Source organism: Stegodyphus dumicola, chromosome X1, assembly GCF_044657685.1.
Source record: "Stegodyphus dumicola isolate Sdum_Otavi_A_Nest chromosome X1, ASM4465768v1".
Lineage (NCBI taxonomy): Eukaryota > Metazoa > Arthropoda > Arachnida > Araneae > Eresidae > Stegodyphus > Stegodyphus dumicola.
The window spans coordinates 258262712-258334800 of record NC_140780.1 but is presented as its reverse complement, the minus strand read 5'-3'; the positions used below and the strand labels follow the sequence as shown (position 1 = coordinate 258334800).

The following is a 72089-nucleotide window of genomic DNA, read 5'->3' as shown; positions in this document are numbered from 1 at the left end:
TTGTCGCATAGACGTCGTTATTGCGTCTTTTGCAGGTGATATTTTGGTTGTGAAAGCATCGTATCATAACGTCTTAAAAACGCCTAAATGTTTGCCAAATTCCACCTCTTGGTAACAGTTGTGAAAATGTCGTTATTATGTCCTTGTGTTACATATTGATTTATGAAGAAATTTACGCTTAATAATTAATATATTTTTCTTCTATTTTAAAATTTTGTATTACTTATATTTATCTAAATTTTAAATAGTTTATCATTTCCTGAAAACCAGAAGATAATATATTTTTTCTCTTTAGAATAAATATGCATAATTAATAATAGCATTAATTATTTTCAGTACTTTAAACTATATTTTTTAAATAACTTAAATGCCAAGTCACGATTATTTAAAATTTCATCATTTTTTTCCCTCAATCCTTTAGTATGTAAGTGAGAATAATTATGAAAGTGGTTATTTTAATATATAACATTATTGGAGGTTTTAAGGAAACAAAACTCAATCAGACGTAAATAATTGGTGTGTGTGTATTTAATTATGGCAAAGCACATTAGGGCTATCTGCCTAAGAGGAGGGAGCCCTTCGTGGAGGACTTTCTAAGGGAAACTGGCTCGTATACACGTTACACATGGGTAAAAAAAGAGCGTTTGTGATTATAACAGCATTATCACATTTATTTCTGATAAATCTCAGAGACAATGAAAATTGATCCCGTCATGATAAATTAGGAAATGGTTTTTAAGGTAGCATAATCAGTATTTTACCTGAATTCCAGTATAAATTTATTCGCTTTTTATAGTAAAAGATATAATCATTAACTTCTGTATCTCCAAGATATCCAAATGAAACACTGTATAAAGTAGTTAATAAATGTGATCAAAAGTATTTCATACAAAAATATATGTAAATCTAAATAACCAAACAAAAAACTTCCCATATTCATATCTAAAATAAAATAATAATCTAATAGACAACATACATGACAGCACTATTTAAGAAAAAACATGAACGATCAGTGTTTGAAAGTATAAATAAGCAGAAGGAAGGTAACAGAACTAAAATTTCCAATTAATAAAAAATTATACATCTTTTATAAATAGTACGCAATTAAAAGTGCAATAATTATGGATTGCAGTATTTACTAATAATGCTGATGTCTTTAACACCATTTCTTTCGATCATATGTTAATGTATTTACTTACTTTTAGTTTCTACATTTTAGAATAGTTGTAGATTACAATGTTTATTTCATGCACTTTATATAATTAATATCATTTCGATTTGTTACTGTACAGAAATAATTTAAATAATATAGTATACGATAGTAATCTAAATACGTTAAATAGCACACGATGAAACTTTTTGTTTCTATTTATTATGAATTTCTTTGTTATCACAAGCACATAAAAAGTAAGCGAAGAAAATAGAATATACTTAAATTTAATAAAAAATAAAACCCAATTTTCAACATTCATTTATTGAGATAATCTAATAAACATACATTACGGCAATATTTAAAAACACGCGAATTACACAGTGTTTGGAAGACTAGATACCAAACGAAAAGTAATAAAACTGCAATTTGCAATAAATAAAAAATATTTAGTGTTTTTTAATATTACACAATTAAATTTCACATAATTATAAATTACAATATTTCATAGTAATGCTAATCTTTCCTTAACACTATTTTTTAAATCATACATTTCATACACTTTAAAATCATTAAACATTTCTGCATATTGTACAAAAGACAACATAATATACAATGCCCATTGTTATTAATTTTAATGTATTCCTTGTATTTTTCTAATATGCACTGTTTATCATAAATTGAGGAAAAATCGCAAAATCACGATTACTGAAAAAGTTACATGTAGAATTTTATGAAACTTACCCACAATATACAACACATAGTAAGGTATCAAATAACATAAAAAGAAATTACCAGACAATTATGGTAGTATAGAAATTAGCACAAGTATAAAATGAACAAATCAAAGATGCCAGTTTGCTATAGTAAACGTACCTTCAATATGGAATATAATCGCCTCTAGAAGAAATACAGCACATTCAGCGATGTGTGAAACTTTCAATTATGCGGTCTATCAGTTCTATAGCAAGCGAGAGCCATTGCTCTTGCGTGTGTGTGTGATTATGGCAAAGCCTCGAGGGCTATCTGTCTAAGGGGAGGGATGCCTTCGTGGAGGACTTTCTAAGGGAAACTGGCTCGTATACACGTTACACATGGGGAAAACCACGAAAACGCCCATGCAGCCAGCCCGTTCGCGGGACTCGAACCTCGGACCGAACTACCAGTGTTCAGCGACTTTACCGCTCGGCCGCTGGTGGGCCTTCATTGCTCTTGCAAAGCAGTTGCAAGCGCGGCAAGGGTCTAAGGGGGGCGGATTAAGAGCAGCTAGACGTATCCCTAAAACATCCCAAACGTGCTCGATGGGATTGAAGTCCGGGGATCGAGCTGGCCACTCCATGCGCATAATTGTTTCCTGTTGAAGATAAGCATATACGATGCGAGCCCTGTGTGGTCTTGCATTCTTGTCCTGCAACAGGAAAGCATCACCTATTGCCCCGGCATATGGGCGCACATAAGCATCAAAGATGTCAACTCTATAAACATGAGCATTCACGGTTCTCTTTGGAAAAGAATGGAGGTCTGTGCGTCCACCCAAAGAGATGCCACCCCCAAACACAGGCGTTCTAGACTAAACCTGGACTCATCCGTAAAGAGAACATCCCTCCATTGCTCAGGCGTCCAGTGGACATGTTGTCGTGCCCACTGCAAACGGTCCCTCCTATGGCGTGACGTGAGCGGCAAGCAAATGGTTGTTCGCTTCGCATACAGACCACCTTCGTGAAGCCTTCTATGCACAGTTGACTTTGACACCAACCTTCCGGTGGCTGCAGCAAGGGAGGATCTAAGAAGAGTCGGAGTAGCAGTTCTATTCCTGAGTGCATATAATGTCAAATATCGGTCATCGGCGTTCGTCGTAGCAGTTGGCCCTCCTTGGCTGAACCTCCTAGGTGCCAAATCTGTGATTTTAAATTGCCTCCAAAGTCCACAGAAGGGCTCACATTTAGTCATCTGGCCACTTTTGTTTGACTTTGTCTGCCTTTAGTCCCCCAATGCCTTTCTATTGTAGTTCTGCAGGCAAATGATGCAGGAGATCGTTGTTACGAATTGGCTATCTCAGATTTCTGATGTTACTATCACAGTGAAATATGTGGGCTTGCTCTCAAACATGGACTTTTATGCTCCTCGCAGATGACGTATTCCGAGTGCAGCGCCACTAATTTGCATATTGGAGTTTTACTCAGCTACTCTTACTTGGCAACATATTCAAATTTTACACGGTTTGGCTTATTTTTGAGTTATCGCTATTTTTGTGATTTTGCCTTAATTTATGATAACCAGTGTATTATTACGTATGTCTAATTCATCTTCAGCAGTTATATTAAGTACCAGTCCAATAATTTCTTTCTATTTTGAAACTCATGAACATACCATAACAGCTTGAATTATTGTTGCTTCTGCATGCATTGCATTTTCAGAAAAATCAGAAAATGCCTTAACGTTGTATGTTGTTTTTGGTTTTATATGATATAATTCTGAGCACGAACACAATAATTGATTAATATGAATGATATACGATATAGCACTTACGACGTTACAACCGAATCGCTAATCCGTGTATCCAAATATTGCACCGTTGGGGGCCACTGAAGATTGAAAAAAAAACACCATGTAATTTTAATCACTTTTAAAACATAAAACACCAAAAGAGGACACTATTTCACCGTATATGGACGATTTTAGCAAGCTGCATCCGATATTTTCTTTAACCGATGCATCCAAAATTCAAAATTTTGGTGTGGCCTTGTAGAGCAGATATTCACAAACAAAAGAAGCACAAATTCGGCATTACCGCGAAAATTTCTCCTCAATTCAAAATAAACTGCCATCCCTATATTGTGCATCGTTCTCTTTCTGTATTGAAACTTTCCAGTACTTAATTCCGACGGTGAATTGCAAAACCGTGAAGAAAACATTCCTGAAAATAAGATGGAGTCTGAAATTATTGCGCCGTTAACTGACCTTTCGAATTTGGCAACTATACAAAGCGCGCAAGCCTCGACCTCAGATGTTCATATAATCATCTAGTAAATTATATGCATGGAATGTCAATCGGTCGAACAGCGTTTCAGTGCAACTTTTCAGCGAGTTATACGTTTGCATCAAACCTTTCGACGGTTCTTCTGATAATTTAATAGAATCTTTTTTAAATGTCTAAGAAGAATTATTTCAACTGAATAGAATTACGAACAATATTCACAATTTTATATTTACAAAAAATATTTATCGGGCTCGCTAAAACATTTGTAATGCCAATATCGCCAAATCCCGAGTGTACCGTATACTAGGATTAAACCAAGCGTTTTTAAATGCATGGAGATGGACAAAAACGTAACAAACAGTTCATCAGAACTTTTATAGGTAATGAATTTCCTATTTTTGTTCACAGTTTCTCTAATTTTGATGTCAACATTTATTAGTAAACTACTAATAAATATCAAAGCCATTAATGTTTTCGTTTTCCATTAAAAGTGTTGATATTTCTTTCTCTTTTTCCATTAATTTTCCGTCAGATATTTTAGACAGCCGTTAAATATGGATGGAAATGCAACGTCTTTTAACATTGGACGTTTTCTCGGAATTCTTAAATTCGCCCCATTTATAATCGTGAATATATCTTCACGCACATTCATATCTTCGCGAAAATTGTACTTTTCTCTGTATGCGGTAAAAATGTTTCATATTATGTCAGCATATTAATTCAAATAAATTCGTCCTTACTTCAAAAATAATAAATAAAGTCATATTTCAGCAGTAAAATAATTGCTAACATGTGATTTGCATTGATTTCGAAAATACGATTTTTTTTAAATATATAAAATGCATAACTTAATAACTTACTATATATATTTGTTCCATTTTTAAATATTTTGCTATTAATATTTATAAAAAATTATATTTCATTAAATTTATATTTCATTAGATGAATCTACCTTAGATTACTATATTTAGATGAAATATAGTAATGAAACATTACAAAATAAATCTTATGCGGACTTAAGATTCTTGAAAGGGCAGATGTAGTCTCTTTTTCATTCTAAAAGTAACTCTGATGAACTATGAAAAAGATGCTAAAGCGACTACGTCTAAAAGCAGTCATATCATGACGTTTCAGGGACGTCGGCAAATTGCCAAGATGCAACGGCAAATATTTGGCGTCTTTGCAACGTTGTAAAGACGTCGTAAAAGTTACCACGACCACTTTGCAACCTCTCGGACCAGTTAGCAACGTCGTTACGACGTTGCCGTGCTACTTGGGGAACGATTTTTGACATAGTTGCCAATATCCATTTCACCTAAGTCATATTTTCAAACCAGTTTGTCTTAAAAGGATAAATTTAGGAACCTTTCTTTGTATACAAAGGCAAAGTCATAAAATTACAATGCTTCTTAGATGACGCATTTAATAAAATTTTGTTATTATGTCAGAAAATAAAATGGATCAACGAATTATTTTAGAAAGCTAAATAGCTCAATAAACGCATTCACGGTTAGTTTCGCTTTTAAATTCGCAAAGAATGTTTAAATGCAACATTAAAGCGTAGCACAGATTAAGCAAAATGAATAACAGTTGCTTAATAATTGTTAATGATTTAAAGGTAATTTCAATTTCATTTTTATGCCGGAAAAATTTGAAAATTACCTGGTACTCCACATGTCTTTTGTTAACTTAGAATTTTTCTTCTTACGTGTGTGCGAAATTGGCTGAGGAAATTATCCTTGTAAACTGTTACGAAATAATATAATATAAAATGTAATTAAACATATTTTCCTGAATATATAATTATATCTAGAATACTCTCATTAGAGGAGAAGATCTTATATGTTTGCAGTTTGGTCTATTATGAGAAATTATAACTGAAGCATTACCTGTTTGGTATAACAGGAAAATGCATTAATATTACAACTGCATAGCGAAGTTCTAATGAATAATGTTTTGCAAGCAGGTGTGAGTATCACTAAAGCTGCAGTCTTTAACTCTGCATTATTTTATCTTCTAAACCCCTATATTTTTAGCAGGAGATAAAGTGCATGTGTGTCACATATCAAAACGCACTATTTAAACACGACTATCCTCGATTCAGATGATGGAATTCTTATTTTGTGTCTGCCTGAAACTCTGAAACTTTTTTAACTTTAAATGGATTTAAGTAAAATAATATATAACCTGAATAATTTTCGCATCGTAATTTATTACGCTGCCCTACTGTGGTGTCTTATCACTTATTTTATGCTAACGTTATGCGTGCTTAACTGCGATTTTATGCAAATGAAGGCACTCATATTTCTCTTTCTTCAAATATTGCGCTTGACGGCATTCGGAGTCTTTTGTTTTATTTTTGTTATTCCGCTATTTATACCATATTTTAGAATTCGTCTCTCTTCGTCCACGTTCATAATTCAGTTTTTATGGTAATATAGAACTCAAAATAAGACACTCATTGTGGAAAGTGAGAAGAACAAGGAGATTATAAAGCATTACGCGAGGCAATTAAACTCAATTGGGCGTCGTAAGGTTGGGAATTTAAATATTCCTATGCTTATAAAACATTAATTTATATATTTGATTTCAAAAGTAGCGCTTGTAAATAATTCATTTGCTAATTTTTAAGTAGTATTTTAATAAGAATTTAACCTATTATTATTTGAATACTGCAAATGTTCATTTCCTTAACCTAAAATTAAGCTGTAAATGCTAGAGTAAAATAGTTTAGTTAACGGACAAAATTAAAATTTACATAATAAGTTTTTTAATCCTGCAAGAGAAACAAAGTATCTTTAAATTGGCAGACCTCAGGGTCCATAAGCAATTTAAACAAACAAATAAATCAATACTTATCATTAAAATCTTACTGAAATGAAACTGTCTGACCTGACAAAAAAATGCAATGAAGTTAAAGGAACCGCAGTACCCAAGTGGCTAAATTTAATATATACTGATGGCGTTCTTCAGTTCAATTTCTCTACAGTTCAGCTAGGTTGGTTGCTTGGAGTTACCTGGTTTTTCTCAACGTGTAACGTTTTAGTTTATTTAGTTATGGCAAAGTACTCCAGAACTATCTGCTCAAGGAGAGGGATGCCTTCGTGGAGGACTTCTTAAAGAAAACTGGCTGTTATACACGTTTCATATGAGGAAAACCACGACAACTCGCATGCGGCCATCTCGTTCGCCGGGATTTGAACCCAGGGCCGAACTACCAATGTTTAGCGACTTTACCGCTCGGCCTTTGCGTAACGCAAATAGATAAAACCTTCCGTTAGACAGGCTTCTGTAAAAACATTCCTCATCTAACATTGATTGTTTTCAGGTATTTTGCCATGATTGACTAGATCAATTCTATATGTAATTTTAGGAACACATCGTAAAATAAGTAAATTTTGGAACTACATTCTACTAATAAAACAACTGACTGAATCATTTGAACTGTTTATGTTGGGAGATAATGCTACGTTTTTGATTCAGAATACGTATGTATCAAACAATTCAAAAATCATAATCGATATTATTATTCATTGAGATGTGTACTTTGCTATGAACTTGCTTCAGTACACTTCTATGAACTTCCTTTAGTACACTGCTATGAACGTTAAAAATGCAGCATGCCTTAAACAAACTATCCCCAAAAATAGGTCGATAGCACCTCAATTTATTGCGAACAATTGTTGAACTTTCTTTGATGGCATTGGTGATCCAATTTATGAAGGTGAACAAAACTATTAGTTATCGTAGATCATTCATAAATTATTAAAGGAATTTTATAAGACACATAAAATGTAAATTAATTTTTGATAACATTCTTATTCACATAACCAGTTTGTTTTCAATATTTCCAAAAGCACGAGTCGTATATTGATACTGCTGAAAATTATTTGCCAGTGCTTTAGAGCAATTCGTTGGAATCTCAGAAAGTATTTCAGTACTGAATTCTAGCAAAATAAATATGCATATTAGTAATCTTATGTTATATAAATTTATCCCCAAAGAAGCATAAATATAAGCCTCCTTATAATTCACTGTAAAATAAATAAACATCCAACTGTTTTAATTTACAACCTGCTGCTGCAATCGACTCAGTTAATTTTAGCACCAATGGTACCCAGGTAATATTTAGCTTTCAAACGCAAAATGTCTATCCTACGTTTCGCTTTTTTACGAGTGAGTTAACGTCCTAAAAATTCTTTCTATACGGGATTTGCCCCATTAGAGAATGTTTGGTCTACGAGGACTTAAAATGTAATTCTAATTAATGAGATAACACATCCATATTGTTCTCCCTCCTTCTACTTAGTTTCATACTACAACATTAATCTTCGATTAAGCGTCTTCTCTCTTGAAGGCTTTTTATTCTCAAATTAATCGCCCATGAATTCTGGGAACTATAGGAACAACTTTATATATATATAAAAAAAAATAAATTCTAAGAAGAATGGGACATAAATTTCTGTTCTTAAGTACCCTTCTGGAGCTCTGTCATACACTGCGTGATAAGAGAATTTTTAACGCATTCTGCAAAACGAAATGACTCCTTTTAATGACCACGGAATGTCGTCATTTTAATGGCAATAGAACTTCCAACATAAGTTATCACACGATATCAGAAGCCGTAAAAGCGCGTAAGGAATTAATTTAAATTGCTGTACTCTAAGATGCATGAGTTAAATTTGTGAGGTTTTGCATAAATATATCCTCAAGCTTCTTAATAGGCTGCAATAATTTCGAAAGAACTTAAAAATTTATCAGTAAAAAATTAAAGTTCAACATATTTATCTTTTGGTTTATTAAACTTTTAGAGTTACGTAATTTGGAAGCAGGAAAGATGAAAAATTAGCAAAGTCTTCGTCGGGAATCTGGACCTCTGGAATACGAGCCCAGCGTGCAGACCACCACACTACGAAGGCATGCCAAGAAGGTGGAAAAAATACCTTATATGCTCCCCCTTTTAGAGGGCGACAGGGTTTTTTTTAGGGGACCCAATCGTCAAATATTGGGTAAAGAGAATCATCATCCATAACCCTTTTAGTTCGGGTTCCACTGTAGAGACATAAGGTAATTTGGAAGCAGGAAAGATGAAAAATTAGCAATGCCTTCGCCGAGAATCGAAATACGGACCTCTGGAACTCTTTTCCTCTTTTCTGCGGGCGGGGCGCGCAGAAAACCGCACCACGAAGGCATGCCAAGAAGGGAGAAATACCTTACATGCTCTACTATTACGTTTTTTGAATCTCAAAACGTTCTACAAAAATTTATGAAACCATGTAGAAGCATTTAATATGAAAGTTTTAAATCATACGTTTTATACATGTTATAAATGCATAAAATACATGATTTTTGTGGTTATTTTTATGATTCATGGGTTGTAAAGAGGATAATTAATTATTAATGTTTTTTAGATTCTTTTGAGGGGATTTACTTAATTTACTTAACAGTTGCATTTTGTTTAAGCGATTTTTCTATCGCTATTCTATTGAACCCACACTTTCTTACCAGAATTAAAATTGCATAGCACACGCGGATTCAAATGAGGTAGAAAGGAGGCAGTATTTTAGGAAAGGTTTTGGAAGGTGAAATCACAGCCTGTTCTGCCTGACTGAAGGCCACTTTGATATCATATAATTTCTAGCTATTAGATTTCTGTAGCTTTGAGGTTTGTTTACTCCGATTTTTCGAGTCAGAGTCAGCTTGGACGATTTATTCTGGGAAACTGTTAGCAATATCATATCTTCATTTAATTTTAAGTTATTCATTACCTTTTGAGTTAAGGCAGAAGTGTTGGTTTCTGTAAGCACGAGTTGCTGTTGTCCTGTGATACTCATTTGACTGAATAAAGGGTTGTATACACCCTTTGCCGTACATTAAGACTTATTGATTATTCTCTAAACAGTCTTCTAACATCAAGCTTAGTTTATGATAGCAACGCTTATGAGACGTTATAACTTAATGTCCTCTGCTTTATAGGTAAGTTAAAGTTTATTCAAGTTATTACAAGAAAAGCTAATTCCAAGATCGAGGAAGTTCGACTAACATGCTTCACCAAGATAAATATTTCAGGTAAACCTGACAATTGGAAATAAGACTAGACAATTGGAAATAAGATTTCAGGGCACCTGGTACTTTTTGAATGGCCATGGTATTAAATATATAGTTAGTATATAACTGCTCATGGAGCTCAGTGTGACTGGACATGTTTCAAAATACTTGGATACATGACTATAAGACAACTCATAATGATAACTCTTACGTGGTATTTTGAAGGGGCACATGACATTTGATCTGACAAATATGAGGATATTACACTTATGTAGTCTTTCTCAGCTACTTGAAGGAAACATATTTTACAATGAGTTGAGATCCTTCTCATTTTGTCACGAATGATCGGACTGCGTTATTTATTAAGATATGGTCAAAGTTCAACAACTAATGTTAATTTTTTGAAAACCATCGTGTGCACTACGGAGCAACGTTAAATCTCTAATGAACCACAGAGTGTGTTCTGCTGTTTGAAGGCCAGGTTGCTACTTTCGCTATTCTAGATAAGAGTTCCTGCCTTCAGCGTTGCTACTTGACTATAGTTAAAATCACGGCCGTGAATTCCGAGCCAACTTCGAGATTAAATTGCTCTTCATAGCCTTTGACTATTGGCTATTGGCTTTGACTGTTGGCCTTTGACTATTGGCTCTACCTTTGAATTTCTATTTTGAGTTTCTTCCCATAAGTGCTCACGCAATTTGTAAGCGTCAGGAATGCTTCTTGTTCATCTCACTGAATTTAAAACAAAACATATTTTTACAAGCTTCTCAAGTTTCTGTATTGTTACGTATTTTGTACATTAAGCAGATAATTTTACTGCAATTGTATGAGAAATTGTTGTATTTTTCTGCGTAATGTAGCACAAGAAAAATCTGAAAAAGACAAACTATGACGGAAATGTAAGAACACATAGGAAAGTCCGTTCAATATTGAGTAAATGGGTATCTCGGTAATTTGGCGAGATATCGCCAAGATGGCAAAGGTATTCGTGACTTATTTTGTTACGAAATTCGGCTTGAAACTGCCAAAATTTGCCAAACTTGGCAACCATTTGGCGCCATTTTGGTCCGGTTCCTGTATCACCGTTATAGGAACTGTAAGTGAGTAAATGTAATTGGCCACTATGTTAGATGTAACCGTAATTCGACCTTCGTATTTCCTTCCGGTAATTTCGAGAAGCAGAAAGTACTAGAAAATTATCGGCGACGGGTTGAAAACTACATAAAACTTGAGGAAGAGCAACTGCGCACAGTTGTTTAGTTAATTTTGTTGCAAGCGGTCAGTTCAGAGTGAAACTGAGATATCTCACGGTTAGCTTTCTCTTTAGGTGCACTTTACGTTGCGTTGGGTCGAACGTTTTTAGTAGTATGAAGTGCAACTACTGATTGTACTCTGTAGTACTGTTAATAGCTGTACGCGTATTTCTGAAGGAAATTCCAGAACTTTGAAGCGTTTCATTTGATAGAAAACAAATTTTACTAACCTATCATCGGACCTGTGGGCATTCAATCCATTACGAACCCGTAAGCACGCAACACTTTTTGATGTCGGGAGCGGGGTTAGACGCTGGTGACCAGAGCGATGGAAGTGCAACTAAGACAGATCGTGACTGCGTTTCCTGTATTCCGAGAAAAGATGGAAGCTGGTCAAGAATCCATTAAAAAAACCGATGAAAGCTGTTAAAGCACGATGCATGTGGGCCAAGAAGAGATAAAAGCTGGCCAAAAAGATATAAATGCGGGTCAAGAAAAGATGGAAGAGGGGGTCAAATAAGTTCAAAAAAATCAAGCAAATCAAGAGGAAATAAAAAGAGAAATTACTGCTATAATAGAAAGCAAATGTGAATCTTTGGAAGACAAAACTGACAGGGTTGAGTTGAAAATTGAGTTAGAAACTGAAGAAAGAGTTTCTGCCGTCCAAAACAAATCGAACAACAAACTGTATACAGGGTTTCAGCTGCTTTTGCCAAAGAAGTTAAAGTCCTAAAAAATGCATAGCGACAGCAAGAAGCAATTTTGATGGATTTAAACCTTTTTAATCATGCATTCTCGTCCCTCTCTCAATCTACGCACATGATAGGAAGACTTTCTGGTAAGTGCACAAGACACAATTTTCTGAATATAGAGTGAAATATAATATTAGCCGCCATCATTAGCGTCCGGACCTTCCAAGGTAAGGTCTGTTATATCGCCTCATCTCTGTGAGAAGACGCGGAGGATAACCTCAAAATATTCCCGAAAACCAAAGACTAGACTTCGAAGCTTTATGCTGGGCTTTGGAACTCCGCTTTGGGGCAAATGTTTAAAAGACTACAACAGGCTTATTAAAATCCGTCAACAGAAGCCCACGAAAACACTCCAAAACCTCGTTACGGATGTTGAAAGGCTGTCCCATCTCACCTTTTCGATGGAATAGGGATGAAATAAGAATAACAAATAAACAACCCTTAGGGTTCCGAAACTGTGGTGTTGAACGCCACTTACGGAGGAATTTCAGAAAACCACAGAGCACAGAAAATAAGACTATTCCCCAGAAACGACGCAGGAAACAAATTAGTGACCATCTCGAGGAGCAGACTTTGTCCGATAAGGATAAGCCTCATTTTAAAGCGCTTTTTATTTCTGCAGTGACTGGCAGAAGTTATGGGATATTCATCAATGGGCATATCAGTGACGTTCCTTGAATTATAACCATCGATACAGGAGCGAATATTACCCTAATTCGGAAAGATTTAGCTCAACAATTTAAAGATAAACTCATTTGGGCACCATCCTCCGTTGCCCTTCAGACAGCATTTGGTAATAAATTCGAAACTGAGGAGACGTTAAGCGTAAACATCACGTTTAGGAGTGCCGCCTACCATCACGGCATATGTGGCAGATATTACTGACATTTGCATGCTCAGATTGGACTTTCTAAGGAAATACAATTTTTCCTCACATTTTAAAAACAATAAAGTGCATTCAGCCTCTGAGGATATAACTATCCGTCATCGAAAGGGATTACTGCATGGAAATGCCGATGCCCTGTCTAGAAGAACCTGTCCAAAAAGCTGCCGATATTGTTCTAGTATCGAAGCGAAATACGAGCTGCTTAATCCGGTTTTACGTCAAGTTACGAATTGAACATCCTCTGATTGAGATCCATGGAGTGACAAAGTCAGGATGAACCAGTTGGCAGACGGCGACATTATACTCATAATTGATTTAATGGCATCTTCAAACAGAAAACTTACCTGCCAGGACATTTTGATTAGTAGTCCTATAGAAACATAACATTGGGCTCTCTGGGACTCGCTCTATATTCGAATCGGTGTCTTATACCAAAAGTTCGATGCTAGCTGTTACTTCCAAGAACACGGATCCCGAACATCCTTAAAGAGTTACATAGCAGTCCAACAGGACGCTACTTTGGAATAAAGAAGACTTTGCATAAAATTCAAGAGTGCTTCTAGTGAAGTATAGCAAGGGCTGACGTGTAAAACTGGTGCCAATCTTCCAATGCCTGTGCGTGTCCGAAAGTTCCGAAAAACGTACCTGAAAGAATCTGCAAAGTTAAAATGTCGAAGCCTCTTTTGAACGCATCGCCTCTGGCATGCCGCGAACTTTGCCATGAACTGCTGATGGTATCAAAGAGATCCTGCTTGTCTTTGATTATTCACCAAGTGGCCTATACTATTCTGATCACAAGACTGTCACTGTAGCAGAGGTAATGATATAGCATTTGATTTCCAGATTCGGAGTGCCTCTTCAGTTACATTCTGATCGAGGAAGAAATTTTACCTATCCTGTAATTAAAGAACTCTGCAAGTTACTCGACATCGACAAAACCCAAATGACAACTTATATCCCCAGTTAGAAAACATGGCAGGGAGGTTTAATCGAACCATCCTTAATAACCTCTTGCTGGTGGTTTCCGGAAACTAAAAGGACTGCGACAAGATGTTACATTTGTTTTTACTGGCCTATCGCAGTGTTGTCCTACCGGCTATTCTCCATCCCAGATGATCTTCGGTTGAGGTCTTCGCCTGCCTTATATTCTTTTGTTTGGTCACCCTGCAGATGCGCCTTCATCGTCTGATGTGTATACCCAAGATCTTCAGGCCCGGTTGGAAGTGATGTACAGTTTCGCATGCGAGCGAGTCAACTTGGCGGTGGAGAAGATGAAAACCCAATGCGACACAAAGCTACGGGACATTGATTCAACAAAGTTGACAAGGTGTGGTTGTGGAATCCGATTCAACGGTAGGACTCTCTTCTAAACTACAGTCACCTTGGGATGGTCCTTACACAGTCCTAAAGAGGCTAAACGACGTCCTTTGTTCGGATAGCATAAGTTATCGAATTCGAAGGCTAAAGCCGTTCATTATGACAGGCTAGCTCCTAATATGGCCATAGTACATAATCACCATATTGTGTGTAATGTAAGTAGTAAGAAAACATGGTGCTATTTGTTTCTAAACTTGAAAGCACTCAGTTTCTGATTTAGTATTTGAATTTTTATTTATTGAAATTATTGACTTAGTGTTACACTTATATGGCGTAGTTGTAAGTATGGATTCCTCTCCAGCGATTGTATTGTCCAGGATGTGTAATCCTTGAGAAAGGGGCAATGTTACGAAATTTGTACATCGATAAATGATTTAAGGGCAATTATATGTGAAATTGCTGTATTTTGTGTAATGCAACATAAGAAACATCTAATAGACAATCTATGCCGAGAAGTAAGAATATAGGGGCAAGTCCCTTTAGCATTGTGTATATGGGTATCTCAGTAATTCGGCGAGATATTCGGCTGGTAACTCATTCGCGGCTTATTTTGTCGTCAAATTTGACGAGAAATCCCAAAATTTGCCAAATTGGCGAAATTTTGATCCGGTCCTTGTATCACTGTAATTGATATCGTAATTGAAAAAATGTAAAAAATCACCACTATGTTAGCTTTAATCGTAATTCGACCTTCATATTACCTTCCGGTTATTTTGAGAAGCCGACAGTACTAGAAATATCTCGGGGGCCGAATAAAAACTATATAAGGCTCGAGAGCATCTGTTCTTAGTAGTTATTGTTGTTGCGAGTTGTTACTTCAGCGTTGTGACGTCGTGGATGCTTCAGTGGGAATGGAATCAACACTGATAGTGGTGATGCATCACTTTTTAATAACACAACATATCACAGATACAACATTAATACATTTAGAAAACTTTAGTAGATATCCGAGCTGGTGACACGATCGGAGACGTTAACGAAGATGGTACTCGTCATCACTCGACAAACAAAGTCTCCACACCTCAGCTCGCTGGCGGAGCTTCCCAACACTTCTCTCACTGACAGGCGTCTCACAGAAATCTCATCTCTTTACGCATGCGTAATCCTCAGTTAAGTCGTTGCCATTCACAGTTTTTTAAAATAAGGTGTTAAAATGAATTATAGTACTCGTAGTGTGAGGAGTTTGCTAACGACGTTCTCTCTAGTCAAGAGCATCATAGGTCTTTCTAGTAGAGTTCAGGAGCGTTCTTTACAGACTAACTCCTTCCGCCTCCAGATTTTGTTTTCCTCGGACACAGAGGAAACAAAACTTTTTTTTTTTTAGTTCCCACGTGATAAAATACAAGTTCAGGCAGGCATTCGCTACAAACAAACATCTTCCGCCTCCAGTTTTTGTTTCTCCGGACACAGGAGAAGTAAACGTTCACAGTTTATGGTTTCAATAGATTGTTCAACATTTTACCAGTTAATTTTAAACCACACTGTTACAAAGGCTCTCCACTCTCATAACCAGGCCATCATAAAAAATACATATAACAATACATATACAATATATGAAAAACCAACACAGAAATTTTGTCTTTATGAATCAAGTTAACAATTTACTATATAGTATGAATTTAAAAAAAATACAATATACATAATCAAATAACAAAACAATTTAAAAGAAATGATAACTAGTCTATTTAACTGGCATGTACAGAGTTTCTACTTAAGCAGTCTACATTTAAGTTGTTACTTCCCTTTTTATGATGTATCGTAAAATTATAAGATTGCAAGGCTAAGGCCCAGCGTAATAATCGACCATTTCTACCTGAATTATTTTTTAGCCATACTAGGGGATTATGGTCCGTTTGAATTGAAAATTTAGTCTGCTCATCTATATACCCTTTCAATTTTTTTATTCCATACAGAATTGCGGCACACTCTTTTTCAGTGGTGGAATACTTCCGCTCACTATCAGTAAATTTTTTACTGAGATACAATATGGGATGTTCTTTTCCTTTATCATCCTTTTGGGCTAAAACAACACCATATCCTTGATCTGATGCGTCTGTCTGTAGTATAAATGGTTTAGAAAAATCGGGTGCATGTAGCACAGGCCTACTAGATAGCTTTTCTTTTAACGATTTGAATGATTCATTACATTTATCATTCCAAACAATTTTACCCTTTTTGTTATTCCCTTTTAACAAATCTGTCAAAGGTGCGGCTATAGCAGAAAACATGGGTATATATTGTCTGTAGTATCCAGCTAACCCTAAAAAAGCTCTAATCTCAGTTTTAGTTGTGGGAACAGGAAAATTTTGAACCGCCTCGATTTTTAGTTCAGCTGGAGAACGTTTTCCTCGACCTACTATGTGACCGAGATATTGCACTTCTTCTTGTGCAAACTTGCACTTAGAGGGTTTAATAGTTAAATTGGCTTTTCTTATTCTTTCTAAAATTTCATGTAAATGTTGTAAATGTTCCTTCCACGTTTCAGAAAAAATAGCAATATCATCTAAATAAGGGGTAGCATATTTCTCACATCCGCACAATATTTCGCTCATCATTTTACTGAAATAATAAGGAGCATTTTTAAGCCCAAATGGCATGCGCAAAGGCCTATATACACCAAAGTTTGTAGCAAATGCAGCAATTTTCTGCGCTCTAGGGGTCAGCGGAATTTGCCAATAACCTTTAGTTAAATCTATCAAGGTGATAAATTTGGCTGCTGCAACAGTTTCAACACGTTGCTCTATATTGGGGATCGGATAGAACTCAGTACGCGTTATTTCGTTTAACTTTCTGTAATCAATACACGGCCTAGGATCCCTACCTGGTGCTTCAACAAGGATCATGGGTGAAGTATACTCAGAGGGTCCTGGTTCAATAATCTTGTATTTTAACATTTTCTCAATCTCGACTTTAAGAATTTCGTTCTGTCGATTTGTCATTCTATAAGGCTTATGCTGTACGCGTTTGTCACTGATTAGTTCGATATCATGTTCGACTAAATTTGTTTTCCCTGGAATATTCGAAAATATAGCAGAAAACTTTACCAACAACTTTCCCAACTGCAGGATTTGTTTATCACTAAGTCTTTCTTTAAGATTATCTTTTGCTATTATTTCATTAAAATCAAACACATTGGGGTCGGTTAACATATAAGGAAAATCCTCCTCTAATTCCGAGGGTTCAACTATCTCCTCGTTGTCAAGGAGCACCATATTCAAAAATTCAGGTCTCTTATGATAAGGTTTTAACATATTGATGTGATACACTTTATTCCCTTCCTGATTCCCTTCAAAACTAACCACATAGTTTGTTTCTGATAATCTTTTCTCTATTTTTCCCGGCCCTTTCCATTGAGGAGCGAGTTTATGGGGTTGGTTCACTGCTAATACTAATACAGAATCTCCTTGCTGGAATTCCCTTTTCACGGCATTTTTGTCATACCATTTCTTCCTTTTATCTCTCACCTCTTCCATTTTCTCTTTAGCTAATTCTCTACTTTTCTTTAACCTATTGATTAATTCGAAAACATATTCTATTACGGTATCTTCTTTTTCCTGAGGATATAACCATTTCTCATACAATAATGCGACAGGTGTTCTGAGGTTGGTCCCGTACACTAACTCAGCTGGACTAAATCCTGTACTATCATGCGTTACTGTCCGCAGGGCAAAGAGAGCGGCAGGTAATTGTACTTCCCAATTTGGGGCAGCTTCAATACATAATACCTTTAAGACCCTTTTTATTGACCTATGGAACAGTTCTACAGGATTGCTCTGGGGGTGGTATACCGAACTTCTGGAAATTTTTATACCAAACCTCTTCAAAAATTCAACGGTTAAGCGACTCATGAAAGATTTTCCTTGATCAGTTTGAACCTCCCTTGGAAAACCCATCCGACTAAATACCTGCAAGTGTGCACTTACAACAGATTTCGACGTTATATCCGGTACCGGGACGGCGTCAGGATATTTAGATGCTAAGCACATAACTGTAATAAGATATTTATTACCTTCAGTAGATGTAGGCATAGGCCCGCAAGCATCTACATTAACCTTACTAAAGACTTCCGATATCACAGGTACTATTACCAACGGTGCTTTCTTTTTGTCACTTGCTTTTCCTACACGTTGACAGGAGTCACATGTTTTAACGAATTCCTCAATGTCTTTATAACAATTTGGTCAGAAAAAATGTCTTAGTAACCGGTCTTTTGTTTTCAGAACTCCTAAGTGACCTGAAGTTCCTTCATGACAAATTGCTTTAATTTGCTCTCTGAGGTTTTCTGGAACAACAATTAAATGTTCTTCTCCTCCTAACTTATTTACCTTCTTTTTTACTAAAACCCCATTTTTAATCCCATAACTTGTTTTACTTCCGCTTTTTACTAGTTCTAATAAAGGTGCAAGTTCTTTACTTTGTTGTTGTTCATCAATGAAAGTACTTGAGTCAATTTGAATTGCAGGACTTGTGGGGACACAAAGGTCGACAGGAGGCAATATCTCTCCATTTTCTGACCTCTCATGAGCATCGTCCTCCTCTTCCAATTCTAACTCATTCTGCTCAGAATTTTGATTCGTCTCACATAAATTTTCCGCTTCCTTTAATTGTCGTGTTTGAGATCGAGTAACGACCGCATTAACATTACGGACATACGACGAATAATTTTTCTCAGTGCCTCTGAGAACAGCCGCTGTCTGGTTACCTAATATATATCGTCCTTGGTCTAAGTGGTCTCCTATAACAGCTGCTTTGGTGGTTACTGTACCCAAATCGCATTCAATATCTACTTCAGCAACAGGTAAACAAGTCATATTATCATCCAACAAATGTCGAACCCACACATGTTCCCCCTTCATTCTATCTCTGTCTACATATTTCTGACAAATAATATCTACCGTTGCTCCCGTATCTCTTAGAATAGGTACTTCAAGACCATTTATTCTTCCATTTAATGTGTAGGGATCTAACAGATTCTTTTCTGATCTCCCGCTTATCCGATACAAATCTGCCTTTTTAGTTTTAAAATTAGGGCACTGAGGACGTAAATGGTCAAAAGATCCACATTCATAGCACTGGAGTCTTTTTCTCCTATCAAAATTCGAGTCTGACTTTTTCCCAACATTGCGTGCATCATCATCTTTTTTAAATTGTGTACCTTGAGGGTTTTTTCTATTTTTGAAAACGTTACCAGTGGACTGAAAAACACCCATTTGTCTACCTGATATTTTCGTTTTCATTTCACCCAATTTCGTTTTCCCAACCATCGTCTTTTTCGCATCTTCAAATTCCTCTATTTTACCCACCAACAGTTTTGGTGAAGTGATCGTAGCCCATTCATCTATAAAATGTTCCTTAAACTCATTAGGCGTGCGCCTTTTAATCTGATCTACCAACATTAAATCCTTGAGTTGCTCAAATGTTTCGACTTTTAATCCCTTGAGCCACCCATCTAAAAATGTTTTAATTTCGTGATAAAAATCGTACCACGTAGCATCCTTATTTTTCTGAGTCTTAACAAGAAGTTGCCGAAACTTCTCCGCACTTAATTTAAATCTTTTAAGTAGTAATTCTTTAATATGTTGGTAATCTCTAGCCTGTTCTTCAGGCTCCCTAGCAATTATATTATTTACCTCAACCGGAAGGACACCAATGAGATATGACACCCATTGATCCGTGGGCAATTTTAGAACTTTAGCTTGCCTCTCAAAAAGTTCTAAGAATAAACTGATATCATCAGTTTTTAAATTAAACTTGGGCATAAGTTTCTGAAAATTCTGATTAAATACCGTTTCACCTCAGGTTTAGCAGATTCAGTGTTCTGTTTTGCTTTAAGGCATTCTAGTTCTAACTGTTGCTTTTCAATTTCTTTATTTTGTTGTAGTATCTGAAATTCCCTCTCCCTAGCTTCCTGTTCTAACTGTAGTTCTTTCGCTCTTGTTTGCTTCTCTAAGTTTTCCTTTTCTATTCTATCAGTCATAATACTTTCTAACAAATTTTTAACAAATTCTTCCTCATAATTTTTACTATTCGTTATTAAATGTTTTAAATCTATTACTTTCATATCTTCTAAAGCTATTTCCCCAAGTTCTGAAGCGACAAGGAATAGATTCCTTTTCTTAGCTTTCCCCAAAAATGCCATTTTTACAAAAGTAATTGCTCAAAACAAATAAGAACTCAAATAGTTATTCACAAGTAATACACATAAAAATATATCAGAGATATAAAAAACACTTTCTTCTTTCTTACAAAATTAGGCAAATAAAAATAAAAGGTTAATTAATAAAAGCATTAATCATTTTGGATTTATTTCCATTCAAATATAAAACAAATAAACAACCTTACTGAATACTTCGTATAAAAAAATTAATAACAAATTCTTTTCATTTAGTACAGCCAGACAGAAAAAAAACCAGAGTGGAGCCAATAAATATAAACACCTTTAATTAGCTCTCATTTTCATGACAGCTACTTCCGCTGGCAACCATATGGCCAACGCAATTACTACGTAAATTCGATAGGCGCAGGTTTAAATCAGAACACTATTAGAACATTTCTTTACTGCTCAAAGCTTTAATTTTTATACAATGAAATGATAAAAATTTAACATTCTACTTATCCGAAAAAACACATCATATTAAAATACAGCACTGGTGTGCTTTCATGAGAAAACCAAAGTAACAAGTTTTTAATATATTCAACTACTTATTTCTTTCACAAGAATTTAACATAAATTTTCTTCTAATGACTTAGAAATGAAAATTGCAATATTGCACTGATGTGCTTTCACATATACAGAAATTAAACAGTTCAGATTCTATCACACCAATTTATAATGAAACGTTAAACATAAATACACTGATGTGCTGTTTATTTACGGGAATGGATTTTTCCCATTATCATACAAAAGAAAAATATCTCGTTAGATAAATAAATGCAACACTTTGATTGTTTTAAAAACTCTTATGCACTGACGTGCTATAAAATGCACTGATGTGCTACGTGTTAATGGGAAAATGTTTTCCCGAATATACCACAAAAGGAAAATATCTTGTTAGATATATAAACCAAACACATTGAGTGTTTAAAACTCTTACTATGCACTGACGTGCTACTTCTGCTTTGGGAATTGATTTCCCGAATAAGTAATAAATAACTACATTATACACTTCAGGCCTGGAAATGAATATTGTGGAAAACACATACCTGGTCTCTTGTCACACAAATCTCGGTTGGAACCTCCAAATTTTTTATTTTCTTTTCGTCTGTGACGTCGTGGATGCTTCAGTGGGAGCGGAATCAACACTGATAGTGGTGATGCATCACTTTTTAATAACACAACATATCACAGATACAACATTAATACATTTAGAAAACTTTAGTAGATATCCGAGCTGGTGACACGATCAGAGACGTTAACGAAGATGGTACTCGTCATCACTCGACAAACAAAGTCTCCACACCTCAGCTCGCTGGCGGAGCTTCCCAACACTTCTCTCACTGACAGGCGTCTCACAGAAATCTCATCTCTTTACGCATGCGTAATCCTCAGTTAAGTCGTTGCCATTCACAGTTTTTTAAAATAAGGTGTTAAAATGAATTATAGTACTCGTACTGTGAGGAGTTTGCTAACGACGTTCTCTCTAGTCAAGAGCATCATAGGTCTTTCTAGTAGAGTTCAGGAGCGTTCTTTACAGTGTGAAGAGATATTTTCTGGTTAGCGTTTTCTTAGGTGCGCTTTACGTTGCTTTCTGTTGAACTTTCTTACTAGTTTGAAGTGTAACTACTGATTGTAATCTGTGATACTCTGAAGACCTGTGCGACTATTTCTGTGTAAAATACAGAACTGTGAAATGCTTCATTTGATAAAAAATAATTTTTATTAGCCTATCGTCGGACCCATGTGCGTTCAATCTATTACGAACCCGAACGCACGCAACAGTACTTTAATTTTAAACATAGCGATAAGCCGTCGCTTTAAGTCTACGGAAAGGCTAAGTCACATTTTGAAGTAGTGAAATGTGTTAAATTTTTATAAAGATACAATGTTACGCAAATATAATAATTTTAAAAATAGACTTTAAAATTTTTCATCCTAGAAAAGTTTACGATTGAAAATGATGTTTATCAATGTTTATTAGAGATACATAAGATTTATTCAACTTTGATATTTTTAAAATATCTGAGACTCATAAAGTGAACCCCACCATTTCATAGTAAAACTGGTTGTCATATTTACGAAAACAGTGTATAAATATATCGAGATTAAAGAAAATTGTGAAAATTTCCCGAAACCCCAAAAGACAAATGATAGTTAATTCTTTTCTTCCTCCAAATGTGTTAAAAGTTAACATTTCCTCTAATAAGACAGAGAAATATTGATATGTACCGTCCGAACGTTTAGGTTCAATATTTTGAGCATTTATAGAAATAAAGAAAGATGAAAGGAAGCATTAAAACTGCCTGTTTTTTAGATAGATATGTAGAGTCCAGTAGATGAACTTCTGTCTGAAAACTGGAGTAGCAGTAAACTACACAAGAAAAAGGTTAAAGTGTCCTTTATTAATTCTTTAAAATTTACAATGCGTCAACTCGACACTAACAAACTTCGCTTCTGCTTGGGCGATAACTCAAAGTCAGATAATGAAACTAAAAGTTGAAGATATTAACAAAAGTTAGAACTAAACTACAGAGCTCAGCGAGATCCCGTAACGTAAACCCCCTTCAAAACCAGCAGCAGCAATTAAATGCAATTAAGTAACTTGAACCAGCAATAATCAACCGTACCTACGGCGGAGGTGGCGGCCTAACTCTCTCTTTTCTCCTACCGAAACTCGGCTTTTAAAGACTTTCTTCAAAGTAGAAATTTGCATTCCTTCACGCGCGCTACAAAATTTCAATATTCTGGCAATGACAATTAGGGGAATGAAGGCTTATAGGAACGTTTAAAATAAAACTTTAATTTGTTAATTAAGACAGAATAACACGCAGAATAAATACTAATTCAGAAGTCAAACAACAAAAAATCAGCGTTATATTTACAAAATTAACGCTGATTTTTGTTGTTTAACTTCTGAATTAGTTTTAATTTGTTATTTAAAATAAATATCAATCCCTATAGATATTTAATACTTTTAAAGGTACTAAAATACAGTATGATGACAAATCTGCAGTTATGTATTTGGTGTTAATAACAGAGTAGTTACGTTCAACTCATGCTTTCACTGCTATCTTTCCTTGATCAGGATCATGAAAAAAGGAGTTATAGTGAATTATGCTGCACCTTTGTATATTAAAAATGAAAAAAAAATTATTAATCAGGAGATTTTTATATGCCAAGGTTGGGGGAAAATGGAAAAACATCGTGTTCTCTGATCACAGACAGTCACTACTTGCTGGTTCCTATAGTGTCGGACCATTAGTCCAAATTGTAGTTCCATCCAGTCAAGATCAATTCTCATAAATTTGTTCTTAGTTTCTATAACTCTATCTACATGCCGATAGGTTTCCTTTTTTTCTAATTTCTCAAATGAGGCTTGAATACACTGGTGTGCAAAAATTAAGGACGAAGTCGGAAAATCAGCATATCACCTGAACGAAGAGGCAGAGTGGACAGAAAGACCGATCAGGAGATTAAGTAAGGTGATGTACGGTAGCACATGCGCAGATTATGCAGGTAGACGTAATGGGGGAGTGTCTGAGTAGTATAAAGCATGTTGTCGGTGTAAGATTAGTATTTCTGGAAAAGAGATTGCACGCCGTATAGCAGTTAAAATCACACCGAGTTGCTGCCTCAGCGAGAAATGGCGAATAATCAATCTGTTAGACGACATCTGGATGCTTTTACCCGAGGTCGAATCATTGAGAAGTTGGAGGAAGGCCGCAGTGTGACAAGTGTGGCTGCAGAGTTCGGAATTGCTCACAGCATCGTTTCACGACTTTGGAGACAATTTCAAACTACAAGAACAGCTATCCGGGGGTTTAGTAGTGGTCGTCCACGAGGAACCACACCCGCAGATGACCGGTATATTGCCTTACAGTCCAGAAGAAACGGGGCAGATAGCGGGAGAAATCGCTAGACACACGACACAGGCGACTGGACGACCGATATCGCGTTTTACCGTGGTCAGAAGACTGCACAGTGGTGGTCTGTTTGCACGACGCCCTGTACGGTGTGTACCTCTAACGCCTGCCCATCGGAGAAGGCGTTCTCTGTGGTGCCGGGAACACCGGAATTGGAGAGACAATGAATGGGGACGAGTACTCTTTACAGATGAGAGCAGATTCAGTCTGAGTAGCGATTCGCATCGCATACTAATCTGGAGAGAGCGGGGAAGCCGCAATCATCCCTCGAACATCATTGAAAGGGACAGGTATGGAGGTGGCGGTGTTCTCGTTTCGGGAGGCATCATGCTTGGTAGTCGTACAGACCTTCACATCTTCGACGCAGGTTCAGTCAACGAGACCCGTTATTGTAAAGAGATTCTTCTTCCATATGTGCGTCTTTTTAGAGGCTCTATGGGTCTGCAGTTCCTTTTCATGGACGACAATGCACCATGTCATCGCACAGTAGCTGCCGAACAGCTCTTAGAGAGTGAGGATATTGAACGTATAGATTGGACGGCACGATCTCCGGATCTCAATCCCATCGAGCATGTATGGGATTTTCTAGACAGACGCTTGGCAGCTCGTATCTTACAACCAGTAACGATTCCCGAGCTTCGATTGGCGCTGCAAGACGAATGGGCAGCAATGCCTCAACAACTCATTGACACCCTCATTCTCAGCATGGGCAGACGCTGTGAAACCTGCCTAGCAGTCAGGGGAGATCATATCCCCTATTAAAAGACCGGATGTTTCTTGCTGGACACCCATCACAGGGATGTTTCGGCCTTCAGTCGCATTGCGCTCCATGCTACTTTTTCAATAAAGCTCCTTTTTATCCGTCTGATTTCTCTTTTAGTAAGTGTTGCTTACATTACTCATGTCCTTACGTATTGGGGATCTTACGGTATTAAATGTGTTGATTTGGAAAGCTTTTGTACAAAGTTATATTGAAAAAAAACCGTCTCGTCCTTAATTTTTGAACACTAGTGTAGGTTAAAAGGAGTAAACACAAAATATTCTTGATCGGGAAGTAAAGCTTATAAAGTTCTAGTTAATTTATGTGTCCTTGGCTACTAAAGCTTTAGGGAAGAGTCTAGCGGCTATTCGGGCTGGTCTTCTCACACTTATAAATATAAGTCCAGAGAAGAGTTAAAATACCCTTTTATTCACTCAAAGAAATAATGCAGTCGGCCCCTCTCGGGCTTACAGGAAAGCTTCCTCTTGGGCTTAAGATAGGAAATCAGGTACTAAACTAATTCTAACTAACAAAGCGGAAGTTTTATAAAAGTAACGAATCGAATTGTCCCGTAATTAAACCTCACCGGCCAATACTAACAAGCCCGTAAATGTGCGGCTGAACGTAGTAAGATAAGCTTAAAGCAACGACGTGGCTGTACTGAAAACCTCTGAGCTCTCCTACAGAAGTCAGTGAACGTCCCATTAAATACTGGTTCTACTTCATTTACATACAACGCGATACTGAAATCTCATTTTGGCAGGGAGTTGTAGGTGGAAAACAAGAATTTAAAGGAAAGGGTTTCAAAATTTAAAATAACTATTAGAAAATTAAAATAATACCTAAAAGCTTACGAAATATTTTTTAGCTTCCATGTGCAAGTTAGTTACATTTGTTTATTTATTGCAAAAAACACGAGATTGTACGTTTCAGTCGGGAATGTTGTTAGAGAATCTATAAGGGAACCTGGCTAACAGTTTCATTTCCGATGGGAAAAATCACGAGTACCTGACTCATCTGACTATTAATCGCTAGAAATCAAATCTGGGACTAACTGCGTTCTTATCCATTGTGATATAGAGACCTTATCCATTACTACCAGAGGGCTTTCTTAGTGAAGTTCAGATGTATTTGTTAATTTTGTAGTGTAGTCTCACACGAAAACTCATTACAGTTTTCGTATTTATTTGCCTATCGTCAAAACGAACACTGTAAGATTCTAACTAAAATAAAGTTATTTTTATTTTTTAGATGTTTACTTGAACTGTGAAGAGACGATTTGCTAAGTTCAATTGTATCAATAACAACACGTAGGAAAGGGAGAATAGATTCTTTTATTCAAATTAATAAAAGTATTTATAGTTGTCACTCCTGGTGCCTACAGGTCCACGCCAATCCTTTTGGTGTAGACTCAAAACAGAACGGTAAAATTAAAACTAAAACCTTAATATTATAATCAGCCGAAGCCATACAGAGATATTTTAGCGTGTAGTTGGCTCTTGTACCTACCGCTGACGTAGACTAACCAGCAATTTACATGCACGGCCGTAAAATAGCGATTTAAATAGTAGAGATGCAAAGTGGCTGAAAGGCACAACAAGCTCTGTCTGAAATAACTAAGACACCAGCTTAAACACTATTTTGCACAACGCGCGAAACTGAAATCTCATTTTGGTAAGGAAGCGAGTGTTGAAAACAAGAGCTATAATGAAAGTTTCTGTCAAAATAAAATTCACTGCTATTTAAATTAAATAAAACACCACGTCTTTACGCTCTAGAATTTAAATAATCGAACTCAGATGTCTAAAGTTACCTTGCTGATATTTTAATTTCCAAGCTTAAGAGCCAACATTTGCATTAAAAATCGAAATCTAAGCTAATATGTAATAATCGAAGATTACTTCTTTTTTGAACAACAACATATCACTTCTTAAAACAGCTGCTCGCCTTGCAGTCCTTTTTAAGGAAAATACATTAGTATTTCTGCTCCACATCCTTCATAGTGATTTTTAATTACATGACATTTTAGAAAACAAGTCATTTGACTTTTCATAACATATAACTTCCCATTCATTCAATTTGATTTACTCAGAAATTAAATTTATTTCTCCCTACGCTTGCGAAAAAAGTGTTCTGTAACAATTTCCTAGCGTGTTTCTGAAATGCAGTGTTTCAAACATACTACCACCCGAACGGCTTACTATGTATTATAAATCTAGACAAACAAGACCTCGATAACACTTTAAGTTCAATCTACAGCTATTGTACTAACCACGTAAGTGATTCAATTTTTAAGTGTTATCTGGAGAGCCGAACTTAAAACTTCACACATACTTCTAAATACTTCTAACTTGCTTTGCAATTACTGTAAGGATCTTAAGTTTTACTAACGTTTATTTTATTTTAAATCTTTACTATCACTTCTTATTTTCTACTTCCGGCCAGAATTATAAGCGTTAACGTATTTATGCAAAGTTTGTCTGGTTAGAGTTAAAGTTAAATTAGAGTTTAGTTTTATTTTTATATTTTTACGTTTAGACCACAAGTAGTGGGTCTTTGTATTCCGAAGTACGGAAGTTATTGTAAATAGAGAAAAATAAAGGGTTTTGTATACCCTTCTTGTGTATCCTGTCTACTTCCCACAGTTATTGAACATAGCTTTAGTAAGCTCTCTGTTCCGAGTCAGGTCCTTGCATGTTCCCGAAGAAAGTAAGACGGAACATTGAACCTGATATTACTTCATTTTAAATTCACCGATGTCAGCTAAACGCTTAAACATCTCTCATTCTTCTTTTAACAGCTAATTTCAAACATATTACTTGTACCAATAACAATAAAAGTTTTCAATCTGAAATCAATTTGAAAATAGCCGGCAGTTAAATCTAAAGAGGTCAAGTAATTTGTGGACTTTATTTTTTGTATAATTTCTTCTATTTTTGGCAAAGGGTATATTGGATATTTAGTAATATCCTCGAGGTTTTGATAATCAATTGCAAATTGCCATCCTTTATAATACGACCCAAGCAGCACCGGAACGTTCCGAAAACGTTCAGAGTCCGTGTCATACCGTTCTATAACGGTGTTAGGCGTATTTAGAACGTTCTACATAACGTGCTAAAGTGGTGCGTGTAACAACCGTGTATTTAATACGTACATTTCGACGTACAACAATCGTGTTTTTTGAAACGTTCCCAGATTGAGTTATAAAATACGTTCGACATAACGTGCTAAAGTTGTTTATGTTAGAACCGTGTTCTTAGGACGTACATTTCAACGTAAAATACTGGTACTTTCCGAAACGTTCTCAACATGTACTAGAAAATACGTTCTAAACGACGTGCTAAAGCGGTGCGTATTATAACCGTGTTCTTAGGACGTATATTTCAACGTACAACACTGGTACTTTTCGAAACGTTCTCAACATGTGCTAGAAAATACGTTCTAAACGACGTGCTAAAGCGGTGCGTATGATAACCGTGTTCTTAAAACGCACATTTCAACGTACCATCCTTTTACATTTCGAAACGTTCTCAACATGTACTGGGAAAAACGTTCTAAATTACGTGCTAAAACGGTACGTATTATAAACGTGTTTTTAGGACGTATATTTCAACGTACATTTTGGTACTTTTCGAAACTTTCTCAACATATGCTAGAAAATACGTTCTAAACGACGTGCTAAAGAGGTGCGTATTATAACCGTGTTCTTAAAACGCACATTTCAACGTACAATCCTGGTACATTTCGAAACGTTCTCAATATGGACTGGGAAAAACGTTCTAAATTACGTGCTAAAACGGTGCGTATTATAACCGTGTTTTTAGGACGTATATTTCAACGTACATTCTGGTACTTTTCGAAACGTTCTCAACATGTGCTATGAAAAACGTTCTAAACGACGTGCTAAAGAGGTGCGTATTATAACAGTGTTCTCAGAACACATATTTCAACGTACAACACTTATACTTTTTGGAACGTTCTGATCATGTGCTAAAGTACGTTCTACAGGACGTGGTAAAGCTGTGCGTATTATAACCGTGTTCTTCGAACATGCATTTTAAAGTACAGCACTGGTTTTTTTGAAACGTTCCGAGACATACTATAAAGTACGTTCTGCGTGATGTGCTGAAGAAGTATGTGTTACAACTATATTCTTATAACGTACATTTAGAAATACAATACTGGTATTTTTCAAAACGTTCTCAGCATGTGCTATAGGCCCCCAGCGGCCGAGCGGTAAACTCGCTTGATACTGGTAGTTCGGTCCGAGGTTCGATTCCCGCGAACGGGCTGGCTGCATGGGCGCTTTTGTGGTTTTTCCCATGTGTAACGTGTATACGAGCCAATTTTCCTTAAGAAGCCCTCCAGGAAGGCATCTCCCTTCCGTGTAGTGCCTAAGAGCGAAGCACGTTAATAAAAAAAAAAAAAAAAAAAAAAAAAAAATGTGGTATAAATTACTTTATACATGACACGCTAAAGCTAATTACACCGTGTTTCTTAAGATGTTCTTTTCAGAGCATCCATTGGTAATTTTCGGATGGCTCACTGCATGCTATCAAGCGCATTCTACATGACGTGCTTGTTACACCTGTATTTTTCTGTACATTTTAATATATAAAACTGCCGTGTTGTACCATGTTCTTCGTTAAAACATTTGGAGCGTGTGGTGTAAAGTACATGCTACTCACATTACAATTATACTAATTACCTAGGTTTCAGGCAACCGTCAAATTATTCATTTTCCATAAATACTTCAATATCTTTTATTTTGCCGCAGTATTAGTTATAGAAAACATTTTCATTAAATATGTACTGTAAAGACAGTTCGTAAGGCTTGTATTTCAAAAATAGATAAAATAATGTTACTTAAAAACTGTATTCTGCTTATTAAATGTAAGTTATTTAGAATTTCAAAAAAATATTTAAAAGTTCCTGCATATTTTTTCAAATGAAATTATGTCGATTTTTTTTTTTTTTTCATTTCGCATTAATCATTTGTGTTTGCAGTACATTCATGAAACGTGTCATGAACTTTCTACTAGAACAACCATGTGAATAGTATGTAGCTTTCTATGTGCAATATTGGTATCTTCCATAACATTTGGACATGGGGTAAAAAAACTACATGTTATTTGCGTTACAAATGCGATTGTACATATTTAGAATAGCAACAGAATTATGATGATGTTAGGACACGTTTGCGAGCGTGCTAATTTTTTCCCCTAAAATGCACGAATTATTCGTATTGCAGGTGTTAAATGTCGTTGGTGATGAACTGTTTCTTTCAAGTGAAAGAAGAGAAAAGTCACTTAATGATTTTTATTTAAGAAAATTGTTTAATAAATTTTATTAATTTTACAAACATGTAAACACGGATACAATAATAATAATAATAATAATAAAGGATACAAATTTGGGGCGACATAATCCGCTTTTTTGCTTGAATATTTTCCATGTTTCCCACCGCCTAAAACAGGCGTCATAAAGAGGATATTTGTCAGGCACACAGACCAAAATCTCTCGCGAACCCCCACCTTCACATATTGCAACAATCTATGATATTGTACAAGATTTACAAAAGAGCAGAGTGATACTATAGAAAATTTAGGATAAAAATGAGCCAATGGAAAATCAAACTTATTTTCGAGCGCATGTAAAATAATTAACAACACATGGACCCGAACTCTTTAATTAATTACTTAAGGGGCCTCGAGGACCCTAAGTAATTGATATGCGGGTTACCGAATATCAGTTATAGTGAGAATTGAAAAGTGCATGACATCAGTAGAAGACCACTAGATAACAAGCATTAGTAAATGCCAATAATCTTATCTAGTATACGTTAATGCTTAATTGCTTTTCTTTGGAAGAAATGAAAAGGCCTTGGGATTATTGCAAGATTCGGATACCTAAATACGCCACAAATGGAATCCCTTCTGAGTGATCACTAAATGATTCAGTTGTCCACTATTACGTTTTTACAGAAAAATTAAAAATTGAAAATTAGGCAGCATAAGAAATTTATGAATTCAAAATATTTTGTTATCCATTTTCGTAGACATGAAAAAAATAGTTTTTTCAACAGCATTTTAATTTCATACTCTATATATTTGTTGCTTTAATTTTTTCCCTGTTTGAAAACTCTGCGAATTGGGAAAATTTAATCCTGTTATTTTTCGCAAATTTAAATAATTTAATCATTATTCGGAAGATCACATATATGAAGCTGAAATTTATCAATGATTTTTAATCACATGCTAGAAATTTGTGTATATCTGCATCGAAACTGTTACGAATATTATTAAGCTGTAGATTTTCAAATGAATTTATATAGTTCCTTTTATATAAATTTGTCCTTTATTCATATCAACTTTTAACTCAGAATTTGATTTCCTGTATGAAAATCATGTCGTCCAATTAACTAGAAGCTATTTACATATTATTTCTGATATTTAGCAAAATATTCGTTGTTTTAATGAAAAGCAAATTTTATTTGCATTGCTCATCTATTGACAATAACATGTAAACAAAGTATTCTTGAAAACGCTTAACTTCTTGAACAATCGTGCGTGCAAAGCTTATGCACATTCGGTAAACATGGAAAATAATATTTTACTTTACTTCCAAAAGTTTTTTCGCAGAAGTCTATGAGCAAATGTTTTTGATTTCCTTAAAATTTTTACCCTGTGACTATGACTCATTCTCGAGGATTCAAAGTTTTACACCGAACTTGGATGAAAGGCCTCAGGTTCCCGCTGCTTTTGACCATTCTCAAACTAGCTTTCAAGACATCGTGGGGCGCCAAGTGCATCGCTTGTGGCCACGTCTGTTAACAATAAAACTGATCTTTCTGGTTACCGACCGCTTTATTTCCTTTTCCCGAGATACAATAATGTTTACGTCCATTCCCAAAATGCCAATATAAAACAACAATTGGATCGTTTCAAGATATTCGATGATTAAGAACTTTAGGTTTTCGTTATAACACTGCGAAGTTCATCAATTCCAGATTTCTACAACTTTTCAATTAAATCTAAAAGTGCATTTTATTTCCCTTTATAACTATATCCTTTCAGTACTTACTCTTATTATTATTATCATCATCAAAGAACCGTTTTTTGTATACTGTTTATAAGGAACAGAAAATGTTTTACTTTTCACTTAGCTCTGTTATGTCTGATGAAACAAAACTTGGTATATACAAAATTTATTCACTTGTAGAGCAATAATCACATTTAGCCTACAAATAAAAGATTTAAAGAACTACCCAGATTTTTCAATTCAGAATTTAATATCTAGTACCAAGTACTTTAGAACTCTGAATATTTGGAGTTATAAAATACTTGTTTCGTATCCGTAATTAGTTCAACAAAGTAAATAAATATTTTCTACATCCGCTAATCCAAACGTTAATTATGAAACAGAATATGCTCTTATTCAAGAATAATTTTATTTTAAATATGTGCATACTGCTATACTTAGCGATGAAAATTTCAAATGAAGCGAGTTTCAAATGAAGCAACACAAAGCGAGTTACGTGTTTCTTCAACAAAAGAAAAATAGCTTTCTAGCAACATGGTGGTTAAAAAGAAGATTTTTCTCTAATAAACTGGCTAAAATAACGCTGATTATTGTTTAGAAACCAAACCTATATGTTCAAATATTTGATTACTATTATATAAATGTTCACATAGAATTAATTAAAATTTACCATAAAATATTTTAAGAATATTTATTGTTAAAATATCCACATAAAATTATCGCGCCCCCCCCAAAAAAAAAGAAAGAAAGAAAAGAGAAGGAAAACTTAACTTAAATGGTTCAGTGTAATAAAATCTATAAAGACTTTATATTTTTAATAAACGTGCACATATAAAATTTCAAATACACTCAAAAAATCCTTTTGCGACTACAGTATTTTAAATTGTTGCATACAATACGTCTGCGTGCATATAACAGCATTCGAAACCTGTTAAACATTTGTATATCTTCTTTTGTAATAAAAAATTATGGGATTTTCATAAAAATTGCAATCTGATCCTGCAATATCCAACTTAATAGCTAATATGAGTTTAAACTGAAGGCATTCTGTACCATTTAAATTAAACATGGCCATAAAAATTTTAACTTAAATGACATACGGTGCATTTAAATGATGTGTATAAGCATAAAAACTTTTTATTAACAGGGAAATTTATTATTTTCATATTTATATGAAGCTAATGATCGTTATAACGTCATTTCGCATTTTTAGAAAATGTATTTGAGTATCAACGGTATATGAAATGTAAACCAAATAATTCAATTGAAAATAAAATTCAAAATAAAAATTGCACAATGTTATGGAAATAATGTTTAAAAAATATTATTCGTTTGTTCTATATTGCACGCTAGACGTAATTAACGTCAAAAAAAGTTGAATGTGATTTTAAGAGTGATGATGTGCGTTCTACTTTAGTTAGCATTATTTCGATATTTTGAAACTGTAACGTATCATGGAAAAATGTTCGCTGAATTACAATTTTATTTATTACCTGGTCTTTGGATACCTTGCAGATTGCCGTGTAGAGTCATATATGATGATGGAAAACATGGAAGGTAAAACATAGTCGAACACATGCATGAATTTTTCAGGAAAACACAGAAACTCGTTATATCTTGTTATGCTCGTAGCAGGCATGAATTGCACTATTTATTTATTCGTAAAAGGCAGGGATTTTTAATTTTATTTTCTGCATCTATGTACCGCGAAAAATTCTGATAGTCATGTACAATTCACGCTGAAAACAATCTGCGAAACTAGTTGAGAAATGAGAACTGAAAGCTGTAGTCTCAAATTCCGAGCATTCGTAACTTAATACATTCTTAGGAATGGACAGTCTTCATCAGTTATTTAGCCACTCCATCACCGAGAACTTTGCTGTGAGTGCGACCGATCTTCTGCCGTGAGAAAGGGAAAAGTTTCGTCGCAGTTTTGATGGAGAACACTCCGAGGGACTCTCACCTCTCTTTCCTAGCCAGCAAAACACTCGAAAAGACTTCCGACTCGTCAGTCTTATAAATGCTTCTTTAGAACTGGTAAGTAAGAACTTAAAAAATATAATATATATTTTAAAATATTTTAAAGAAAAATTTAAAATAAATTCCATACGTTTCTGTGAGACATCTAGTTAAATAAATTGCAGTGTTTAGATTTTATTTATCTCTTACGATCTGGTCTAATACTTATTTTCATTGCAATAAAGTTAATAAAATAATTCAGCAGAAAGGTTTGCAATTAGAAATCGCAATTTACAGGAAGAAAGTGCCGCATTTGAAGAGTTCTTTTACTATGCTTCTATTCTATTGGGCTATGGAAAACAACGTAATTTTGAAAATTGTTGATGCACAAAATATATTTCATAAGTAACTTCAATTTTTAATTTCAGAATAATAGGGTGAAGGGTAATAAATTAGGTGATAATCTAAACATAGTATAGAAATTGCAATTTAAAAGAGAAACCCCGTTAAGGGGCCCTATGATCCAGCTTGCGAGGACTACCAAAATTACTTAAACCGACCCTAACGATACGATATGTTTTACCTAATTGTGGAGAACAGTTTTTCCTGCTATTCTGTTTACATTATAAGATTTTTTCGCCCTTCTTTCCGCATACCATCGTAGTGTAACTGCAAGCACGCTAATACGTATTCGGAGGATTCGGAATTCGAATCCTGGTGAGAGTACTGCGGATTTCTTGTTTCGTGAGTTCTAAAAAGCTTTACAAGGGGCGCCCGAAATAAAAGATGGTAGACAACAATTCGTCACTACCAGGATTTTTCGACTGAGCCACCTCATACCTAGTCACCCTTAAAACAGAAAGTATATAAGACTTCTTTTCCTCACGTGTTTCATGTTTCCTGGATCGATTTAACCTAATGATGCTACGATACCGTAACTGATCCTGCTATTCTGTTACTTATATAATCGACTCAAAAATAGTAACCAATGACACAAATAACAGGATCATGTTCCGAAAATGTAAAGCAGGCGTTATTCACGGTGGTGTCAGTAACGTTTTACAAGAACGCTCTGAATTATGCCTATCTGTTACACCTTTTATCCGTATAATCGCACGTCAATTACCGGTATTAACAGTTTCCATTACATGTAAAGACAGTATAAAAGTGTCTCATAGACGGTATAGTGGTTAGGGAAGCCTACTACGATACCGAAGGTCCCGGGTTCGAATCTCGGAGAAGACATGAACGTTTGTAAATGTATAGTGTCGGTGCGGCATGGCGGCACTCTAAATATGCGGCGACCCGAAAGTCATTTCGTGGGGGTTGGTGGAAGGGGAGAGGAGTGGGATATCCCCGGGATGCTCTCTCTCAAAATTTGGGGTGGAAAATAGAAGTCCAACCTTTCTTCGGAATAAGCTCTGGCAACCATTGTTCCATGTAATATGGACACGACAACAACAACAAAGTATAACAGTTTACGTAGTAGAGCACATTAAAACGTGTCACATGGACAGTGTATGTTCATGAAGGGTATCTTTTTTTATATGTTTAAGTATGATATTCATAAATGTCTCTTAAGAATAGTTTAATATATATAAATCAAATACGTATGTGCATTTATGGATTCTTTGAAATACTAATGTTACTTTAAATATCATTATGATGTAATAAATAAAGATGTATGCTTTTTAATATTTCACAATGCATTTAAAAAGAAAGCTAAGAAAAAGGATGCTTTCTCGTGAAGCATTCAGATGCAGAATTCAAAAACACGCACGAACATGCCCAATAAATAAATAAATTAAATTAAACTAGGAAAAGGACACTCTAATATTTCTGTGTTAATGGATTTAAATTTCAACCAACTTTTGTTTACTATCAGATATAAAATATTTCATCATAGTCGTGCTATGGTACGTTGATTTTTCTATGATAATTTTTCTAAAATTATAAAAACATTTGTTGATGTCGACGAGAATACGAAAATATGTTGGTTTTCTGCCATAATTATCTGAATAAATTTTGAAATTAAAGTAACTTTTGCAATGTGTGGAACTTACATCACTTGCAAGGAAAGCTGCTAGTTAAATTCTAGACTTAATGAAAAATTTTAAAATTAACATCTCCGTTTTTGATTAACTATTAAACTATTACCGTATAAAAACACTATAAAAGCCAAAAAGTCTCTGCAGTGAATGTGTTGTAAATTGTAAAGTGCCTAGTAAAACATTTTTAATTTTTGGTCGATGGATTAATCAAAACAAAATGTTTTTTGTACGTTTACTTTTTTATCATCTCACTTGACTTATGGATCTGCACACAGTAGACTTTAGGCTGGAGCTCTTTCCGCTTCTCCATATGTTGTCCCACAGCGCTATTTCTTTCAAGGACGAAATCACTCTTTTCCCCTCAAAGTACTCTCCCTCAAAGTATGCCCTGCGGTCCAAAAAACGTATGTAACCAATCAAATCCTGAAATTACTGACGTCCGGCTGACTCTGACCTCAGTCATTCTTAAAGAAGAACGATTCGAAAGACCGGGATTTGAGGTCATCAAGAACACCGCTAAAATTATTCCAGATCGAAGGGAAGTATTGATGTCTTTGTTTTATCCGCTCTACTAAAAGTGTAAGTATGCATATTTTCACATTTTTAATCGTATTTTTAATAATGAAAGTTTGATAAAATTGTTTTGTATATGTCTAAAATCTTCCAAATGTTATAATCATGTTGATCTCAAACTTATAACTGCCAACTCAAGTTTTCAACTCAGTCCCAGTTTTTCATCACATCTCCAAGTAAATTACCAAATCTCGAGATTTTAAAGTCTCGAAATTTAAATCTTTACTAAAGAAAATTTTTCCCATAAAAAAAAAAAAAAAGAAATTTATCAAAATAATGAAATTTTTAATTAGGCGAATTGTATTCGTCCACCTGTAATGATTTTCATAATAATTTTTCTTGTTAAACTTTATTCCACAAAACTGTATTTTTTATTAATTTTATTGACCTTAATAAATTTTTCTTATCGGATTTCGTTTAATCTGAGTTGTTTTAATCTGCTGTAGACATCAGTAGATTTTTACGTGAATATTTAGGCAATGTTTAATTAGTTAATTTTCGTGTATAATTTTGTTTACTTTAGTACCTGGCATATTACTAATTTTATCTAGTGTTATTATGTATGTTAATTATTAATTTCACATGCATCGTATATTTAAAAATACTTTGATAAATAAAAGCTTTGCTTCACTACTGAAGATTTCCTCAGCATAAAAAAGCGAGGAAATAAAAAAAATGAAATTAGATGAAATTAGTAAAGAGCATAAATTTTAGACTATCTAATAAAATGCTAATGCATCTTACATCAAAATTGAATTACAAGTACTATAGTAACCTGAACCATCATGCATCATAAACTGAATCAAAGCGAGTTTGGAATTTCTTTGAAATGGTATAACCTCGCAGAGTGAAAAACCTTTCATTTTTCTAGAGCAAACCCGTCTTTAAAGAAAATCTCCCGTCTTTTAAGATTTTCCAAGGCTGGAAACTATGATCTGCATGCATATACGATTGTGTTTATGGCTTTAGAAATACAATTTTTATACTATTGAAATGTAGTACTGGTATTTTATGCACGTACTGTTTTCATTAAATTGTAAAGAAAAATTAAAACACTAAGATAATTAGATATCTTATATTTACACAAGCAATGAAATAGACATTTTTTATTATTTACAGTTAAAAACTGAAATTTTGGCTAGTTTTTTTAACTTTTTGATAACTATTTTAGAGCAGTTTAAGTTCTCCAGCTAAAGCGGCAATAAATAAATAAACAAATAAATAAGTAAAAATTTGAACTTTCAATAAATCACTGGAACTGCACTGGAGCGATGTAAATGAAATATCTTCATCTCACATTGGTCTAAGACATTACGTACCAAGCGAATTTAGTCGTAAACCTAGAATGCTTTAATAAATACAGAGTTGGAAGGCAACAAAGTTTCATTTATTTCTTTTATACACTAGGCCTGTTGTTATGAGTTCAATTTTACCATCTGCTATGTACAACTTTCTTTTACTACATGTGGAAATTTTTAATTTTAATAAAGCCTTCAGATATTGCTTTCTCTAATGATGCATTTGCAGAAAATGATTTAAGAGCTTTTGTTAAACACAGTATTCGATTACATGGAAAAATATTTATTTAATAATTTATTTAATAATGTATAATGTTCTATCTTTGATTCATTTAATAAATGATGTTCAAATATTTGGGCCTCTTGACACTTTTTGTTGAAAACATTTGAACTTTTTGGGGGAACTGAAAAATATGCTTTGTGCTCTTTCAGAACCTTTGCAGCAGCTTGCACGCAGATATGCTTAACAAACACGTTTTGACGAAGAAAAGGAATCAATAAGTGAAATTAGCAAAATATATCGTTTCAACTCTCAGAATTTAAGATATCTGCTGACACTGGTGATAATTGTTGTTTATTTATAGACAAATCAGTTCTAATAATCAAATATCTGTTAGAAAATTCATCGGAAAAAGAAATTGTTTTTTTACAGATTTAATAAACAAAAAGAATTTTAGTCATCCTTTCAGTTCTCTAAATTTAGGTGTCAGTATAATTTCAGAACTATCAATAAATTTAGAATCTACATCAGTGGAATCTGTTAACTGTATATATATGCTAGTGGCATATAGGGATTATTATGTTTGTTATCCATTATGTTTTTAATCAGGTGTACTAACAGAGTTTCCCTCACCTAGAAAATTTTAGACTGCCATGGAAAATACAAAATATATTCAGAAAGTCAGGGAGGAATTTTCCCAGAATATCAGGAAGGTTGAGTTCGTATAAGACAAGCTTTTTAATGTTGATAATTAACTACATATAAAGTAAGATTGCTTCAATTCAGTCTCAGAACATTTACGGATTTATTTCATTACATTCACAGAAAATGGCATTTAGCGTTGTACATTTGCTAATTACCGATGAAGCGGCTGTCGTCCAAGCAAATGAGTGTCAGATGATAAAAAGGGACATGTAACTGGCCTCCGTATAAAGAAAGAAGTCATGAAAAGAGCAATTCTGGAACACAGAGAACCAGATACATCCTGAGAGAATTTTTATATTGTTATCCTGAGAGAATATTGTAAGTATTCTACAAATGATTTTTACGTCTGTTTTCCCATATTAATTTAATTGGTAGGAAGTTTTTCGAGAGCATAAAATTGAAATAATGTTTTCTGAATTGAAACATTGAAATTTTAAAAAAATGTTTTGATGCGTAGGAAAATGTATTAAGCATACTTTAATTTTTCTAAACAAATATTATTTGTCCTTATTCTCTCTAATTAATTGTGCTCATATTATATCAGCTTATGTTTTAATAGTTTCGCTCCGAAATAAATCATATCTACATTCTTAATAATGGTTCATAGTAAGACTCTAATATTCAATATACTTTGCTAGTTTGTGAATTTTAATACAACCTCTTTAAAAACTTACCCATATATAAAATAATGGATGCTCAAAGGAAGACTGAACGAGAGATTTTAGCCTGCGGATCCATATAAATGTCAAATTCAATTCCATTTAGTGAAGTCATGAATCAGGCTCCAGAATGTTAACACTGTGTTTAAATTTAATTTAAAAACGCCTATCTATATATTTTATTTACAAATCTGAATAAAAATATAATTTTCAATAATAAGATTTGAGTTTTCAATAAGAAATGTTAAAGTGATTAACGATTCTAAACAATAAATATGCTGTTGAGTTGAAAGATGAGACTGTATCTAATGAAAAATGTATGCATTTTTGTAGCTAATTATACTACAGTTGAATTTAAGTCCAAAAACGGCTTTAAAGACATTGAATTTTAGATTCAGGTTCAGACTTTGAAACACCAAAACAGAAGCGAAAGAGGCCATTAACATTCTGATACATGTATATATTAATATACATGTATTAGAATGTTAATTCTTCGGATGATAAATTAAATACAAAAAGAAACAAAACAGAATTACCTCCTACTAAATTAAATTATAGCTAAATAAAAAGAAATCCCTTTTAATTTTTCCTCATGCGGTAATAAATTAAATTTTACTACACTTTTTTTAAGCTTCTTTACTTAGTTATATTAATTACAGTAGTAGAAGATGTTTTTAATTATTTATTTCAGTTTTTATTTTTTTATAATTAAATCGAAATTATATGTTTAATTCCATTATAATAATTTTGCTTGCTGATTATTTTTTCCTTTATCAAAGTTAAATTTTATTTTGAAATTTTGCATTTTAACAATTTCACATTATGAACGTTTGTCTATTATAAGATTTTTGAATTCTACATTTTTCTTTTTCTTGGTGGCTTGTGCTTTATGTCACTGTACTTTTTCAAGTTCTTTTTACAAAAAGTTTGTACTTTAGTAGTACTTTTATAGTACATTTTATATAAAAAGTTTCTAACTTTCAAATTAACAAAATTTGCTCTTTTCAAAAAAGTGTTTACTTTTTCATATTTTTATATATTGGGTAACTAATTTTGAATCACGTCAAAAATTAACTAGCTATTTAGTCATTTACTTTTATTTTTCAAGAATGTTCATTTCAGAGACACTTAGCGCTGTGTTTAATTCCTCAGCATTAACTCTGCTTATTAGCTATTTTTTCACGATCTAAATTAATGAATCTTTTTTTTGAATTTCATAAGTTTACTCCATATTTTCTCCATAGTCCATATTTTCAAAATTTGGCCAGCTTTGCCTTCTCTGTGGTTTTGAATTCCGCATGTGTCTTTTTTTTTTTTTTTTTTTTTTTTTTTTTTTTTTTTTCATGTACATTATGTCATTCCTATTTTCCAAGTTATTAATTTTTAAAAACTTTTTAATTTAAAATTAATAAATATGTTTTCACATATTCTTCAAAATCTTCTAAAGAAGGCGCGTTAAAAAATACTTCAAAAGGCGAGTCTGGTCTATTTTGTCATTTTATGTATTCGATTTTGAGTCACGTCGGAGCAAGTGATATCGTGATAAATACTGATTTCAGATACTTGCAATTTTTATCATTATTTTAATTTGCCTCATCGGTTGCTAAATGTATAACACTAGCGAAGACTGGGAGTTCGTCTTGGCTTCTATTCCAGACGAACGGTTTTGTTGCGTAGTTGGTTTTCGTGGTTTTCCCATGAGTAGCATGAATACGAGCCAGTTTTCCTTAGAAATTCCTCCACGAATTCATTCCCTCCCTTAGGCAGATATCACTTGTACACTTCGTTATATTCGAGTATCCTTAAATAATCATTAAATAATTTTTAAACAGTTTTAAATTTTTTGAAAAATTTTAATTTTGAATTAAGGTTTTGGTCTTTTAATTCAAAGGACTCTTTGATTACTTGTACAATTCATCCAGATATAATTTGATTTCTCTGTTTATAATTCTATATTCTTTCGGCTGCTCTTTGACAAAGACCGAAGATATTTTTTAATTCTTTAAATTTCATGCGAACTTTGTTTTATTTATGTATTGATTTAATTTTGCTCCAATTTTGTTTTCCATGTTTTTGATTCATTCTTTTGATTTGTGACTTATTGTTACAGAGTTCATCATTTGAGGTTTATATTAACTCCATTTGTTTCAATTCACATGTCTCTCTGTATGTATATATATATGCAAGGAAGAGGAAAGTTCAAAAGCGATTGCTTAAAAGTACATTTGGAAATTAAAATTTTAAAATCAAAAATACCCTCACTTCCAATATTTCACTTAACATGATCTTTGAGGCTAAATCGCGATTTCAAAATACATAAAAATCATATTCTAACCATATTCTAATCATATTCAAAAAAATTTCAATGATTTTTTTCAAGGATTGTATATTTTTCTTCAAGTGAATTTAACTAAATTCAAATAGTGACATTACAGAGCGTGTTAATTTTGTATTTCAATCTCGAAAATGATTGCTTTAAACGGCGACCATTTCGAGAGCATTTTGACATAACTGACGATATATGAAATTGAAGCGCAATTTGTTGGCGACGTTTGGTGCTAAAAACTATTCTTGACCAATAATCTTCTACAAAATTAATTTTAGTAAGTGTTATAATTTGTTTGCTATTTCACTTTTAAACTTTGAAAAACCGTCAGTCATTTCTAGGATATCCCATATTGATTTTTTACTTTATATTTATTAATTATATACATATGTATAGATTTATATATATCCGTCGATCTGTTTTTTTATATGTGTTAACTTTTCACATATCACATCGATAAGATTAGTTTTTAGTTCATTCACATGTTTTCCAACATAGATTCTAACAGTTTTATTTCGCGTGTAGGCTGTTTTTTTACCTTTCCATGTTAATATATTTTTAAAAATTACTTTCATGTTAATATTTTAAAAAATACTGCGTTGAACTATTTTATGGAGCCACAGCTCCTGGTAACTTTTTAGCAAGCTCACTAGAATATTTCTTCCTATTATTTCATATTTTTGCAGCATTTTGCCCAAAAAAATTTTTAAGACCAAATAGGTCTTATGTCAAATTACTTGTTAGCTTTTCAATTTCTATTTCAATATATATATATATATATATTAATATATATGGCATTGCTTATTAAAAGTTTTTTGTGGTTAAAATTTATCAGATCTATTTTAGTAGAATCTAATGAGTAAGTATTATGTTGCGCTTCTTGTAGTTGTTCTCCATCACAGGTTTAAAATCATAAGCACTCATTTAATGAATCATGAAATAGCTTTAGCACAACTGTTATATTAATAGATGTAATTGTTGCCCCAAAATTTGGCTACTCGGCTTTCCTGAAGTCTATTGCTCTAAAAAAAGAAAAGTCTATAGTAAAATGCTTTATTCAATTTAAAACAAGGGTGCCAAAATTCCTAAATACATATTTGTAGGAATGAATAGAATTGCATATTAAACGTTTTTCTCACTTACACATTTCTCCATTTACGTTGACAAATTTTCATGACTAAATACTACTTCACGTTTTGTTAAGATTATTTCACGTTTAATTAGATACCTGCGCAAATTTAATACAAATAAAGCACATTTAACAACATATAATGACACAATTCTAACTAATCAATGCGCTAATCTCTAATATTAAATTGAATTTACATTGTAATTTGATTTTAAATTAATTGTAAATCTCTCATATTAAATTAAATTTTAATTTAAATGAAACACTAGGATAAAAATTATTCTGATTACTGAAATGTATTCATATATGCAAAATGTAAATAGCAAATAACATTTCAAATCAAATTTCTCAATTTTATATTTATACTTATTATATGTATAATAAATTTAAAAATATTTAGGGAGTCATATTAAGATATTTTTGCTTGTGATTCAAAGTTCTATTTAATTTCCTTAACATTCGTATTAAAATACATATATAGTGTGTACATATATATATATATATATATATATATATATATATATATATAATAATTTATTTCCAAGTTTAATTAAAGTAGAATTATTTTAAAAGAGTATATATATATATATATATATATATGTAAAACATTTATCTTTACATGCATATGCACATGTAGTTAAATTTTTTATCATAGTTGCACTGTATTCTGTTATATTAATATAAGCATTTCAAGGTGACAGTTTCCATGCTCCTTATTTTCGTTCGTAACGTATATGTTGCCATCCCTTCAATGAAATAATTTTTTCTACTCCATGACTGTAACTCATATGAACCTTTAAGTGCGGTGCCGAAATAAAAGGAAAATAGGAAAAACGAATCTCCAGAATCGAAAATCTTTTGCAGCACATGTTACCCTTGTTCACTAGAGAAACTAAATGGGGAAATAGCTACTTGAAAGAAACACAATTCGACATTCTTTGTTTGTAATATTTCATAATTTTATGACCATTTCATTCTTTTCAAATATTTTAACTAGACCAGCATTTCATGATTTAAATAATCATTTTCGTTTCTTTTCTGGCAAGGAAACAAATTTCATTTTTTTATTGTTTATAATGCTATCTGAGAATGCCAAAAAATGAGGTATTTGTATTGCAAACCTCAAAATCTTTAACAAAATATATCTGTTAAAAAATCCTTTTTCTTAATTCCATTACATTTTTAGTTCTCGTTTTCTAAATAACAGTTCAATTTGCAATTACCTAATTTTTGAAAAATTGAAATTTATCTAAAATTTTGATTTTTTTAAAATCAACTCTAACGACGAAATCTCAAATTGAAGCATTATTCAATAGTACTATTTCAAGATAACATAATTTTACATTAAACCGACCACATAGGATGAAACAGCATCGCTTTTATTAAAGTTTGAGAAAATTTATTATTTCTTGATTATTTAGTTTTAAAAATATATATTTTTTTTATTCTTTTAGGTGCTTTCAAAGAAAATCGGGCCACCAGAGAGGTACCTTGCAATATTATTGAAAATATTATAAAAGACTGGTTGAAAAGTGTTTCATTTAGAGAAAAGTATCATAAACAAAAAGGAAAATGTACAACAGAAGGAAGTTTGTAAACAATGGAATAAAAAATTTGTGTATTAGCTTGTACGAAAATACTGTAATTAAAGTTATTAATTGTTCAGTTTGTTTCCTAACTTTCATGAAGACTTGGATTGGTAGAGGATACTTAGCTTAAGCAAATATTGTATCTTATACATTGTATTACTGAATATGAAAATAATTAGTTCATTGAATTTGAATGTTTGATTCTAGAAGAGAAATTTATTACATGAATATGCAATATGGAAATTAATTTCATTACATTTCCTTTAACACTTTTAATTTTGCTTTAAAATTTTATGAAATAATATAAAACTATCAGTTTATAGATTTTGGGAATTTAATGCATTCCTAGTAGCTGAATTAAATTAAAACCTTTTGCAATAAATGCTTCAAATTTTAAATTTTAAATTATGACAATAATTATATTTTAACTGAAAATTGCTTGTTAAGAACCTTATCCATTGACTGGACCATCCACTGAACTAATTTTATAAATCAAATTTATGGCAAAATAATGAATTTGTGAAAGATATATGTCATTTTATTCGTTTATTAACTTTCAAAATACGCCTTCTAACTTTATAAAAAAATTACATGGACAGAAGTAATTTTAACAGAGAACTGTTTAGTACAGTTAAATTGCTTGTAAACAGAACACAAGAAAAAATATTTATTATTTTTAAAATTTGCATACCTTTAAATGCAAACTTTTAAATTTATTTTAATGACAAGAAATATCCAAGCATTCACTTTAAATTCCCATCATCCTGATGCTTTTAGTCTACTGCAATGACAAAAACTCTAGACAGCAGTAGTCTCATATAAAGTTTAAGTACAGTTATTAAACTGGCATATCAGAGCTTATTACTGTTGAAAGAAAACAATTTGTTTTTAATTTACTGCAAAAAAGTACCGAGGATTATATTTAATAAGAAATAATTATTTCGTCCAGAATATAATACAGTCTCCCATTAAAATAGTTTGGTGTATATGATCACATCAACAAGGTTTCAGAATTTTGAAAATTGCAATGATTCTGGCCATATATTAAAAATCGTGATTTGCAGTCTGATTCCTTTTCCTTCCAGTGAGAACAATAACTTAATTTCTTGGTTAATTTATTAAACTTAAAATACATTTCTATCATTAGAACTGTAACAAATCTTGTTTTTATATGTAGTTAATAAGAATGGTGTGTAAAACTTCTATGGGAATATAAGGTCTAGATAATATTGCATTGGAGGAATTGCATGTAAATGTAGAGAAAAAGTGTAAAGTTTAATTAATAAATGGCATGTATGTAATGAACTAAGAGAATAGAAAAAAAAATAGAATTTGAATTTTGATGCACATGTAAAGCATCACATATATTTGTAAATGTAACATTTCAGGCTCAACTCCTCAAACAGATGATGTCTTTTCCAGAAAATTGCAGTGTTCTCTTCCGTTAAAGAAATGTAAATTATTATATGAATTCACTATTTGGAAACTAAGTTTCGCATTAGACGCAAGTATTACAAACACAAATATTTCATGTACTGTTGTCCTTCAGAGACTGTACATATAGACCGGATTCAGAACGTTCTAGTTAGACGTAACTCAAAACGTTCTAGTTAAACGTGATTCGGAACGTTCTTTGCATGTTATACAGAAGTGTTAACAGTACAAGTATTTGACGTGGTATTGCTCGTCATAAACCTTTAATCTATAGACGACATTCAGAACGTCTGCCCAAACGTTAAGAGAACGTTCTGCTAGCACGTTATAGAAACTTTCAAAGAACGTTCTAGGAACGTTATATAAAATTATTATTAGTACCACATTTTGACGTTCTATTGTCCATTAATGAACTACATCTTACAGACGTAATTCAGAACGTTTTGCCTGAACGTTAAAGAAACGTTCTGCTAGAACGTTGAAGGAACGTTCTGTTAGAAGGTAACGGAGCTTCCATATAACGTTCAAGGGACGTTTTATAAAATTGTTAGTAACACCATTTTTTGACGTTCTACTACCCGTTATTGAACTGTAACATACTGACGTGATTCACCACGTTCTGCCTGAACGTTAAAGGAACATTCTGTTAGAACGTTAGAAGAACATTCATAGAACGTTATAAAAAAGTGATAGTAGTACCACGTTTGACGTACTACTGTCCGTTATTGAACTGCAATACATAGATGTGGTTCAGAACGTTCAGGTAAAACGTGCCAAAAACGTTGTACTAGAACGTTAATGACACGTTGCATGAAAGTGTTACAAACACAAGTATTTGACGTGTTATTGCCCGTCTTAGAACTGTAACATGTAGACGGCATTTTGAACGTTCTGCTTTAACGTTCCCGACACGTTGGTGAAGCACTTGATCTGAACGTTCTTGTGCTAGTTGGGGAAGTTGGATGATTATTTTTCTTACGACATGACTCTATAGGACTCGCGTATGCACTGCTTGTGAGGACTGTAACTTTATTTTCTAACATCTTTTTAATATGTTTCGATTATTTCCTCCTTAACATTATCGTATCTATAAGGCTTAGTTCTTATAGGGTCAGCGTTTCCTGGATTTATTTCGTGGCTCACAATTCGAGTAGATCCAGGCTTAAAATCGAATAGTTGAGACAATTTTCTTATCAAGGTTTGAAACTTCGCCTTCTTTTCTATCGGCAGTTGGATGAATTCCACTTCCAAAGCTTGACTTTCCGCCTCCTGTATTTTACACATTCGTACCTGCAGTGTAGCATCTTTAAAATTTATCTTTTCGCCTGCTGCTCGTAAAAAATCAATCCCGAATATTACAGGCACTAGCAAATTATTTACTAAGTGGAAAGTAACTCATTGTTCTTCGCATTTAATGTGGACATGCAGACCCACTTTCCCGAGGCGCATGAATTTCTAGCCCTGAGCGGCGATGATTTTCTGTCCTATCACCTTAAACACACGATATCTCTTAAAATGTTTCTTGAAAAGGTCCTGCGACAAAACGCTTCACTGTGCCGCAGGGTCTAGCAAAGCAGTAGCTGGCACGCTATCTAATAAATTTTTAACTTTCGGCAGAGCAAAATGTTTTTGTATTCAATTTAATTGTAGAGGGATTTTCTTGCGTTAGGTATAAACTTCTTATCATCGGTCGCCCGAATTAGTTTAAATTTTGTTTTTTCGCCCCTTGATTTTCTTCATGCTTACTTTGGCGATCACCAAAACTTTCCTTTTTCTGACCACTACTTTTATTACCGCCTCATTCGCATTCATTTAAGGATAGGGATATTGCATATTCTGGCTAGCCCGTGGCCTTTGCTGGGGTGGAGATGTGGAAAACTGCCAAACCGCCCTCTGCCCATACCCCGCTGTAGGCGTACGTTCCAGGCGTGTGTTTCACTTCTTGGCTCACCTAGCAGGAACTTGCTTATTTCTTTGTGCCAGCTTGGAGCTTCAGCTTTCAAATTTGTCGCATCACTTGTCACTTTTTGGCCTTTCTGGAACAGGATTTAATATAAAATTTTAATCCAGTTGTTCCTAGAACACCATTACAGAACCCGCTCTGATTAAAGTGGCAGCGGCATTCGTAGCTGGTCTCACCTGTGAAGCCAAACCCTCCATTGGATTACCCTCCACTGGTGCCTGTGGAACGTGAAGCCTTGGAGCAGCCAAACTAAATTTTCCATTTTACACTGGCATGTTTCGTAACGAATGTTCAAAATGAGTACTGTAACTAAAAACATTCCTTTTATTCGCTAGATCTTTACTTGAACTGCAAAGCGAGTATTCGCTAAGTTCAATTCTATCAAGAAAATGGCGTAGGAAAGGGTGAAAAGACCATTTTATTCAATCAAGAAAAGTATTTACAGTTGGCACTCCTCGTGCTTACAGGTCCATTCCAATATTTTTGGTGGTGAAGCAAAATAAAAATGTAAAATTCAAACTATAGAGTTCCATAGAGACATTTTAATGGGCAATTAGCTTTGCCCTAAGACCGACATCGACTAACCGGCAGTTTATACGCATAGCCGTAAAACAGCAAACTTAAATAGCAGAGAAACGACGTTGACGAAAGTCAGAACAAGCTCTGTCTGAAGTAACTCAGACACCAGCTTAAATAATAGTTATCTACCTTACTCTGTATAAGGTGCGAAACTGAAAATCTCATTGTGGCAAGAAAGCGTGGGTTGAAAACAAGAGCTATAGAAAAGAATACTTCAAAATTAAAATTAACTTTTAATTAAATTAAATAAAACCCCACAACACTAAACTGGGGTTCCGTGTAGTTCCTGAAAGTTAGGTGCGAAGCGTGCTGATAGTTCACTTAAACAGGAGAAGGAAGAAATGCGTACTAGTTTCATGAACAGATGCAAACTAAGGTAAATATAATGCACCTGAAAACGTGAACAGATGAAACAGATGAAACTGAACAGATAAAACATTCTCAGTTACACAGGTTCATAATGCAAGTTTACATTGTTCACTTACACCGAAAAAAGATTACTACATTTCAATCTTCAAATATACAAATGTTTTCCCGCACACGCACACAGCTAGCACCTTTCCTTCACCTCCAGCAGGTTATGCTACTTAAACACGTTAACTTCCCATTGTTTTAGAGGTATGTCACAATTTTTATTGTGAAGTATGTTTGAGTAGAAATGTATAAAAAGGATTGAATACTGATGGCATACAAATTTAGGATGAGCTACGGATGTGATACCAATAAGTCAAAAGTCTGAAGACTGAGTAGTTGAGATAGTAATATATTTGATTTATAATGTTTCATTGATATAAACGTTGAGCATAATCATTAAATACATTGGATTAAATTACCTTCAAGCGATGTTTAAAATGGGCTGAAATAGTAAGGCCTCTGAAATCCTAAAAAGCCTAGTTCAGAGAGGGGAAACATCTAAATCTAACGTACATTCTGGGATTCTCAAGCCCCATCGACTCTTGCCATCTAGCCACATGCAGTAGGCCCCTAGTCAAGAGGTAAAGTTCCCAGACACTTTATTTTATAGTAAAATAGGGCCGTTCACACTCGGAATTATATAAGTTGACGGAAACATCCACCACAGAAAACATAACTCTATAGAGTTTAAAAAAACAGTATTCCTTCAGTTAAAAAATCTGAATTTTACATATAACGGAGCTAGTCAACACATGCAACTGATTCCGAATGGTTTTTAAGTCATACTAGAACTAAATCTTTAGTTAATCAGGTATAGTTTATTAACGTTCCAGTTTAAACATAAATTTATGAGGATAATTAAATTGAACTTATTTTATTTTTTGTTTCCTAAATAAATTTTATAACCAAAAATATGAACGAGTACTGCAAAGAAAAGCATTTATTGTGTAATGTTGCGCGCTTCCAACCTGCACGCAACAATAGTGGTGACTGCTATGAACTGGAAAGTATACAAAGTCTTGAGAAGGGTTTAAATCCCTTTTTATTCAACTTTAGAAATTACAGATGCGTGCTCTTGACGCTCACAAACTACGCCGACCCGGTGGTAAAATAAAAATAAGAAACTAAAAATGAATAATAACAAGTGACTACCTACGAGGCTCTCTAAACGTAACTAACCTAACCGCGTTCTAAGATACGGCTGATAATTCAGCAAACTTCTGAATATTACTTTGAAAAATTTAACTATCTGCCGAGGAAAGCACACAGGCCGAAACGCGTGGTTCTTCAATTTCTACCTAGCCACCTCCACGCTCGTGAAGCAAGAAAGCACACTTTCTAACTCGTTTCCCTTCTTTTTAACTCAGAATACTTCCGCTGACAATTTTGAATACTTTGCGCGTTCTACTAAAATTTACATACTCTGGCATTGGCAATTCCAGGGGAAAGTAAGGCTTCACAGGAAAGATAGTTTAAACTTAAAATAAATGTTAGTTAAAATAAATATAAACCTTACATTTGCCGCTGCCAGAATTTGGTACACTTGGAAGTAGATCCCAGAAACGACCTGTTGAAAAGTTTCAACAATTCTGAACTAAAATTTAAGAGCCTCGTTTACATAAAAAAACTGTTTTCTCACAAAAGGTAGAATAAATTTCTGTAGATACTTATTTAACCCTCTCTTCTTACAGCAACCTTTCCTGGACTTCAGCAATCAATCTGTTCTCTTCCTTCCAGATGCTGGAAGGAATAAGTATCAGTATCTTTCTAAATACATTATATTTTACACTTTCTTGACACTGAATAAGTTTTTGTTTTTGATCGATTTATTTTCCTTAGTTAATTAATTATTAATTAATTATTAATTAATTAACTAAGCTTAATTCACAATCATTCAAGTATTCAAACTTCAAACATGAATTTAACTTTACCCTGGCTCTCCACCATGTGTGGTGTCAAACGGGAATATTCGTGTTTTAGTATAGCAACACTTCCCCTAACCACAATGATTTGTTAGAATTCAACGACCAAATAGACACACCTTACTCGACATTCTAAAACTCGATGAGCTATTTTAACATTCTTAAAATTCAAGTGTAGGTGGAGAACCCTACAAAACACATTCATTCTAAATTCCCCCTCATTCATCTTTAGACATGCAGGCTTTCGCTCTAAAGCATTATTTTATCTACAGTTTAATACTTAAATTTGAATTCATTTCTTTTGAGCATTTACTTTTAGCATCTACAATTTTATGCTTCTAGACTAAATTCTACTTTTACATAAGTTTCAAGTATTTACGTATATTTACAAAATTCTAATACATATGATTTTTACAATTTACCATAAGAGAAAAATAAATTTTTACTTTACGCATTCTTCGCCAAGCTGGCGGCACTGAAACTAAATTTCTTGTTAATACAAGAATACGAAGTTATTTTTATCTTCGGCCAAATTTTGGCTTTAACATAACAGAATTAGTCTTTCGACCAACAGAAACTGCTTGTTCTTAGAATTTATACTTAAAGAAAATAATACTTTTGCCTTAGCTAAATAAAGTAAAACAAAACTATGTCTCGACCGAGACAAATTGACTTCCGTCAAAACATAGAACTTCGTATTTATGCATAACATTTCGGAACAAAAGAAAAAAATTATATAGAAGATTTTAACTTATCTTTGAGTTTTCGATGATTGGAACTCCGACATCCTCTTCTGGCAGAACTGCTCCCACGATATGGAATTCATCGACGTCAGTCGTCTCCTTTGTGTCCTTCGAGTGTCGTCCATGTTGATATTTCTTTTTCGCCCTCTGCATGCTGGCCTCTTGGAGTGGTAGTTGTCGGATTGCTGTCTTTTCCGTTTTGCCTCTGGACGGCTGGTCTTGGCGTCCTCCGGTCTGGAATCATGCTTGAATTTCTTCTGTTGGTGGTTGTCTTTTCGTTCTCCTGAACGGCGGCCTTGTTTACACCTGACTCTCTGGCCCTGGAAGCGTTCTCCTCGATGTAGAATTTCTACTGCGATACGTTGTAAGTGGTGGTTTCCTCTTTACAAGGTTTCTTTACGCGGCGGCTTTGCTTTCCTGTATTTCTTAAATACTGGAGTCTGACCGCTTTCATTTCTTCTTTTCGGTACCGTCGCTTGGGTTGTAGAAGGGCTAGGTTTCTCTTCATTTCTCTGCTTCTTGGGTGGTGGAACGGGTGACGTTACTTCTGGACCTTCTACTTCTTTTCCGCTTAAGTCCTGCAAGAAACTTTTAAGGATTTCAAAATCATTTTGATTATAATATTTTTTCACCTGGTCGGGACTTGCTTTACAGATTTCCCCTCTCTCGTTCTTAAGGTACAATACGACTCCCTTGATTTCCTGAATTACATAGGGGCCTTCAAATTTTGGAGCTAACTTTGCAGTAAAATTGTCTGGGGCACTTGATAAAGAAAATTTCCGCTTCAACACTTTATCCCCAACTTTAAAATCTGCTTCACGGCGTTATCTATCATATTACAATTTTTGTCTATTTCTTGCCGTATCCGAGCTTTTAACCGCCTGGTCAATGAGTTTTTTCACATCTTTTTGTTTAAATTATTGCTCTCTTTGTTGCACAAAGAATAATTTATCTAATGGCGTAATTAACTTCCGTCCTAAAAATAATTCTGCTGCAGTTTTTCCCGTAGTATCGTGATTTGCCGTTCTTAAAGCATAAGCTAACTCATTTATGTAGCCATCCCAGCGCTTGTTATGTGTGCTAACATAACTTCGAATTATTTTTACAATATTTTTATTAACTCTTTCTGCGATGTTTGCCTGTGGTCTATACGGAACCATTTTGATATGGCGTATGCCAAGTCCAGTGCAAATATTTTCAAATATTTGGCTAACGAATTGTTTACCGTTATCGCTAATGACTTTTATCGGTGCACCGTATTTTAAAATGTATCTGTGTAAGAATGCATCTGCGACTGTTTTGGCTGACGCGCGTTTAAGTGGAACAATTTCTGTCCATTTTGAAAAATGATCTACAATTACTAAAAGAAAACGATTTTTATTTAACTCACTCTGGGGGAATGGACCAAGAAGATATATGCCTAAAATTTTATTCGGAAATGTAGCGCGAATGCTATTTAAGTACCCGGCCGGGCTGTAATTAATATCATTTATTAACTGACATTGATTGCAGGACCTGACATACGCAGTTACTATTTTGTATATTTGCGGGAAATATACCGCCTCGCGTATCCTTTTTAAAGTCCTTTTGACCCCTAAATAACTCGCTGTTTTCGCGTCGTGTAATTCCTTCAAAATGCTTAATCGAAGCGAGGCTGGGATGACTGGTTTGTACTCGAGATTTTCATTTGTTGTTTTCGTATAAAATAATAAATTATCTGTTACTTCATAGTTTTCTGCTCTATTTCTTATCGCATCGATATCTGTGTGCTCAAAGCTTTCGGGGTCTTTCAAATATGCATAGATACTTCCAAATTCAGGATCAGCTTTCAATTCAGCAATAATTGTTTCTCTAGAATCTAAAATTTTGGAAGTCAACACAGCGCATTTGAGTTCATTTCCTTCATCGTCCAGTTTTATACGAGAAAGTGCTTCAGCTACATTGTTTTCCTTACCCGGTTTATATTTAATTATGAGATTGTATTCTTGAAATTTTAAAGCCCATCTTATTAACCTGGGCGTTAGGTTTTTCCCCGAGTAAAGTCTACCAACAGCCGCATGATCCGAAAAGACTGTTACTGGCGCTTTGCCGAAGTAAACTCGAATTTTGTGTACAGCCATTAATACGGCTAATGTTTCTCTCTCTGTAGCTGTATAATTCCTTTGTGTAGGGTTCAACGTTTTACTAAAAAATGCGAAAGGATAGCCATTTTGCATGAGAACAGCTCCTACAGCATAGTCCGACGCATCTGTTGCAATTTCCAGGTTTTCGTCCCCCTCCGGGAATTTCAAAACAGGGGCATTGATGAGCGCTTCTTTTAACCTTTCAAATGCGGTATTTGCTTCTGCTGTCCACGTGAATTTACTTTTCTTTCTTTTAATTACTAACAAGGGTTCAACAATATTAGCAAAATCTTTTATGAATGACCGATAATAAGAACATAACCCCAGGAAAGAAGAAAGTTTCTTGGCAGTGTTGGGAGGTGGGAAATTCTTGATGGCTTTTATTTTTGAATCTTGAGTTTCTATACCCTTTTGCGAAATTTTATAACCCAGATATTTAAGTTCTTTAGTTGCGAACTTGCATTTTGAGGCGTTAATTGTAAGACCGGCCTCTTTTAATAATTTAAAAACTTCTTCTAGGTCTTTAATATGTTGTTCTAATGTACTACTCGTTATAATTATATCATCTAGATAGATTAAAGTCGATTTTCCTAGGACAGGCTTTAGGACAATGTCCATAGCTCTCTGGAATGCTGACGGGGCCCCACACAACCCAAAGGGCATGCGTAAAAATGCATAAGTGCCCGATTTTGTTATAAACGCGGTTTTATGTATGTCTTCGGGTCTCATAGCTATTTGATAGTAGCCAGACGTTAAGTCCAACGTAGTCATGTATCTTGTAGATTTAAAATTTCTAATAATTTCCTCTATAACCGGCAAAGGGTAAACTGGGAATTTAGTAACACTATTAAGTTTCCTGTAATCGATAGCAAACCTCCAAGCTCTTTTACCCGAAGGAGGAAACTCGTTCTTTTTCCTACATAGTATGACTGGACTCGCGTACTCACTATTTATAGCCGTTATTATTTTGTTCTTTAACATTTCCTGAATGTGTTCTTTTATGATTTGCTCTTTCTGTTTATCATAGCGGTAAGATTTAGTCTTACAGGGTTTGTCGGCAGTTAACTGTATTTCATGCGTAAGTATTTGACAACTACCAGGCTGTTCTGAAAACAAGTTTGAAAATGTACTCACCACTTGCTGGATGGCTTGGCTTTCATGGTCATTCAAATGGCTATGGCTAAGGTCGACTTGCGGTTGTTCCACTGGTTCCATCACCCTCCGATCCATCTCCAGCACAATAGAACTTTCCTGAAAATTCAGTTTGGCCTTCGCGGCTTTTAAAAACTCCATACCTAAAATAAGTGGACTTTGCAAGTTTTTTACTACAAAAATTAATACTTTAAGGCTTTCGTTTTGAACCTGTATTTTTAAAGATAGTTTTCCAATACAATGACAAGTTTGTCCTTGCTCTGCTATGATTTCTGTGTTTTTATTTTTAAATAATCGAAACCTATTAAAATTCTTCTTAAAAAAAATATCACTCATAAAATTACCTTCTGCTCCTGTATCGATGAGGGCTTCTACTGGTACATCGCCAACCAAGACTTGTATAATTGGTAATTGTGAGTTTTTTACGATGACCGTATTTAAGTATCTTCTTGAGGGTTTTTTCAAAACTTCCGGGGTCTGGACCCTCGCTATCACAGCCCCTCTACTCGTTTAAAGCTTTCCTTTCAACTTCTGCCTTCTGGGTATGCGGACGATTGTTTTCAAATTTCCTTTTTGGGCCTTGACCTTCGAGCTTCGATGAGTTAGCTTGATAACTCTTTACCCCATAAGAGCGGTTTGCATTTCTGGTCTGCTCATTTGAAGATTGCCTTCGGATACTATGAGAATACGATGCCCCTCTAGCTTTTTCCGCTATTCTGCGATTTTGGAACTTGACCGCCAATTCGAAGAGCTCCTGCAATGTGCTTGGGTTTCTCATTTCGAAGTAATCTTGAGCAGCAGGTAGCAATCTTGGTAAGATTATTTCAATAATCTCCGCGTCGGGTTTCTTCCCATACAGCATATCCGTCAGCTTAATTTTTCGCAGAATAAAGTCCGTCAACTCTTCTATATCCCGTTGATAAAAACTATATAGTTCGGCTTCTAGCCTTGCTCGGTCTTTCACTATAGGGAAGGCCTTTAAAAACGATTTTTTGAAATTTCCAAATGTATATGTCTGGCCTCCGAATTCCCCTAATAAAAATTTGCCTATATTCTTCCACCATAGCAAGGCCTGTCCTCTTAGTGCAGATGTGGCGATGTCAACGTTTTGTCTTTCAGGCACAGGGTAGAGCTGGAACTGGTTTTCGAGGCCTTCTAGAAATATCGCCACCGAATGATTTCCATCGAAATTGACGTTTGGCTTGATTGACGCTCTCATCGTCTGGACCAGGTATCCAAATCCTTCCAATTGGCTTGCCATTTCTTGTTGTTGTCCAGCAGCTTCCATTCAATTTTCGGCCATTTCAGTTCGACAAGTGTTCGGGCGCCAATGTAATGTTGCGCGCTTCCCACCTGCACGCAACAATAGTGGTGACTGCTATGAACTGGAAAGTATACAAAGTATTGAGAAGGGTTTAAATTCCTTTTTATTCAACTTTAGAAATTACAGATGCGTGCTCTTGACGCTCACAAACTACGCCGACCCGGCGGTAAAATAAAAATAAGAAACTAAAAATGAATAATAACAAGTGACTACCTAGGAGGCTATCTAAACGTAACTAACCTAACCGCGTTCTAAGATACTGCTGATAATTCAGCAAACTTCTGAATATTACGTTGAAAAATTTAACTATTTGCCGAGGCAAGCACACAGGCCGAAACGCGTGGTTTTTCAATTTCTACCTAGCCACCTCCACGCTCGTAAAGCAAGAAAGCACCCTTTCGAACTCGTTTCCCTTCTATTTAACTCAGAATACTTCCGCTGACAATTTCGAATACTTTGCGCGTTCTACTAAAATTTACATACTCTGGCATTGGCAATTCCAGGGGAAAGTAAGGCTTGACAGGAAATATAGCTTAAACTTAAAATAAATGTTAGTTAAAATAAATATAAACCCTACAATTGAACAAATTTTGATTCAATCTAAAAGCCACACTAAAAGAAAAAGAAGATGCATGTGGTATTAAGATCACTGGTTTCTTAATCCTTCGCTTGTCCCAACAATTTTGAATCAACTCGTAACAGTTACTGTCAGACATGATGTAAAACGTTATGAGATAACCATTTCAAATTAATGCCTTTTCGAGGGACCAAATGTTTATGGTCTTAGAAATTGATAGAAAAATTATTTTCACTTAAGATGTTCCTCATCGTTTGCCAAGAAACGTTTAATAAACAAAGTAAAAATGTATTAACATTTTCTTCTTTACGTTCTTAATTTACGAGCTTTATTGAATAGTTTCAGCATTTCACATTTTTCAAGAATCATATTCTTAAACAAATAGCCTCCTAAACTCAAAATTATTTAATGAAATGAAAAGTAAGGATGCTTAGCGTACTACGAAAAAGTTCCTACAATCAATGCAATGAAATTTATTTTCAAATGTATCGCTATCTGACCTTGTAAAACTCGAGATCGAACTCATATTTCAGTGATGCACTGATCTAACGAGCTATTCAGCAGGTAAACCTAATTGCATCTGACAATTTAAGCAACCAGTGTGTTCGTCGAATTATCCGACTTGAGCAGAGGGTCTACCGGAAAATTATTTGCTCAAGGCCAAGATCCTGAATTGAGAATTTTTTCTAAACGTAAATTTCAAACTTTTTAAAATCAAGTAGCCAAAGTTGAAGGACTTCGGTTATATGGGAATATTTGTTTTACATATGTGTCTCTGTTGTCATTATAAATGTCAATGTTTTATAATATTCATTTTCAGTTATGAATTTTCCCTATGACTGATATGTCTATGAATATTATATGTAAATGAATATACATATTTGAAAAGAGATAAATATATTAATCGATTTTTGTTCATTTTGCGAATTCTTTTAGAAACCTGGAATTAATGGAAAATTTTTATTGGAACTCGGAAAATAATTCGCAAGCAGAGAGTCAAAATTTGAAGACAACAGTTTGACGGAGAGATGCAGACATTAGCGGTAGTGATATAAATGAAAAGTTATAATTGGATAGATAGCTGGCAAAAGTAAAACTATTACGGGCAGTTGAAGGCAATATTTGTTATGATAAAAATTCAATAAAATCAATTATCCTGAAGAAATGTTATTTTCATTGCAATTCTGCATTAAATTTTCTTAAGTTTATTTTTCACAGGTGTAAAGGTTACATGGATCAGCAAACTTTTCGATCACTGATGTATGATATCGGGTAAGAGTGAATCTTTAACACTGTTATTATAGCATAAAACAAGTATTATTTTAAAACTAATTTATCCGAAGACTGTCTTTCCTATATTAGCACTTTCTATAAAATGAATCAGAATATGGCTAAAACGTGTTGCTAGTTACAAATTCCAAAATACTGTGAGATGAACGTAATATTAGTTCCTGGAAAATTTGTTCTTTCTTTTGCTACTTAACATACTAATCGCTCGTTCTTTAGCTACGTAGCATACTAATTAGTCAGCTAATTGTTTGAAAATATCTACGAAGTATTAAAAGTTATTAAGATTTCGATTATTAGCGAAGTTGCTTAAAACATTCTTTTCTAGAGCTCATGAGTAGCAGTATCAATTTACATCATGAAGGATTTCATCTTGAATACGGAAGCATGATTATTATGCATACTGAATTTGAAGGCTATGTACAGCAAAGAACAGCATAATTAGCAGGATTTATTTCCTGGTGCAGAACCGCTTTATTCGGAAGCCATTGCCGAGCTTTGAAACGTGTCTTTTTCTAACAATGCTATAAATGCTATCTATAATGCTATCTTTCTAGAAGACTACAACCAGGTTTGTATACGATTTGTATAAGAGTCTAGAGATGGCACTGTCATGATTAACGTCTACATGTAGAATGAAAGCCTATTATTAAAATCAAGAGAATGCAACGGATTTTCCCAGTGTAACTAGTTTCCGCATGTATTTTTCATAATATCCAAAAGGGGATTAAGAAATTTATGCAGTTTAATGCTGAATACCTAATGATCGTTTCCTAACCAAGTTATAAACATTTCGAATTATTTTACAGATTAAGGCTGTCTTCCAATATGAGCATATTATTAATAGCCATTTGTCTTGGTATTTATTGCATTCATCCAAGTAAAGACAATTAGCGCACAAAAATATTTGGATATTTTAGGGGGGAGAAGGAATGTTATTCCATTCCTTAAAATATATTTATTCGTATAGCAGCGATCTTTAAAGAGATGAACCTCAGCTCACTGAAAATAGTGTGCTCTGCCAAGTTTAAATGTTAAAAGTTATTATACTGTTTACAGAGTCATGGATTCTATAGAATGATCCTCTTTTTATTAAACACGCATAAGAATTCATTAACAAGAAGAGATCATGATATTGAGGCATTGTTACAGACAGCACTTGCGATGTTAAAAAACTGATAATCCTGACCAGTCTTTCTCTAGTGAGACTAATAAATCTTCTACTCGTTTCTGTGGGTATATAAAAATTTTCTAACTAACGTCAATACATCTCATGTAAAGAATGAAATTCGTACTGGTATCAGCAAATAAACATTTATTTGTATTCTTGTTGTCTACTGAATATTTTTAATTATTTATGTACTTATTTTATTTATTTATTCGCTATTGTTGAGATTAAGGTTATTTCAGTTTTGTAACCAATAGAAAAGTTTAGAATTTAAAAAAAAGTGAACCCTCTCGTCTTCACCACTTTCCTATCACGATCAGTATATATAAGAATATAAATAAACAAGAGCATTAAATATGACCTCTTAAAGACCATCAGCGCAACCTGGAAACGTAGGTGGTCGTCTTAGACAGGTTTCAATATATATACTCATTTATTTGTTTTTTGAAACTTTTGCCGGAAGCAATAACAGTAATCAATACTTACATATATAATTATATATACACCCACACACAGAGAGGTCTCTCTATGACGACCAGCGCCGCACGTCTAAAATTACTCTTTGCAGGTGGGCGCCTTAGAGAAGTGATGTTGAGTACCAATATATAGTTATGTTCTCATAAATACTTTTAGAGGTGGTCGTCTTAGGGAGGTTTCTTCCACGAATTGTTGCGAGTGATCCCCTTAGAGAGGGGATGTTCAATACGAACATATACTCATGTTCTCAGAAACACTGCTCTCTTTTAAATGCGGTCATCTTAGAGAGGAGGTTTTACCACGATTTGGCTCCCTGAATACACATACACAGACGCAGGCATATTTACTGATATACGCAAATATCAACATTTTTTGAGAGTACAAATAAACATTTGTTTTGAATACCATGGCGCCATTCTTGCTAGCGGTGTTTTGCGATGTGCGTATTATGGTCCTGATGGATGGTAAGCTGCAGTAATACAATAAATAATATTTTAATATCTTTTACTATTTTATATGTTTATAACAAGTTGTGAATGTGAAATAATCTGGAATAATAGGAAATGCCAGTAGAGCTATGCACGTGTAATCGAGTCTAATGTTTGAGTGTACTTTGCTGACAGTTAAATAGTTCTGAAATGGTGCTCAGTGGGAAAAACTAATGGGTAAACTTGATTTTCCATCTTTTATAAGAAGCATTGCGTTTAAAGACTGAAAAGTGTTATCTGGTTGTAACGAAAGGTTTTCGTCAAGAAACATTCTTAATAAATTTAGAAAAGAAACATGAGAGCAGTACCTTTAGTGTGGGCAATCACAACCTATGTCTATGATTTTCTGCCAAAGTTTTAGCAGATTTTCAAAGACTTCCTCCCAGATATTTGGTGGTTGAGAGTCCAAAACCATATCAGTTTCATTTCGGATGTCCTGGTGCAGAACTGAAGATAAGCACCTCCAAGCGTTAAAAAGATTAGAAGTCTGAAGCAAAGATGTCGAGGCTATATGGTGAGTGTGTCAAAAGATCCCATTCGAGTCTGTAGGGAGGCTAGCGGGTGAATGTCGAAACATGTGGTCTTGCATTATTTTAATGGAACATTACCGTTTGGTTCCGAAACTCTGACGTTTTTCCTTGATACCGTCAAACAGATTAGCATCTCGCCATACACCTTACTGTCGAGGGTTTTACATTTTTAAGAGCTACACTTTATGGATAATACTACGGTAATTCCACCAGATACAAAGCATGGTCCTTTTGTTAGTCAAATTGCGCTTTGCGACGCTGCCGACGGGCTCACCTGCTGCAGACCAACCCCCTTCCTGCCTGTGTTGTTGAAGTAAATCCACCTTTTATCACAAGTAACGATCCAGTCTAGAATTTTGCCTCTCGAGTTGATATTAGAGAAGATTAAAGCTGGCCCGAACACGTCTATCTTTACCTGCTTGGGTCAGTTCATGCGGCACCCAACGATTGAACTTATACGTCAAGTTTATGCGATGCATAGCGTGACTAATGGACATGTCACTTAAGTCTTAGCAAGCTCTCGTATGGTTTCATACTAATAGCCTCCCACAACTTCTCGAAGACGGGCCTCATAAACATCAGTAGGCCGGCCAGAGCGCTCTGCTTTTTGAATTCCATAGTCTTTGTTTTTGAACTTTCGGTACCAAACCTTCACAGTGGCATACGTTACAACATTAGTACCTAAAGCTATACACAGATTTTGTGACATTCTGTAGCTGACGTTTTGCAACAGAACTGGAAGTAAATGGTTCTAATCAGGTAGCTTAATAATTCCATTTCAGATACCTTGCACTTAATGATAACCATATTTTTTTTAGAAATTTCACACGGTTTTCTAAAGCAAGTCTCTTTCTTTCAAATGTCAAAAATCTTTTGACAAATGTGATTAAACATGCCAACGCGAACTGGTTGTGCAGGCAATATTTGCTGTGGCAGGAAACTTTCGTTAAAACCCGAAAAAATAAGATCCCTGCAGAAGCACTGATTGATACCGGAGCCCGATGCATTTTCCTTTTGTGACCTTTCTTTAAAAAAATACTTCTGTAAACATATACGTTTTAAGTTAGGTGGGGCGAATGTCATTTCTGCACAAGGCAGGAAGTGTACATGTATCCACGAAATACTATTGGATGTACAAGATTGTATTTCAGACTTCTAATTTTTTTAAGACGGAACTTTTAAGGTGCTTTTCTTTGTTGTGCGGGGGAAATCGGCAAGCCGCCGTAGTCTTAGGGGTAGACTTATTTAAAGTGGAAGTGGCTTATCTTAATCTTTGTGATTTTATTTTACAATTGCAGATGAATAAATTAGAAGAGAGTCTTAACCAGGCAGCGCAGTTGTTCATTGAACATTTGGGGCCGGAAGAAAGACAGAAGATCGAACACTGAATTTGCAAACATTTTTTTATGATATTCCAGGGTATACTAATATTAATAACACCAGATCAATATTATTTCTGCGCCAGTAAGAGCCAAACCTTATCGTTATGATAATGTTAAGGAAACGATAATCGAAGAACATACAGAAGAGGCGTTGTGAAGTAAAATTATAATCCCTGTCAGTAACCCTTATGCAATCCCGGTGGTTTTATATAGAAAGAGAAACGATCTTCCCACTACCAATTACAAAGCATGGGAATTCGCACGAAGTATAGAAAATTAAATAGTGTAACCAAGTATCATGTTTATCCCTTGTCATAATTGAAGAAATAGTCCGAAAAATTAAATCTGTAAAATTCATGACAACGTTGGATCTCACATCTGGATATAATCCGAATCCAGATTAACGTGAAGCCCGAAGATATCCCCCAAACAGCTATCATTACATAGTTCGGTGTCTACGCTTTCTTAAGAATGTCGTTTGGGTTATTTGGGGCGCCTGCGAGTTTCGAGGGTGCAATGGATATAATGTTTCGACCATTCTTCGGAAAAAACACTTTCATTTATTTAGATGACATAATTGTAAAACGTGAGACAATCGACCAAGATATTTATAAATTACTTGACGTAAATTTTCTCCTAAATGAAGGCGGACTAAAAGTAAATGCCGCCAAATTTAAGTTACTTCGTTACTTAGAAAACAAAATATCCGGTAAAGGCATAGAAACAGAAGATTGAAAAACAGTTGCGATTAAACCTACCCTTCACCAAATACTGCAAAGAAATTACCTTCGTTTTTAGGTATGTGTTCATATCGTAGGACTTTCATTAAAGACTTCGATAAGATAGCCGAACCATTGTTACAATTAAAGAAAACCCGGTTTACTTGGACACTTGAGGCCAATACGCTGTTTGAAACTTTAAAATAAGTCCTAGCAAAAACCTCCCTGTTAAAATTTCCAGAAGGTGACAAAAACTTTGAAATTTTGGTACACGCCTCAGATTATACAGATGGAGAGGTATATACAGCGACCAGAGGCGTATTTAAGAAAATAATCCCTCTCAAAGAAACTACAGTGTTACCAAGCAAACAACGCTCGCAGGTTTATTTAGCCGTTCAAATGTTCGGAGTTTATTTGAGGAAGTCGCCGATTAGAGTTTATTTAGACGTTTACGGCCGTAGGAAGTTCATATTCAGGAAAGAATTTGTCTCCAAGGTTTATTCGTTGGGCTCTTCAACTTCAAGCATTTAACTTAGTTATAAAACCCACTCAGGGGAAGGAAAATACGGTCGCTGATCCGCTAACAAGAATAATGTAAGATGACGAAGGCAGCACAGTAAAATGTTCTATGCTGACGGGAAAATACTTCATTCACGAGAGATAATTACAAAAGAATTAAAAAAGAACTCAGATTTTAAAAATTTATTTTTACCTAAAGGATCCGGATTTTGAATACCTGGACATTACGGAAATAGAACGGAGAACTATGAAGTCATTGATAATTTGTTATTTCTTTCAAAGACTGCAAATCAAAATTAGGAATTTAGACGGGTTATCCCAGTGACTTTACGGTTGAATATTCTAAGCGAATTACAGGTTTCGCCCATGTCTGGTTACCTCGGAATTAGAAAACAGTACAATGAGTTCGTGGGGAGGTAAATTTTTCAGCAGTTACAAAAGTTCGTAAGTGCGTATGTCAGATAGTGCCATACTTACTACTTAAATAACGACGATAATTATACACTAGGCTGGGTACTTAAACGATGTAAAAGCCACATTCCCTAAAGAATTGGGGGAACGACTTGTTGGCTCCCTTTCCCTGCATCGAAATAAATGAAAATCGTTATTTATATGTTACCTGATACCATTTCTGTAAATGGGTTGAATTAGTTTCCCTAACAAAAGCCTCGGCTAAAATAGTTCTAAATTCTTTTAAGTAAAGTAATGTCTTCAAATACGGAGCCTCCTAAAATTAATTTCTGACAATGATAATAAATTTTTTAGACAATTATTTGAAGTCAAACTTATTCGCAGATATGTATGTTTAGCTGAAGTAAGAATTCATTTGTAATATAAAAACTTAGTTGTATTGTACGAATGGAATGTTTATGGGCAAGCTAGCAAAGTTGATAGAAATTAAGCTAAAAGAAAAGCTAGCTGTTTGTGAGTTAAATAAGGCTCTATAGTCAACACTCAAGTTTAAATCACGCTCTTGGTAGTAGATTAGGTGCAGTTTAGAAAATAGGGCTAGTGAGTCAAATTTTGCTAACACTTAAGTTGTCGGTTTGCTGGTAATGTTTTCGACATGCTCCCATAACTAACACTCTCTCGTTATCACACTCCAATTCTTCTGGAGTGTAATGGGCAAAGTGACTTAAATTTTTGAATAAATGTATGGAATGAAAGTGCAGATACATTTAAATGAAATGCTTTGCAAAACTATACAATGTTCGTAGAATATTTTACTAAAGTATTTTTCTTTCCAGATTTTGTGGAAGCATGTGAGCTGCTGAAAAGTTGTACCTTTGTGAAGGAGAATCCAGCTCTTTATATTGCAAACAAAAAGTGTTTACACTTAAAAATCTCATGTCATTGTAAAAGTTCGGATATGAAAATCTTATTTAGTTAGAATGTCAGTTTTCTAACGAGGTGATTAAGTAGCTCTTTTGGGTATACTTAAATTCTGGCAAGGAAATACGTGGAGATTCATTTAGTTTATCTAACACTTAAATTTTGAAGCAACGCTTCAATGATTCTCATTTTTAAACCACGCGTTCTTCACAGAAATTTAATAAGTTAACGCCGCGTGTATTTAAATGAGTTAGGAAGAAGTAATATTTAAAGGACAGTTATGAAAGGTGATTTTAGAGCGTGTCATGCCTGCTTTAAAGCCAAATTTGTATCTTGAATTTCTAGCGATTAGATGTCTGTGGCGTTGAGCGCTTCTGGCCATTACGCTTGTTTACGCCGACTTTTGCGAGTCAGAACCTTCTTGTTCGTTAAACTATCCTGTGAGCCGTTAGGCTTAACTTATTACATTTAATTTTAAGCTCATCGTTACCTGATTTGAATTAAGCCAGAAGCATAAGGTTTTGTGTACGCTCAAGTGGGGTCATCTGCGAAATTCTATTGAGTTAATAAAGGGTTCTTTATACTCTTCTCTGGAGTTATCGTATTTAAGACCTGAGGATAATTCCTAAAGTCTTAAATACGATAACACAGTCTTTTAGATGTCGTTAGTTTATATTATCGAAGAAAACGAAACTTTATAAGGTAGAATAAATTCCATAAAAACGTCATGCTTTTGTTGTACAGACAAAACTAATAATGTAAAGAATCAAACACAGTTAAACAGAAATATTATTGTAGAATAAGGATTATGAGTCTTTTTTTTTAAACACTTCGTGCCTTTCTCATATTATTTTCGGGTACAAAAACTTTGCTTGACTAAAGTTTTTCATGTTTCCTAAATGAATACTATTGCAGAACTCATTGCTGTCGGATCCCCACTAGTGGTCATGTGGTTAAGACACCTGGATATTGGTAGTACTAATTCCAGACGAACAGGCTGCATGCGTGGTTGGTTCTAATGGTTTCCCCCTATGTAACTTGAATACAAGCCAGTGTCCATGAAAGTTCTCTATGAAGATATGCCTCCTCTTTCGTAGATAGCCCTCGTGAGCTTTGCGATATTCAGATAACATAATGTTATTATCGGAATCATTAATTGTGCTGCGACTTGTTTGAATTATAACCATTACTTAAATTGCAAATAATAATTGTTAATATTTCCAACTGCATTTTCTGTAATATTTTTGATTTTCTAAATAAACAATCTTTGTTGCTGCTAAATTACGTTGTGAGAGAAATTAACAACAATATTTCATTTAAGATGTTTCGCAGTATATGATAGATCTTCTCAGGATTTCTTTTTCCTTCCAGGATGAAAGGGAAGGGCAAAATGTTAGAATTAATTTGCGAATAATTTAGTAAAGACTCATAGCAAATAGTTTATGTGCCAGATTTATATGTGCAAAAGTAATTCACATCATGTCCCTTTAATTCTCTAGTTTTAATTCTATTTCTTTGCGTCGTACCTCTTAAACTTCAGCTACTCTGTTTAATCCTTCTCGTTACCCTCTAGTTTCTGCTGCCGTATCTTATCAGGTCTGCGATGTTATCACCCCTAGGTATTTCGCATCCTATTAGCTCGCATTAGCAAATTAATCCTCTTCTTCGCTGTCTATTCTTTTCTTTCTTGTATAAGGCGTATTTGGTTGATGTTTGTATTTCCTTTTAATTTTAGGAATGATTCTAGTTTTACAGAACAGAGCTCATTTATCTTTTCTCGAAGTGTTAAGTTCACTATTAAAATTAAAATGAAACCCAAAGAAATACGACTAAAGTTATCAAAGCAAAATATAGTTTTGGAGCTATATAAATAAGCAAATATCTACGCAACCTTATTTGGTATAATTTTTGTGTTCTCAAATTGTTGATAATGTTACTTAAGAGGTAATTTTTATGCGTACATTATAAATAATTATATTTTGCTTTATAGAATTCTAATCCGTGAGATTCTTATAACTAAGTTTGTGAAATTTCATCAAAATCTAATAAGAGTTAATATTTTATTTTCTCCAAATTTCCCTTTATGCCTAATTTCGTCACGCACTCATTCGGTCGAGAGGCTTCCGCACATTTTTGAGAGCCGCTGTCTAGTCTAAATGAAGAGGAAAAATCCCATCTGGCATGACTTATGGTAAAGATTTTTACTGTTATTATTGCTGCCAAAAGCACAGGTCTTTGTAATCTTGGCAAATGTGGAATTTATTGAAGGAGGTTTTTTTCGACCCAGATGTGATTTGTAACTTCAAGCAGGAGTACTGGTGTTGTAACCAGTTAAATTATTACGCGTCTCCAGCCAATACCTGTAGGTAAAAAAGAATTGGATTTTATGCTTGTATAATTTTAATTTAACTTACATTGAGAAAATAAAGTTAATACTTTATATTTTTCCGTGCTTGTCCTTCAGTCAATCTAACTTAAGAATTATAACTCGCCATAACAGTAAAGACAACACCTGGGGGCGAGTGTTTGAGAAAGGTACTTAAATAGTTAGAAGGCTACCACTCGAATGTTTATAATTTTATTGCTCAGACTTAAAGAACACATGATCTCAAATGATTGATAACCGCTCAGTAGTCTAGTTGTTTTCATTGTGATGATTAGACAAGTGATTGTTTTAAGTAAAAATTATCGAAATTTTAAATTTCCGAAGCATTATCTGCAAAAGAAGTTTTAATCAGTAAGTTGTTTCTTGCTGCATTGCATAATTTTAAAGAGACGTGAAGATCAGATCTGGAGTTCACACTGTTTCTGCCAAACATGAGCAAAAGTGAATGATCTAAAATCTACTTTCTGATGAAAATAATTGCCCAAAATGCCTTTTCAGTGGGATGCACATACAGTTAGACACAAAAGTCTGCGTACAGACTAAATTTTAAATTAAAAGAAACACTTAAAGCATAGAAAAATGTATTTTAATCATTGCATGTTTTTTCTTCTATTAGCTAAATCTGTAAGCTTAAATAAAAAGTAAATAATATCAGTGTAATAATTTTTACATTTTTTTCAAAAATATATTTTGTAAAAAAAAGTCAGAAATTCCCTCCAATAAGTCTGCGTACACTTTAAAAAAAAAGCAAAATATAAGTTTTTTACATTACTTCAATACTTTGTAAGATATCCTTAATTCTTCAAAACAGCTTGCAGACGTCTGGGCATTGACTGAACTAGTTTTTCAGTGTCATCCGACGTAAATTTTGCCCATTCTTCCTGCAATTTACTAATTAGCTCATTTCGCGACGTAATATTGTGTTTTCGAATTCGTTTCTCCAATTTTGCTCACAAATGTTAAATTGAATTGAGGTCTGGTGACTGTTGAGGATTACGCAACTGTCTTGGAGTGTGATAGAGGAAATATTCCTTCACAATTTTAGCTGTATGTTTCGGGTCGTTGTCTTGTTGGAAAATAAAGGTATTAGAAAAAATTTAAGTTTCTGCACTGTCTCGTAGATTTTTCTTCAGAATATCCAGATAAACATACTTATCCATGACTTTATCAATAACGTGAAAATTTCCAACTCCTTGCGACGACATATACCACCATACCATCACACCGCCAGCTCCATGTTTGACAGTTGGATTTAAATTTCTCAGATTCAGTTCTGTTCCTGGTTTTCTCCATACAATAGGGTGGCCATTAACTTTAAATATTGTAAATTTACTTTCATCTGATCAAATTACATTGTTTCAGAAGTCCTGCGAAGAGTTTAAATATATTTTGGCAAAAGCAATTCTTTTCTTTCTATTTGTCTCGGAAATGTATGGCTTAGACCAGGGGTCTCCAAACTACGGCCCGTGGGCCACATCCGGCCCGCGGACAGATTTTGTCCGGCCCGCGGAGAGCTAGCATACTTGAAAACTCCTTTTAGAGAACATATTTTTTATAGCAAATTAAATTTAGTTTACTGAAGTATTCTAATTTTATGTTGAATAATTATTAATATGACATCTACATTGATATGGTCATGGGCTAACTACTCATAACATTGTTGTAGGCTTATTGTTATTGTTTTTGTGATAAGTTGGATAAAGAAACACAGAATTGTAATGAGTAAAGACATGTATAATATGCAGAAAATTTAACTTCAGTACATAATAACTAACAAATTATTGAAATGAATCCAACTAACATTTTATACATTTTAAATAAAAACATAACTTATAACAAGCATAATGACATATGAAATACTAATGAGATTTATGTAACTGAGATTTTCCACTGACAATAGTTTGTAGCTGTGGACTAATTTTACTTGTACCAATTATTAAAATAGATTTAAGATGCTCATCAGTTAATTTAGATCTGTAAACATTTTTTGTGTACTTCATTTTGGAGAAGGTCTTCTCACACAAATAAGTAGTACCAAAAACAGAAAACAGCCCACGAGCAAATTTATGCAAATTATCAAATTGTGTCAGTGGAAGACTCTTATAAAATTCCAACAAAGATGAGTTTTGATATTTGTTCTTAATTATATCAATGCACTGTAGATCAATCATTTCCATTTGAAGTTCCGGGGCTAGGGTTTCAATGTCAGTATCAAAAGGATTCTGAAAAATCTTAATTTGATTCGCAATGGCATCAAAGTCCGAGAAACGAGTATCAAAATTTATTTTCAAAGCACTCAAAGTTTCGATTGCAAAATCAATAGGAAACTCAGTCTCAGTGGTGTAGCTGAATATTTCACATGTTTTAAAATGTGAAAAACATTTACTTCGTAGTTGTGATTGAAACAGTATCAATTTCTTCTGGAATGATTTGATATTAGTGTATAAATCAGGAAGATGCTGGTTTTCTCCTTGCAATCTCAAATTCAGTTCGTTCACATGTTTTGTCAAATCAACATAGAATGCTAACTTCCACAGCCATGCGTTGTTTTGTAATTCAGTAAGAGGGCGATGCTTTTCATTCAAAAAAATTTCGATCACTGCTCGAAATTAAAAAAAGCGCTGAAGAACTTTCCCACAACTAAGCCAACGTACGGCAGTATGATAAGGTAAGTAATTTTCTCCAATCTCTTCAATAAATTGTCGGAATTGTCGGTGATTCAGCCCAAAAGATCTATTAAATTAACAGTTGATATGACTGGTTTCAGAACTTCAGACATATCCAAACATTTTCCGCACAAGGACTGTTGATGAATGATACAATGTAAGACTAATGGTTTTGAACCACCATCATTTTCTACAGCCTTTGACACAAGAGCGACCACTCCTTTATCTTTCCCACTCATGTTTTTGCCTCCATCAGTTGTAATACATTTCAAGTTTTTCCATCGAAGGTTCTTTTGATTAATGGCCATTTCAACTCCTTTAAAAATATCTGTACCAGTAGTTGTGCCATGAATACTATACATATCAAGAAGTTCTTCATGCACTTCATAGCTTTTATCTACTCCTCGAATATAAATCAACACCTGAGCAGTATCTGACACATCCGTTGACTCATCCAAGGCCAAAGAAAACCACTCAACATGTCCATTTTTGTCGAACAGTTGAGAGGATATATTTTCAGCAATGTTTTCTACCCTTCGAGCCACAGTGTTTGCTGACATACTGACAGTTTTTAATAAATTTACCTTTTCAGGGCATATTTCTTCGGCTACTGCAATTATGCATTCTTTGATCATTTCTCCATCGGTGAATGGTTTTCCACGTTTTGCAATTTCAAGAGCCACACGAAAGCTGGCACAAGTTGCAGCCTCTTGTTCAGTTTTGAGTTTTGTAAATGAAGATTGCTGCGATTTCAATCCGCGTTTCATAGCTTCGAATTTTTCTGTCCGCAAACTCCCTGTATATTTTGAGTAATTTCGAAAATGTTTTGTTTCATAATGACGTTTAACGTCATTATGAAACATTCGAAAATGTAACATTCGAAAATGTTTTGTTTCATAATGACGTTCTTTGAGAACGGCTATGCTTTCATTGCAAATCAAACATAGCGCCTTGTTACTGGACTCAATTACGAAATACTGAATGTTCCACTGATCTTTGAATTTTCTGCATTCACTATCAATTTTTCGCTTCTTTTCCATACTACTAAATCACACACAAAAGCAACAATTCAAATCAAAATACTGTTACAAAGATGTCTTAAACTTAAACACGCACAAACACGTTTTAAGGAGGTATGCACTATTTTATTCCACAACAGTGTCATAGGAACTGACTTCTGTACGTGCTATTAGCGCCATCTGTTAGTGATGGAAGGTACTACCTATTTCCGCTTGTGTCCACCAGATGTCGTGTCACGTTACTCCTCATGGCTCGTACTCTACGACTAATCTAGAAATTACAGATAATGACAGGAAAATTAATAATATGCAGTGCTGCCGTTTTGCGGACTTTAGTCCGATTTGCAGCCTTTTTTAAACGTTGCGTACTTTTTCGGACTTTTTTATTCATCAGTGGACTATTTCACTTTTTACCACCGGCAACAATGATAATATGGTTTTGGTCCTCGGAACTTACTGGAGTAATCAGTATGGCCCTAAGGCTGGAAAGTTTGGAGACCCCTGGCTTAGACCTATGTTTGCGTCCATAACAATCAGACTTTCGCAGCACTTTTCGTACAGTTTCAGGAGAAATTTCCTTGTTGCTAGTTAAAAAAGTGTCTTTTGCAATGCTTGCAGCAGAAAGTTTAGGATTTTGTTTAATTCTTAAAAGAATTTTTCTTTCTTCTCTCTGCGTTAGCTTCTTCGGTCTCCCACATCTTGATTTCACAGCAAGACTACCAGTGTCAAGATAGTTTTGAATAACTCTCTGCACACTAGAAAATGGTTTTCCAATGGTTTTACCAATATAACGAAGAGTTTTACCTTCATCTCTCAATTTGATGATTAGTTGTCTCGTAACTAAAGGAATTTCTTTATTGGTTGTCATTTTCGTCAAAGAAAATAGAAATAACAACTTCCAATCAAAGTGAAATTTGCTTCGGAAGTCAATGACCTTGAAAGTGTAACCTTCTTTGCCTTCTCAAGTTTGAAGTTTAAAAGTTAAATAAGAAATCCCCCTCCTCCTTCGCGTTGTACGCAAACTTCATTGGCACTGATTTCTGGCCACT

At 34.3% G+C, this 72089-nt stretch overlaps 1 protein-coding gene and 1 long non-coding RNA gene across 2 annotated transcripts; one reads left to right on the top strand and one right to left on the bottom strand.

Moving 5' to 3' along the window:
* The first annotated feature begins 39341 nt into the window (after positions 1–39341).
* LOC118180041 (uncharacterized) lies at positions 39342–44912 on the top strand. The gene is made up of 2 exons (XR_004756575.2): positions 39342–39451; positions 44702–44912. It is a non-coding gene; the product is annotated as an uncharacterized LOC118180041 (long non-coding RNA).
* Positions 44913–70074: 25162 nt separating this feature from the next.
* Positions 70075–71061, bottom strand: LOC118180040 (general transcription factor II-I repeat domain-containing protein 2-like). The gene has a single exon (XM_035349187.2). It carries the CDS (start codon positions 71059–71061, stop codon positions 70075–70077), a length of 987 nt encoding a protein of 328 aa, XP_035205078.2.
* Positions 71062–72089: the final 1028 nt, after the last annotated feature.

Excerpts from the sequence above, each read along its gene's own strand:
- LOC118180040 (XM_035349187.2), bottom strand. The coding sequence starts at position 71,061 with ATGGAAAAGAAGCGAAAAATTGATAGTGAATGCAGAAAATTCAAAGAT.